The sequence below is a fragment of the Triticum aestivum genome, chromosome 7D (genome assembly GCF_018294505.1).
Source record: "Triticum aestivum cultivar Chinese Spring chromosome 7D, IWGSC CS RefSeq v2.1, whole genome shotgun sequence".
Classification (NCBI taxonomy): domain Eukaryota; kingdom Viridiplantae; phylum Streptophyta; class Magnoliopsida; order Poales; family Poaceae; genus Triticum; species Triticum aestivum.
In genome coordinates, this window is record NC_057814.1 from 199,926,413 (window position 1) to 199,998,501 (window position 72,089).

Below are 72,089 nucleotides of genomic sequence, written 5' to 3' on the forward strand. Positions count from 1 at the left end.
CAGACGGGCAGGTGCCGAGGCAGCGTGGGGAAGCGAAGACGCCCACGTCCAATCAATCGCCACGCGTCAAGCGAGGCCGCAGGCTGTTGGGGCCCACGGCGCTCCGCACTTGCCCTTTGGCTTCGCCTCGAAGCCAAGTCCGAGCGCGCCTTGGGCCCGGGGGCTACTGTCGGCGCCCTGGGAACGGGGATCCCCAGACTTGCCTGCCTGCGGCCCAGAGTGTGGCTCCACCAGCGGCCCTGTACGGCCCATCTTCACCAGCAAACACTCAAGACCCTCGCGAGGGGCCAAGCCTCGCGAGGCGGACGACGCAAGACCTCCTCAGGGGCGGCCTCACCAGGCCGGCTCGCGAGGAGTGGAGAGATCAAGGCGAGGGACACCTCGCGAGGTTTCTATGACGCAAGCCATGACGACTGGCGCCATCGCGCGCAGTGTCCTCGTCTCCACTTTGGTGCTAAAGAGGCAAGCGCAGGCGAGGAGTCCCGAGGCATCAGGCAAAGGTTTTCATATCGGTGCAACAAGACCAAGGCCAGCAGGACGACAGGACGGAAGTCACCGTGGAGCCCAAGACGGCGTCACCACCAGAGCCTTTGGCAGGCGAAGACCACCTTTAGTTAGGATAACCTGTACTAGTTGTCTCCCTTCGAATTTGGCCGTTGTTGGATCCCTTCCCGCTCAATATTTGGGGAGAGGACCAGGGCCTCTATAAATAGGAGTAGCCACCACCATAGGAGGCGTCTTGAGATCATTGGATCGGAGCCATTCCATCCATAGCCACACACAAGCTCACCGAGCACAAGAGCACCTCTCCTCAGGAGGCTGTTCTTCCCTTGTAACTGTTCATCCTCAGCCCAAGAGGCAATCCACCACACCACACTATAGCAGGGTATTACACCACATCGGTGGCCCGAACCAGTATAAACTCTTGTGTCTCTCTTTCTGTGGGTTCGACGCGCTAAGCTTTGAGATCGCGGTGAGTGTGAGGGCGTGATTAGGTAGGGAGAGATCTTCGTGCACACCCCAGTGTTCGAACCTCAAGGGTTTTGCCGGAACCCGAAATCCGACAATCACCTCCAACAAGTAGGGGTTGATTACCCTCTCGAAGAACTTGTCCTTGAAGGATCTTGGTATAGCCATGGGTTTGAGAGGGTCGTCTGGGTCAAAAATTTACAACCGGACAGTGATCCAGCGGCCCGTCCGGACGTACGAGACGTCCGGTAGTTAGATGCTCTTATTTGATTGTATCATCCCACGTATGCGCCGGTGGCGCAGTCACTAGACATAAACGGCGGGGGGTTGTGGTTGGGAATAAATAAATTTCCGGGACCGAGAGGTGATAGACTGCGAAAACCATCCCAAATTGCAGGTTGTCTGGGGACTGGGGAGTACTCCGCCTTTTCTCTTCGTACTAGTACAAGCTCCGCATCGGAGAGGCAAAGCAAAAGCGTCACGAGATCCAACCGCCGGCAGAGCCGGAGCAGCTGGGATCTCGAGCGCCAACGCGAGACCACCACGTGTGGCGGCGCCACCAAGTGCCTGACATGTGGACCGGGCGTATGGTTTGCCCGCTTGGCATGCATGGGGGACGCGTGCAGGCTTCTCGGTGCGGGCTGCGAGTAGAAAAAAAATCTCTGGCGAAGAAGATATGCAGTGAGCTCGCAGGCAGGATCACGTGCGACTTCTCTTACTCTTTTCTGCAGAGGCTGGGGCCTGAAAGAGTGAAAGTTTCTATTTTAAAACATAAAAAATGGAGCATTCGCAGCCAACCATAATAGTACAGTGGAAGAACAGAGAGACAAACATATCGCTGCGAACGTGATTCGTTTCGTTCAGATATTTTTCTTTTCTTTATTTTCTTCTGCAGGAGAGTTTTGAGTCGCTGTACCGCACGTGTAATTTTGAGACAAAACAGCCGGTGCTTTTTTTCTGCCAACAATGATGGAAAACAGAAATGCTAAATACGGTCTACGTGCGTAGCAAACCCTTTATCATGGCAAATCTGAATTTTATTAGCCAGGAAACAATGAAACCTGTTGGAAATTATAGCAAAATGGTGAAGTGGATTAAGGGGCTTTTTGGATTGTGACTATATTTGCCTTATGTTGTCACATTATTTTTGTCACACTTGCCTAACTTGAGTTGCTCAAATTGTTAGCCACACTTTGGCTTGCCTAAGGGAATCTTGCCACACTCTTTGTGTCTATGACATCTGGGGTTCACTGCTCATAAAAAATTTTCTTGCCTTAGGTGTGGCTAAAACCAAACACCCACCTAACTTGGTCAAACTTGCCTAAGGTAAGATGTGGCAAAGTGTGGTAATATATGGCTGGAAACCAAACAGCCCTAAGAGCTTCAGACTGCATCGACTGCATGTGCTAGTTCAGATGGATTTGTTAGGAACCCGGTGGAAACGCACCGGTTTATTGCGCACGCGTGCACACACATACGGGAAAAAACAAGCACCGGAAATGCAACTGTTTCAAACATGAACAACAACTGGCACTACGGTGTACGATACCTGTGTTCATTATCATCCCTCTGCTATCTTGGCGTTAAACTGTTATGCGTCGAAAGAAACATGTAGGTGCTCTTCATACAACTCAAGGAGATCTGAATACACATCTACCATGTGTGTTGAGATATAGTAGTAGATAGAATTTGCGGAGCAGACCCTGAACTTATCCGTCTGAAGAAACAAAGGGCCAGAATCTTGTGCAACAAGGCGTATAATAATCTGCAAAAAAGTTCGCACGGTACAAAGATGCTTTCACAACGAGAAAAGGAACTGACTCAGAAAACAAGATATTACGGAAACCGATCGATGACTCACTAGGAAAGCGTAGCGTTAGCATAACCAATGGCGTGCATGCAAAGGAAGAAGGGGCAAGTGAAAGTTTTCCCACGAAAACCGTGACAAGGGTACCTTTCTAAGGCAAAAGGGAAGAAGATGAAGAATCCGTAACTCGAGTTGTCTCAAAAAAAAAAAAACTCCCTCGAAAAGAAAATCTCTCAAAGGCACGTGCCATTTTCTTGACAGCTGCTTTGCTTCCCGTCGCGTCCCTTCACACGCCCAATAATTTGTTTGAGTATGCCGTTTGCATGGACGGCTGCTATTTTCCATCACGAGAAAAGAAAAAAGATTGATAATTTGACTGTTCATAGCGGTCCTCAGTCGGAACAGTCCACACGGACCCGTGAGCCCGTCCGCCCGTGTTACTGTACAGGACACGGCAAGGATTTTCTACCCGTGAAAAGGAAGGTGCTGATGTTCGGTAACAAAATAGCCCCATTTATTTTCGGTAATATTACTGCGCTGACGTTCTCTCGAAGGTCATGGCAAAACGAACGATTCTCGTAGCAATTTATGTAATAGCAAGGATGGCAGATTCCTTCAAGAAGCACGACAAATCCTAGAAAGAAGAACTAGACCGATTTGCCATCCTCACTGATGAAAACTGCAACCCGCTGACAACACAATTTGCCATGTTCCCGAGCGAAAGTTCGCTGGTTAAGCTGGTCCTCTCTTCTCCTTTTTTTTCTTTCCTCCCAAACAATTTAACTAGTTGATTCATGTGCACCGCTACAGTTTACAGTAGCATCATATTTAGAGGGATAGTTGTTTTTAGTTTACGTGTATATTCAGTTATTGACCCGCCACCGCTACCGTAAAGGAGGTTTCTTCCTACATCAAACGTCTGATGTTACTTACCATGCACAGTGCCAAACCATACATCTACTTACTGCAGGCGCCTAGGTTCTACCACCAATCCACCATCCCGAGGGGTCAAACTCCCGCTTAAACCGCCCCATAGGTTAGTACTATTAGTACGTAGTTATGGACTTCCGCTGCCGGTGTGGTGTACTGGTGTCAGTCATGCCATTCAATCAGATCCATCCGACTCCCAGGGAAGAGGTGCTGGCGATGGGGTGGATCCTGCGATGTATAGCGCTGAGGCCGTGGTAGAACTCCAACTCGTCCGTCAGGCTCCTCTGCTTCCGTTGCCACTCGCGGAGTTCACCCATCAACCTGTCCGCCTGTTCAGCGGCGATTGAGCACGTCAGCCTTTTGGAATCTAAGAGGATCAGGTGCCTCCATTTCCGACATTCAAAACACCAGAGCCATCTAGTACTAGGTACCTTTTTTTGTACTTCCAGATACTACTCTACATTTTACCTCCCCGCAAAAAATATGAAAAACTGCATTTTACCAGCAACTTACCTTGCTTCGGAGAGTCTGCCCGGCCGCCTCGAGCTCGGAACACCTTCACGGCATTTTTTTGGCAACAATCATTACACATGGTTTACAAACAATGAACAAAACATATAACAAACTGTTTTACCTTGTGAATCTAAAAGAAAGTGCATGGACCCAGCAAAAAGCAAATTGCAGGGATGACACATTTGTTTTAATTTTTACCATCTCTGTGATACAAACTACGTACCAAAAAAAGTGCCTCTACAGTCCACAACCCACGTCCAGTAAATCGAACAATCAGCCCTTAACTACACTTTATCGTGCGGATCATTGCTGAAACTAAACAGAGCAAACTACTGCCACAGAAGTATGTGAATATATGGCATCCTAGAAAGAAAAGCGCAGGTCTATCAAGAAAGAAAAATGAATCCAGATTTACAAGCTTTAGCTGACCCAGTGTATAACAATGAACTGTGCTTTTGGTCCCTATAATCTGCTATCATGCTCAGTTTAGTTATCTACGTCCAAGTCGTACATTTTAGACATATATTCAAAGTTGCCTGTCAACTTGTCACTGTTATTATACGGATGAACGAAAGATGAGATGATGCAACCATAGGTTACCTACATATGAGATAACATATGATAGGAGCTGGGTTCCTACCGGGTCTAGCTCGTAGGTTGTAGGGGTGGAAGGGGGCTTGACGTGGAGGAAGGCGAGGTCGCCGGCGTTGGGGCGCCGTCGTGAGAGAGAGAGAGAGAGAGAGAGAGAGGGCGCAGGAGGCGACGGCTAGGGTTAGGTCTCCCGGCTCCCTTCAGGAAGCCGAGCAAATATGATTGCTTCTGCTTAACTTCAAACGAGTCCTTACATGAGTTTATATAATCTCCAAATACAATAACTGGGGTAAGCCCCTAATAACGATAAGATAACTGGGCCAGGCCCCTAACTGCCTGGGTTGTAGTATATGCCGGTCATAACATCTCTCCCCGCCTGCACAAACAGCTCGTCCTCGAGCTGGAAGGCGGGGAAGCGCTTGCGGAACTCCTCGAGGTGATAAACGGGCGCCAAACACCTCCGCGTCAACTGGGGCGGGCAGGTCGCCGAGGCCGGCGGTGGCGGTGTCCTCCTCAATGTAGTCCGCAGCCTCCAGGTAGAAGAGTCGCGGCCAGACGTGGCCGGGCATGTAGGGCTCGTCGCAGTTGAAGAACAACCCTTGGCGGCGACGCTCGAGTTGCTCGGCCGGGGTGAGCCGGCGGAACGGGCGCGCCGCGGTCCCGGCGAGGGGCGCCGCGGAAGCCCGAGCAGGCCGACCCTGCGGGGGAACTTCCGGCCAGGGTGGCGGCCCAGCGGCCCGGGGCGGTGATGCCTGCTGGATGGCCACTGCACGGCGCTCGAACGCGCGGGCATAGTACATGGCCGTCTGAAGGTCCTGTGGCCCGCGCATCTCCACGTCCACGCGGATGTGGTCCTGTAGGCCGCCGACGAAGAGCTCAGCCCGCTGACGAGCCGAAACGCCGGGGGGTGTGGCACGCCAGTGCCTGGAAGCGGTCGGCGAAGTCTTGCACTGTGGTGAGGAACGGAAGGCGCCCAAGCTCCGCCAGACGGCTCCAGCGTATAGGCGGACCGGAGCGCAAGAGGCACATATCGTGGAAACGCTCCCATGGTGGCATGCCGCCCTCGTCCTGCTCGAGGGCGTAATACCAAGTCTGGGCGGCGCCTCGTAGATGATAGGAGGCGATCCAGGTGCGGTCGGACGCAAGCGTGCGCTGCCCCCTGAAAAATTGGTCGCATTGGTTGAGCCAATTCAGGGGGTCGACGGTGCCGTCGTAGGTCGCGAACTCTAGCTTGGAGAATCTCGGCGGTGGCTGGGCGTGGACAACGGGCGGGTATGTGTCATCCGCGCGGAACAGTGAGGGCGACGGCGCCGAGTGTGCGGGCTGTAGAGTACCGCCATGGAAAAGGGGCCCGTCCACACCATCGTAGGGACCCGCAGCACCCGAGGACCCGCCGTACTGCACGGTCGGGGGCGGCGCCGGCGGTGACGGCACGTGTGGCTGTCCTGAGGCCATCGTGTAGACCGGCTCGATGGACCCGGCGAGCCAGGCCGGTAGCGGAGATGGCGACGGGGGGAAACGGACCTGGTGGATGGGCACCCCGGGCGCCGTCGACGGAAGGCCCGACCCCGAGATCGCCGGTGGCTGCTGCTACGGCAGCGGCATGATGGATGCGACGGAGGTCGCCAGTGGTGGCGGCTGCCACGGGAGCTACTGCGGCCCCGTGATGGTGGTGATGGGGGCGGGCGGCTGCAGCCCATAGTGCCCCGCGAGGAAGGTGCGGATGCCATGGACCACCTGAGCCAGGTCCCGGATCGCCACCGTCATCTCCTCCGGGGTGAGCATGGCGGGGGTGGGCTCGGGTGGCGTCCAGGCGGCGGAGGAGACCGGCCCGGTCAGGGACGGCGTGCTGGCCGCGGTGGTCATCGGCGACAAAGAGGCGACCGGGAGTGGGAGGGAGGGGTGGGCGGTGGCGCGGACATGATCGAGCCTGAGACACCTGATACCAGATTGATAGGAGCTGGGTTCCTACCGGGTCCAGCTCGTAGGTTGTAGGGGTGGAAGGGGGCTTGACGTGGAGGAAGGCGAGGTCGCCGGTGTTGGGGCGCCGTCGCACGAGAGAGAGAGGGCGCAGGAGGCGGCGGCTAGGGTTAGGTCTCCCGGCTCCCTTCAGGAAGCCGAGCAAATATGATTGCTTTTGCTTAGCTTCAAACGAGTCCTTACATGAGTTTATATAATCTCCAAATACGATAACTGGGCTAAGCCCCTAATAACGATAAGATAACTGGGCCAGGCCCCTAACTGCCTGGGCTGTAGTATATGCCGGTCATAACATACTATTATAGAGCACTAATATCCAACAGTACTAAGCCATAATCAACAAAGGATCAGATCCTTTTGCATCAAATATCAACTTTTTGTTTCAACTGACCAAAGTAATCACTTCTGTGTGTGGCCACTCAATGTTCTAAACAACCATCGAAAAAAAGGATCAACTAAGAAGCAATGCTAAAACTTAATGGTCGACAATTTAAGCATGCGTGTTTGATTATACCCTTCTTTACCAAACTATGCCTACGGCTTAGCAATTTATGCCGTTATTTGGTTTGTCTTTGCCTTGCCCTATGGAACTTATCCATGCCTTAAGGGATCTCCCAAGTAGTCCCGCCAGATCATGGGTGAGTAACTCCAGTCAATTTTTCATTCCCAAGCGTCCCACGTTGTTTCCCAATGACAAATAACAAGTGTCTATCACGTTACCTTTCCAAATCATGCTTGCTCTTGTGATTATGTTACTTAATGATGAAAATTGGTTTCACGTCTCATACTTAGAGAATTATAGATTAATTCATATGATAAACCGGCTAATGATACCAAACCGTTTGCTTACCTATGCTATCGTCATTCTTTCATCGGGATTCAGTTAATGAAGCATACTAATGGTCACACTAATATCATTAGCCGGTTGTTGTTTCAAATGTGGTATATGTAACCCATTAATTCATACATTATAATAGGTGTAAAATTAAATATGCAAATAATGGTGATTGTTGTTTCAAATGTGGTATATGTAACCCATAGAATTGAAAGTGGAATAAACAAAAGCTAAAAACATGCTAAGAAAGATTTCATTACTCACTCGGCCTTTAGCATCATGTTCTGACAAAGTAAGAGACTGCTCCTTTCCTCTCCTATCTACAAAAAATGCAATAAAAAAGTTAAAACTATTTATTACCATAAAAGTACTCCTAACAGATTTCTAACCTCAACAACATTGACGCCATTTGTGTTGTGCCTTTTTTGGGCCCTCATTTCAATCATCGAGCCAGAGTTTCTTCTTTTGCACGGTTCTGCTTGGAGTACACTAATCAGAAAAATATCAAGGGGATTCATCGAAGGGGGCGAAAGATATCTGAAACCAACCAGTTTGCTGGGGTGTGCTTGGCATATATAATGAAGTCCTCATATTTCTCCTTGCTAAAGAACATGCACCATAGTCCATTTGATCCCTCAAGGCACCAACATGCAAAGGATTTAATGAGTTACCTCCATTGAAACAGGAGTTCAACACTCCAGATGCCTTGGCTCTTGAGTTCCTGGCATAAGTTGTTGCTGTAGCTTGGGCTACTGAGCTGTCATTGGTAGCAGCAATAGATGTATAATATGCTGGAGGAAGAGATTTTGTGACTGGCTGGTAGCCAATCAAATGTGCATGGTGCCTCCTGCCACAAATAGATGGTGGTTATAGTAGTCATATTTTTTCCAAGAAAATAACAGTACATATATAAGAATGATAGGAAGATATCAGAGCATGCATGCAGTAAAAGAAAAGGGAAGTGTGCATCTGGCTGGAAGGTGAATGTAATGTAAATATATCTGTAAATGACCAAAGGCTGGGAATACAGCTGTAAGCACTTTCAGAACTTACCAATACTCCATTGTCATGTCTTTTAATCTCGTCTCAAGTCTCTGAAAAAGTTCCGTCTTCTCAAAATCTTGCTTATCATGTGTAGGTCGTATAAAGTTCGCCTCCAAAACCCCTAGGAAATAATGTTTTATTCAACACTAAAAATACTCTGGTACTGAAATTATAGCGAAACCCAGCAACAAACTAAAAACTGCAATAGGAATTCATACCAGCAATGCCTCTGCCTCGACCTCTCTCAGAGCCTGCAGCCCAAAATGGCTGAACAAAGAAACTAATAGATTAAAATAATATGATATGCTAGTATTTAGCATGCTGAAAAGCATAAGTCAGAGAAGGTGGCTGAACTGCCATGGTGAATAACATTTTTTAATTTGTAATATCAGAAATTCAGAATATCCATCTGGAAGGAAATTTTGGTAACAAGGAAACACATTATAACAAAGATGATGAATCACCTTAGATAAAAGAGGGATCATCTAAACACCCTATATGGTTTAAACGAACATCTATAAAACCTGCCTGAAAGGAAAGTCCCGCAATGAGGATCCTTTAAAGTGTACCCTCATTGTAATCAGCCCCTCTAGTAAGTTCTCAACTAATCTGTATTGGACATTAATATCGTCCATATAGTAACTAATCTGGAGTCTGTGCTTTTGTAATGCTTCTACTTAGCAATTGCATTATTATTATACAAATTTCTTGTTTCCTGAAACAACTTACAAGGACAAATACTATGCAACATATGACAATTTAAAAGCAGTGTGCATGTGGATGAGCTTATTTTACCAGAATAAGACGGTTCCTATGGTAGACATTAAATCCATAGATATCCAGGTGTGGAGCACCTTTTAAGAAGCCAATTGAAGTAATGACATCAACCTGATTCAAAACAGATGCATTAGGTGCACTACATACTTTCCAATCATCCAAAATAATTGTACTTAGATGGGTGCAATCTATATTTCAAATAAAGTTCCCTGAGCAATGTCTAGAATGACCAATGAAATGCTCAGTGCTTAAAAAGAATGATGTTGCAGTTACTCATGAGCTTAAAAGTCGTCTTAGAACGCTTGCAGTCACCATTTACAACTTTGGCCACCAGTGTAACCAAAATATTTTGATTTTTGCATGCAAATGTTTCTGAAAGAACTTGTGAAGTGCAAGTGTTATTACCAGACTTGTCATAAAATATTTTTCGTCACATCATATTTGATAAGTTTTGTTAACAATGTAATATAACAAGTCATAGTTAAATATGCATACTGGAGATCATATCAATGCCCAATACAAGTACTCCCTCCGTTCACTATTATAAGATGTTTTGGATATTTCAATATGGACTATATACAGACTGAAATGAGTGAACAAACACACTAAAATGCGTCTATATACATCCGATTCAGAAAAAAGTCAGAACATCTTATAATAGTAAACGCAGGGAATACAAAATAGTACAGCTGGTAGTTAAGTTGCTCTGCAAAACTACCATTTTAGTATTAGAAAAGATGTGCATAATGTTAGTAGATGTACAGCTGAGATCAGTTCTAAACTAAGTTCTCTAGAACAAACTAACCTGTACGCTTGTTCCAACTTGTGGTTGATATTTGATACATTCACGGTATATGAGGTCCTTTATAATATGATGAGGTTCAACAGTTCGTCCACACAAGATGACTTTAAAGTGTTGTGGTAGACGAAGGTATAGTATAGATGCATAAACCTGGTCATGTTTAAAATAGTCAGTCATTCCAAAGAAACAGATGTAAGTCTCGGATATATATTTTGTGTTTGGAACTTACACGAAGTGAATATCGAAAGCGATTTGCAATATGCATATGATTCAACCTTTTCACTTTCGCGCGTTCTTCTGGTATCTTAGGCGCTCCTGACATCATAATATCCTGCACCACCATGTGACAATGTTGTCCTTTAGTGAAAATTTGTACAAATGACTCGGAGAAAGGTAAAGCAAGCAGCACTGTGAAAGTGTGAATGAATTACAACTATAATTCATTTCTATACTGCATGAGAACAGTATATAGGATTACTGGTGGTGATTGTAGTCACAAGGGGTTCAGTGATCAACATCAGTGATTCGACATTTACTGAGCTAATTTCTTTGATGGTTGTTAGCCCGGCAGGGCTATGGACAGGGGTGCGTGGAAGCTTGCTATCCATGTGCCAGAGCCATGAGTTGGTTGCGAGATCTTATGGGTTTCACCTCTAGCCTACCCCAACTTGTTTGGGACTAAAGGCTTTGTTGTTGTTGTTGTTGTTGTTGTTGGTTGTTAGCCCGGCAGGGGCAATCAGGTGATACAAGTAAAAAAGTAAATATTTTATATATCTTCCAACAACAAAAAGGTGAAAGAACTCTATTCTTAAAGCAAATACTACAGCTTCCATTTCTATAAGATTAGAATATATTCAACTTTTCCATCAAATATTTTTCAAGTGTTGCATGAACTAAGTAATGTTTATCCTTAGTTTTGAAGTACACCATAAAAACAAGGAATACTGAAATTTGAAATCTATGGAGTAGAGTCGCCGAGAGAAACAAATGTCACCTCGTCATCAGTTGTAAAGTCAAGCTCCATTTCATCCACATCATTGAGCCACAAGTTGAATACAACAATTTTTGTGCCATGGCATCCCATGTCCTCAAACTGTCAGCATGTGGACCAGAGTAAGTAGGAAGTAATCTTGTACAAACAAACCATTCCAGATATACAGAAGAAAAAAACTGTATAGCTATTGCATTTCAAAACGAAATCTAGATATTCACCATGAAAATATTGCTTTTAGGGTATAACACTACTAAGCAACCATAGAAGTAACCAGTTACTATCTGAGCACACCGACATACAATCAATTGGTTTGGGACAAATATTTTCAAGAGAAGTCATGTCAGAATTGCAAAAAATGATTAACTGGATAGGTAGAGAGAGTAGTAACTTACTTGATTCAATAAATCATCTTCTGTAGAAAATTGAGACCACCTCAGAAGAGTGGACAAATTGGAAGAAAAATGTTTTTCACCACGGTCCATTATCCTCTTGAAATTGCGGGATGAAGGATCAAATTCATAGTCAACCTATAAGAAAAATAGCATTAGTTGTTTAGTAGGAAATAGCACGGTATCAAGGGTCTGTGTCAGTTAAAATCCTACATCCACAATTCCACATGCTAATTAATCTTCAGAAGACATTATTACCAACATCAAGCTATTATATTGGAAACAAATGTCAGTTCACTCTTGTCCAAATACTAAACAAAAACATGGTGATGTGGCTGTAGATGCTACATTAATAGTGTCATAAGTTAATAAGTTTAATAAACTGACCACTGGCACTAATATGTCATCGCAGCCGGTTCCTTTGAGGAATGTGTAAGAGAGCAGCCCAACACTTCGTGTCAATCTGCTGCCATATCAATGATTAAACTAAATGGTTACCACAATATAGTAGATAAGTTTGGATAGCGAGTTAGCAAGACATCAGCAAAGATGCTCAACAGAATGACATCACAAGTTATATGCTAAAAGCCTTTGGATAGCGAGTTAGCAGGACACAGCAAAGATGCTCAACAAAATGACATCATAAGTTATATGCTAAAAATTGGCAACTCTTTGCCAATTTTTGAGAGATTGGCAAAGCAAGACGGTACCTAACCAAAATTTTCGCCAACCAGTTTTTGGTAACCATCCAATCATGCTCCTTTATATCTGTTATCTATATCTTCTATCTATCTATTATCTATCACCTATTATATCTAGTGTAAGAATAACTTTGAATAACAACCGTTGGATGAAGCCGATCCGACAGTAGAGAGGTGGCAAATCCGAGTGTTGCTGACCGTTGGATTTCTCTTATTAGAACAGATTCTGCCACATGTACTATCTAGAAAATTCTATGGTTGGGTTAAGCCTTATGGACATTTTGCACAAAACTTAAAACACACTTCTACTTCGTTCTAGACTTTCTTTGTTCAAGGCTATGGATGTAGCTTCATAAATCATATTTATCTTTGCAGATAGAGTAGCTATTGTTGTTATTTCCTATGAAAAATTGCAATATGAGGTACCCAAAAAGACGCCTAGACAGAAGCACTCGATATATTTTACCCGAGTTTTGCATCTTATAATTTATGCATATAGCTCAAAATTTTCATTTTCCCACTATAATGCATGCCGATCTTTGATTGTAATTTTATTATCTGAGCTCTCACGTGCATTAACTTGCTAGTACATTTTAGGATGGGAGGTTTAACAGAAAAACAAAGTACAATCAATTTGTTCCATATTGCATTTTATCATGATAATTTAGAGTGTCGAAACAAAGTTCCCATATTTGCTAATGTCAGAAAGTGGATAGGAAAGATGCTGCATTGTTAAAGTAGGACAAACCTATTAGCTTTTCTGCAGCTGAATATGATAGCATCTGCCCCAAGCCTCATTGTGCTGGTTTTGAAGCCATTTCCATCTGTAAATGTAACCACAAGTCAGTGACTATTTAGCAATGGAATAATCAACATTTTTAAGCGAGTTCACAAAAACTATTACATTGTCCAATTGATGAATTCGTGCATTTATTGGAGAATCCAAAGCTCAAACAATGTCGAAGATACTCAGGACTCATACCGCCTCCATCATCTTGAAAATAGGATTCAAGAAATAAGCTACAGAAAATACTACATAAAAATTATGTAGCCAGTGCAATGTAAATTATATAGCCAGTGCAATGTGATAGTACATATCTATCTGTATGCTACCTTGTATCATTAACGAATACTCTCCAACAGGAGAATATTTCATTTTATCTATTTTCACATAGGTTGCCCCGTTCTGCACCTACTCCACGTTCCGATGCAAAACAGAGGAATCAAGAAACAAAATAAAGCATGAGAATCACAGATAAAGGTGATACTATTTAGTGTTCATATATTTGAAGCAAAAACCTCATCAACAGCGTTGTCGAGCAGTTCTGCAATAGCTGTAGCAAAAGAGTTAAGCATACATCAATCTAGAGTCCAGATTTCACTAGAAGGGGCATAGACATACAAAAGCAGAAGTGAAGTGCCAGCTTTACAGATATCACTACGACGTACCACCAAATACCCACTTGTGTGACGTAGCATTCGAGTGAAGAAACTTGGGATTAATCCTTAAGCAGTTCTGGCCATCTAATCAAATTGCAAAATTAAATGGTAAGAAGTAAGAACAAATAGAAAATGGAGATGATGTGCATGCAGACAGGATGCTGTTGATGCTAACACGCATATAAATAGATGTTCCCCACTGCTTGCTCCTCTTACCCGAATGGGGCCATATTGAACCTGCCAGTGCAGGTTTTCCTCTATTTTTTATGTTAATACAACAGAGAAAGAGGCTGGGAAAACATTTAAACAGAAGACCCTTAATTCATTCATGCATAATGAACTCTGGATACAACCTCACAATTTTAGGGATGCCTTATCACCTTATGTAATAGACTATTTAATAGTGGAAACATCTCTCTATTTTGTGGAATATATTCAACGAAAATAAACCAAACCATAACAATGAAATAGACCAACTAAAGATTAAAGTAAACAACTTGGTAGCCAAGGTAAACCATGAAGGACTCTTACATCAGTGGCAGTGTAGGTTGGATGCAGCTCTGCCATATATACAAAAATACAGCAAACTAATAATAATCTAACTAGTAGATACTCTGAGACATGTAAATGTAATACAGCAAACTTTTTTACTTAACGTAAACACAATTCTCAGTTCCATCTTCCATGTAACAGGGAACTGCGTGTGAGCAAGTTTCAGTCCACCAATGGGAGAGCGGAGTGGACAAGCAGGGGAATCCACCCAACCTGCCATGATGGACACTCTAAACGGGACAGGCAATGTTTATTGGTGGGACTGTTAAATAGAGTCCTAGGCTTGGAAGAGAATAAGAACATACTGTTGATGGAAGCTCGGGAAGCAACCTTGTACCCCCCAGCCTTCCAGAATTGCCGGGGAAAAGGCGCCACAGTTGCGATGGGAGGGGAATCTATCAATGCATCTCTCTTGTGACTCTGTTGCGCTGTCCTTAGTGAGGATGTAGTAGCACCTTGTTCTGTCATTGACAAGGATGATGAAGCAGCTTGTCGTGTCATTGACGAGCATTCAGCAGCTTTGTCTTCATGGTTATACTGCATAGCCTCTTCAGCAAAATCACCTGCTGCTACACCTTCTGTAAACGATGATGGGGCACCTTCGACTGCATTTCCAGACTGCTTAGCCTCTTCTACGCAATCAACTGCTGTGACAAAATCCTGCTTTCCAGACTGCATAGCCTCTTCACTGCAATCGCCTGCTACGACACCTTGTCCAGTAGACGATAATGGGCCAGCTTCAGCTGCATTCTCGAACTGCATGGCCTCTTCTGCGTAATCAACTGCTGCAACAAAATCCTGATTTCCACACTGCATAGCTTCTTCACTGCAATAACCTGCCACAACACCTTGTTCTGTTAACGATGATGGGCCAGCTTCAGCTGCATTTTCAGACTTCATGGCCTCTACTGCGTAATCAACTGCTGCAGAAAAATCCTGATTTCCAGGCTGCAAAGCTTCTTCACTGCAATCGCCTGCTGCAACACCTTGCTCTGTAAACGACGATGGGCCAGCTTCAGCTGCATTTTCAGACTGCATGGCCTCTTCTGCACAATCAACTGCTGCAGCAAAATCCTGATTTCCAGGCTGCATAGCCTCTTCACCGCAATCACCTGCCGCGGCACCTTGTTCTGTAAACAATGATGGGCCAGCTTCATCTGCATTTTCAGAATGTGTGGCCTCTTCTGCGCAATCAACTGCTGCAGCAAAATCCTGATTTCCAGACTGCATAGCCTCTTGTGCAACATCACCTATTACAAGAAACTCTTCCACACCATTAGCAGCAGCAAGAAACTCTTGTCTTGGTACCACTGTCTGAGGTGCCCCGCCTTGTCCATGAGGTGCAACAAACTGTTGTCTATGTGATGTCGTTGCCCCCTGAGCAGCATCCCCTTTCCCGTGAGCATTCCTATCCTCTTCAACGTCAGCTTCTTCTGTGGTTAAATCAACAATTTCTACTTCCAACTGAGCTGTCCCATGTACATGAGTATCCAGTTCTTCTTTCACTATTGTGGGAGGAAATTCTTCTTTGACTTCTGTTGAAGGAAATTCTTCTTTGACTTTTTCTGGAGGAAGTCTTTCTTTGACTGTCACCTCCTCGTCATCAGACAACTCAATCCAGTCCAACAATGCCATTGCTTAACCTGAAGCAACTAGATTGAGTGAGTAACAAGCATGCCAAACGAAGGACAAACACACAATCCAGTTCATCAAACAATTAAATGTAATAAATGGTCATGAAAACAAAGGGCACGCAACATTTCCAATGGTAACTCTATGAAAACGAAGGGCACGCCATATTTCCAAAGGTAACTCTATTCTATTATCTTTGGTACAGTAACAAAAGCCATCGAGTTAGTGGTGATGGGGGTTTCACCTTGCTGGATGTTATGTGGATTGATCTGTGAAATGTGGGTACATGTGAATCGGCTATACAATTATCAATTTTCCACAGAATTTACAGATTTGGGGAAAATCATGTCCGCACGCCACAGGCGCTGATATTATTTGTGTATGATGGATTTCATATGGTCTTTCGGGGCTTCAATTTTTGAAGCTGCTGCGAGTACGAAGTTATGGAGATCCGTGTGGCCAATCACAGCAAAGTTAGCTAAATGTGATCAGCGCGTAATAATTGGGACCGATCTGTACACGTGTCAGCCAATCAGGGCAAAGCTAGCTAAATGCGATCAGCGCGTAATAATCAGTCGCGCTCGTGACGAATAAGACGATGGAGACAGAAAAATCCATTTCAACCCCTCTCACACAGGACAGGAACAGAGGAAATCAGCGAGAGCAGAGCAGTAGAGTTCAGTAACAAAAAAAAAACACCCCCAAATCCACCAGCAAAAACAGAAGCTGAACTCCATGAAACCCTCGAGTTTGGGGAAAGCAGGAATCGGCGCCCCCGCCTGCCTAACCTCCCAGAAATGGAAACGAAAAAAATACTGGCACAAATGCTCCTCCACACGACAACCAACAACGGCAATCCAAGAGAAAAGCGGCGGGCTGGACGGGTTCCGACTCATCGTCAATCGCACAGGGAAGAGCGTGCGCCGATTGCTCGCGGCGCGCGGAGGAAACAATCGAGAAAAAGCTAGGGTTCCTCACCCCGAAACAAATCAATGCTGGTCCGCGCCGTCGTCGCCGGCCCGCTGAGGCGAGGGGAGCGGAGGAAGAATAGCGACGGCGAGAGGAATTCGGCGGAGGTGGCTTGCTTGCGAAGGCGGAGGAGAGGGTTTTGTTGGGAGGGGTTAGCGGAGAAAACGCAACACACACTCCGTCTGTTGTGGGCTGCGAGGGTGGTGGGTGTGGACGGGACTGAGCGTTGATGAATGATTGAAGGGAGGGAGGTAAAAGCGTGTGTGAAGCGGCATAAAAAAGAAGACCACGCCAGGAGTGTAGGAGTAAAAGCGCGAGAACTTTCGCGGAAGCCGCCCGCCGGTCATAAAAAATTCAACCAACTTTCTTTTCCGCCCATCCCAGATTTTTTTCTGTGCACGTCTACCTTGTTTTCTTGAACACGGTACATCATACGTACGCACACTCATCTCTATGAGCGCACCGACCCATATTTTATCTTTATGAGCATTTTGAAGAGACTGAGTCGGCACATTATTCTGAGATTGATGAAGTTACCACAGACACGTCTTCTTCCACAAAAGTATATCGTCAAAAGGACTGAAATAAATTTAAAAAAAATATGAGCATCAATGTCAAATTTGAGTCTTAAAATTTCGTGGGTGGGAATACCATTGTCCTCTTAATCATCTACCTACAAATTTGTTTGCGTCTATACTATTTTCATTTTACTCGCCTCAAGTATCTCGAGTGATCATGTGAGTAGATATCAACACAGCCACACAGGGCTACGTTTGTTCTTAGAGTACGGAAGAGTAAGATAAAACATCAAGGCCGCGGCGGGCAATAGTTTCGATACATGACCAATGACATGGACAGAAATGGCCACGCGGCGCCCAATTAGCTTCAAAAACTATGATGATGAAGATGATGATGATGATGATGATGATGATGATGATGATGATGATGATGATGAGCATCTCCACTCCCCCCTCCCCAACACGTCCCTTAAGGTATCTTTTTTATCGTCGGCCCCAAAAAATCGCCCAGTCACGCTCCAGGAGCCTAAAATTCGCCGGTTTGGACCGAAATTGGCACCGGCGAACACATGTCGAACCGAGCGCGTTGAGGGCGATCGGGGGCGTCGGGGAAAAGAAAAATGGCGCCAAAACAAATCGCGCCAGATCCCCCTCCTGTGGGCCCACCGAGTCAGCGGCTGTGCTTTGTCGTCCTCATCGCCTCGCCTCAGCTCTCGCGCGATTCAATGTTGTCGCCGATCAGCCTTTCCATTGATGAAGGACTGGTGGCGCAGTGATGACGAGCCACCGCCACGCATCCCCGCCCTTTCCCGCCACGCGTCTACACAACTCCCCCTCTCGCCGCTATAAAAGCCGACCTTCGTTGCCGCTCACCGCACACTCGCCATCTCTTCGCCTCAGCGCCGACCATCTCTTCTCCTCACATTTCTTGCCCAAAAAAGCCGACCTTCACCGCCGCTCGCCGCACAGTCGCCATGGCGTAGAGGTTTCCCGGCGACGGGGCGGCGACCAACGGCTTCGCTCGCCGATGGCCGCATGAGTGGGAAGCTCGCCTACTGCAGGAGACAAACTACCCGACGCCGCCCGACATGCACGTACCGGGTGCATGGCAGCTAAGCGCCGACGGCGTCCCCGTGCCTCCGCCGCCCTCCGACGCGGAACACCCCGCAGAGATCGCGGCGATTCGGGCCAACATGCCGGAGTACGCGCGCCAAGAACCACGGTACGCGACGGACAACCACGCGCTATGGACCTCGTACTTCCAGCGACGCCACGCCGAGCAGCTGGCGTTGATACATCTCCAACGTATCTATAATTTTTGATTGTTCCATACTGTTTTATTATCAATCTTGAATGTTTTATAATCATTTTATAGTCATTTTATATCATTTTTTGGTACTAACCTATTGACATAGTGCCAAGTGCCAGGTGCTGTTTTTTCCATGTTTTTACATCGCAGGAAATCAATATCACACGAAGTCCAAATGCCCCGAAATTTACGGAGAATTTTTATGGGCTAGAAGGAACACAACGGGCCCTGGTTGCACCTGGGGGGTGTCCCGAGGAGGGGACAACCCACCAGGGCGCACCAGGAGGCCCAGGCGCGGCCTGCTGGGTTGTGCCCACCTCGGGTGCCCCCCGGACCGCCTCTTTGCTCTATAAATACCCCAAAAATACCAGAACCCTAGGGAGTTAGCGAAATATTTATCCAGCCGCCGCAGAGTCCAGAACCACTAGATCCAATCTAGACACCATTTCGGATGGGGTTCACCACCTCCATTGGTGCCTCTCCGATGATGCGTGAGTAGTTCTTTGTAGACCTTCGGGTCCATAGTTAGTAGCTAGATGGCTTTCTCTCTCTCTCTCTCTCTCTCTCTCTGAATTCTCAATACAATGGTCTCTTGGAGATCCATATGATGTAACTCTTTTTGCAGTGTGTTTGTTGGGATCTGATGAACTTTGAGTTTATGATCAGTCATATATTTTTATATCCATGAAAGTTATTTGAGTTTCTTTGATCTCTTATATGCATGATATCTTATAGCCTCGTATTCCTTCTCTTATATGCATGAAGGATAGAAGAGCCTAAGCTTGGGGATGCCCCGGCATCCCAAGCTATTATCCAAAAATGAGCAACCAACTAAGCTTGGGGATGCCCCCGAGTGGCATCCCCTCTTTCTTCTAACGATCATCGGTATTTTACTCGAAGCTATATTTTTATTCGTCACATGATATGTGTTTTGCTTGGAGCGTCTTGTATGATATGAGTCTTTGTTGTTTTATTTTGTGTTTTAAGTCATCAATCCTTGCTGGACACACCTATTTGAGAGAGTCAAAATTATGTCATGACTTGTTAGAATTGCTCTCTATGCTTCACTTAAATTTTTATGAGCAATGGACTTGCTCTAGTGCTTCACTTATATATTTTTTAGCACGATGTGCTTTATTATTTTTGAAGAAATGCTCTCTTGCTTCACTTAGATTTATTTGAGAGTTAGTAAAATTTTGAAGGAATTCTCTCTCGCTTCACTTAAATTATTTTAAGAGAAAGAAAATTTGTTATGCTCATGATCTTCACTTATATTTGTTTGAGCTTATGGAAAGAAACACATGAAAATTAGTCCCAAAGTGATAGATATCCAAGAAGGATAAAGAAAGAAAGAAATGTCATGAAGATCATTGGACAAAATAAACTTGATTTTAGTAAGAGTTTGGAGATATGATGATGTGATATGTGAGTTATGTTGATGAGCAATTGTGCTCTATTAAGAATATTGGTGTTAAGGTTTGTGATTCCCTATGCATGCACGAAAGTCAATAATCATGCAATGAAAATTATATCCTGCTTGTGGTGCATTATTCGGTGTTAATTATGCTTAATGCTTGCTTATGAGATTATTCGTTTCTTGGTTGGTCGCTTCTCAATCTTTTTGCTAGCCTTCATTTTGCACTAAGTATGACCTCTACTTGTGCATCCAAAATCCCTTAAACCAGTTTTGCCACATGAGTCCACTATATCTACCTATATGCGGTATTCTTTTGCCGTTATAAGCAAATTTGCATGTGTCATCTCTAATTTTCAAAATAAACTTTGTAGGGGAACGTAGCAGAAATTCAAAATTTTCTACGCATCACCAAGATCAATCTATGGAGTAATCTAGCAACGAGGGGAAGGGGAGTGAATCTACATACCCTTGTAGATCGCGATGCGGAAGCATTGCAAGAACGCGGATGAGGGAGTCGTACTCGTAGCGATTCAGATCGCGGTTGATTCCGATCTAAGCACCGAAAGTACGGTGCCTCCGCGTTCAACACACGTGCAGCCCGGTGACGTCTCCCACGCCTTGATCCAGCAAGGAGAGAGGGAGAGGTTGGGGAAGACTCCATCCAGCAGCAACACGACGGCATGGTGGTGGTGGAGGAGCGTGGCAATCCCGCAGGGCTTCGCCAAGCACCGCGGGAGAGGAGGAGGAAGAAGAGGGGTAGGGCAGCACCAAAAAGAGACGTTCTCGTGTCTATGGCAGCCCAAAACCTCAATATATATAGGGGAGGGGGAGGGCTGCGCCCCCATCTAGGGTTTCCCCCCTCAAGGGGTGCGGCTAGCCCTAGATGGGGCTTGGGGGGCGGCCAAAGGGGGGAGGAGTGCCTCCCAAGTCAAGTGGAGGCCCTCCCCCTTAGGGTTTCCCCTCTCCCATGCGCATGGGCCTTGGGGGGGCTGGTGCCCCTGGCCCATTAAGGCTAGGGCGCCCCCTTACAGCCCATGCTACTGTATTGGACGTGGTGGAACATTTTCCGGACCTCCGGACCCCTCCGGAATCCTCCGGAATCTTCTGGAAGCTTCCCGGTACAATACCGAAAAAACCCGAACTTTTCCCGGAACCCGAACAACAACTTTCCATATATAAATCTTTACCTCCGGACCATTCCGGAACTCCTCGTGACGTCCGGGATCTCATCCGGGACTCCGAACAACATTCGGTAACCACGTACATGCTTTCCCTATAACCCTAGCGTCATCGAACCTTAAGTGTGTAGACCCTACGGGTTCGGGAACCATGCAGACATGACCGAGACGTTCTCCGGTCAATAACCAACAGCGGGATCTGGATACCCATGTTGGCTCCCACATGTTCCACGATGATCTCATCGGATGAACCACGATGTCGGGGATTCAATCAATCCCGTATTCAATTCCCTTTGTCTAACGGTATGTTACTTGCCCGAGATTCGATCGTCGGTATCCCTATACCTTGTTCAATCTCGTTACCGGCAAGTCTCTTTACTCGTTCCGTAACTCACATCATCCCGTGATCAACTCCTTGGTCACATTGTGCACATTATGATGATGTCCTACCGAGTGGGCCCAGAGATACCTCTCCGTTTACACGGAGTGACAAATCCCAGTCTCGATTCGTGCCAACCCAACAGACACTTTCGGAGATACCCGTAGTGCACCTTTATAGCCACCCAGTTACGTTGTGACGTTTGGCACACCCAAAGCATTCCTACGGTATCCGGGAGTTGCACAATCTCATGGTCTAAGGAAGTGATACTTGACATTAGAAAAGCTCTGAGCAAACGAACTACACGATCTTGTGCTAGGCTTAGGATTGGGTCTTGTCCATCACATCATTCTCCTAATGATGTGATCCCGTTATCAACGACATCCAATGTCCATGGTCAGGAAACCGTAACCATCTATTGATCAACGAGCTAGTCAACTAGAGGCTTACTAGGGACATGGTGTTGTCTATGTATCCACACATGTATCTGAGTTTCCTATCAATACAATTCTAGCATGGATAATAAACGATTATCATGAACAAGGAAATATAATAATAACCTATTTATTATTGCCTCTAGGGCATATTTCCAACAGTCTCCCACTTGCACTAGAGTCAATAATCTAGTTCACATCACCATGTGATTAACACTGACAGGTCACATCACCATGTGACCAACACCCAAGAGTTTACTAGAGTCAACAATCTAGTTCACATCTCTATGTGATTAACACTCAATGAGTTCTGGTTTGATCATGTTATGCTTGTGAGAGAGGTTATTAGTCAACGGGTCTGAACCTTTCAGATCCGTGTGTGCTTTACGAATATCTATGTCATCTTTGTGGATGCTACCACGCGCTATTTGGAGCCATTTCAAATAATTGCTCTACTATACGAATCCGGTTTACTACTCAGAGTCATCCGGATTAGTGTCAAAGTTCGCATCGACGTAACCCTTTACGACGAACTCCTTTCCACCTCCATAATCGAGAAAATTCCTTAATCCACTAGGTACTAAGGATAAGTTCGACCGCTGTCATGAGATCCTTTCCCGGATCACCATTGTACCCTCTTGACCAACTCATGGCAAGGCACACTACATGTGCGGTACACAGCATAGCATACTATAGAGCCTACGTCTAAAGCATAGGGGACGACCTTCGTCCTTTCTCTATCTTCTGCTGTGGTCAGGTCTTGAGTCTCACTCAATACTCACACCTTGTAACACAGCCAAGAACTCCTTCTTTGCTGATCTATTTTGAACTCTTTCAAAATCATGTCAAGGTGTGCTGTCTTTTGAAAGTATCATCAGGCGTCTTGATCTATCTCTATGGATCTTGATGCCCAATATGTAAGTAGCTTTATCCAGGTCTTCCTTTGAAAAACTCCTTTCAAACAACCCTTTATGCTTTCCAGAAATTTTACATCATTTCGGATCAACAATATGTCATTCACATATACTTATCAGAAATGTTGTAGCGCTCCCACTCACTTTATTGTAAATACAAGTTTCTAACAAACTTTGTATAAACCCAAAAACTTTGATCACCCCATCAAAGCGTATATTCTGACTCCGAGATGCTTGCTCTAATCCATGGAAGGATCGCTGGAGCTAGCATACCTTTTAGCATCCTTAGGATCGACAAAACCTTTCTGATTGTATCACATACAACCTTTCCTTACGAAAACTGGTAAGGAAACTTGTTTTGACATCCATCTGCCAGATTTCATAAATGTAGCTAATGCTAACATGATTCCGACGGACCTAAGCATCGCTACGGATGAGAAAAACTCATCGTAGTCAACTCCTTGAACTTGTGAAAATACTCTTTGCCACAAGTCGAGCTTCATAGACGGTAACATTACCGTCCACGTCCGTCTTCTTCTCAAAGATCCATTTATCTCGGATTTCATGGTTTCTAACCATTTGTCGGAATATGGGCCCACCATCGCTTCTCCATAGCTCGTAGGTTCAGTATTGTCCAACAACATGATATCTCAGACAGGATCACGTACCACTCTGAAGTAGTGCGCATCCTCGTCGTCCTACGAGGTTTGGTAGTGACTTGATCCGAAGTTTCATGATCACTATCATAAGCTTCCACTTCAATTGGTGTAGGTGCCACAGGAACAACTTCCTGTGCCCTGCTACACACTAGTTGAAGCGACGGTTCAATAACCTTATCAAGTCTCCACCATCCTCCCACTCAATTCTTTCGAGAGAAACTTTTCCTCAAGAAAGGACTCATTTCTAGAAGCAATTACTTTTGCTTCCAGATCTGAAATAGGAGGTATACCCAACTGTTTTTGGGTATTCTATGAAGATGCATTTATCCGCTTTGGGTTTGAGCTTATCAGCCTGAAACTTTTTCACATAAGCATCGCAGCCCCAAACTTTTAAGAAACGACAACTTAGGTTTCTATAAACGGTGTCGTCTCAACGGAATTGCGTGGTGCCCCTTTTAAAGTGAATGTGGTTGTCTCTAATGCCTAACCCATAAACGATAGTGGTAATTTGATAAGAAACATCATGGTGTGCACCATATCCAATAGGGTGCAGTTGTGATGTTCGGACACACCATCACACTATGGTGTTCCAGGCGGTATTAATTGTGAAACACTTTCCACAATGTCTCAATTGTGTGCCAAACTCGTATCTCAGATACTCATCTCTATGATCATATCACAGACATTTTATCCTCTTGTTACGACGATCTTCAACTTCACTCTGAAATTACTTGAACCTTTCAATAATTCAGACTAGTGTTTCATCAAGTAAATACACTCAGCATCTACTCAAATCATCTGTGAAGTAAGAACATAACGATATCCACTGCGTGCCTCAGCATTCATTGGACTGCATACATCAAAATGTATTACTTCCAATAAGTTGCTCTCTTGTTCCATCTTACTGAAAACGAGGACTTTCAGTCATCTTGCCCATGTGGTATGATTTGCATGTCTCAAGTGATTCATAATCAAGTGAGTCTAAACGATCCATCTGTATGGAGTTTCTTCATGCATATATACCAATAGACATGGTTCGCATGTCTCAATCTTTTCAAAAATGAGTGAGTCCAAAGATCCATCCACATGGAGCTTCTTCATGCGTTCTATACCAATATGACTCAAGTGGCAGTGCCACAAGTATGTGGTACTATCATTACTATCTTATATCTTTTTGGCATGAACATGTGTATCACTACGATCGAGATTCATTTTAGGTGCAAGACCATTGAAGGTATTATTCAAATAAACAGAGTAACCATTATTCTCCTTAAATGAATAACCGTTTTGCGATAAACATAATCCAATCATGTTCAACGCAAACACCAAATCTCGATAGTAGAGGGAGCATGCGATGCTTGATCACATCAACCTTGGAAACACTTCCAACGCATATCGTCATCTCACCTTTAGCTAGTCTCCGTTTATTCCGCAGCTTTTATTTCGAGTTACTAACACTTAGCAACCGAACCGGTATCTAATACCCTGGTGCTGCTAGGAGTACTAGTAAAGTACACATTCATACAATGTATATCCAATATACTTCTGTCGACCTTGCCTGCCTTCTCATCTACCAAGTATCTAGGGTAGTACTGCTTCAGTGACCGTTCCCTCATTACAGAAGCACTTAGTCTCGGGTTTGGGTTCAACCTTGGGATTCTTCACTAGAGCAGCAAACGACTTGCTGTTTCATGAAGTATCCCTTTTGCCCTTGCCCTTCTTAAACTAGTGGTTTTACTAACCATCAACAATTGATGCTCCTTCTTGATTTCTACTCTCGCGGTGTCAAACATCGCGAATAGCTCAAGGATCATCATAACTATCCTTGATATGTTATAGTTCATCACGAAGCTCTACTAGCTTGGTGGCAGTGACTATGGAGAACTATCACTATCTCATCTGGGAGATTAACTCCCACTCGATTCAAGCGATTGTGGCACTCAGACAATCTGAGCACATGCTCAACGATTGAGCTTTTCTCCCTTAGTTTGCAGGCTTAAGAAACTTGTCAGAGGTCTCATACCTCTTGACGTGGGCACTAGTCTGAAATCCCAATTTCAGTCTTCGGAACATCTCACATGTTCTGCGACGTTTCAAAAACGTCTTGGGTGCCACAATTCTAAACCGCACTGAACTATCACGTAGTTATCAAAACGTGTATGTCAGATGTTTCGTAACATCTACAGACGACGCTGAGGTTCAGCACACCGAGCGGTGCATTAAGGACATAAGCCTTCTGTGTAGTAATGAGGACAATCCTCAGTTTACGGACCCAGTCCGCATAATTGCTACTACCAACTTTCAACTAAATTTTCTCTAGGAACATATCTTAACCAGTAGAACTAAAGCGCAAGCTATGACATAATTTGCAAATACCTATTTGACTATGTTCATGATAATGAAGTTCATCTGATTATGAACTCCCACTCAGATAGACATCCCTCTAGTCATCTAAGTGAAACATGATCCGAGTTCAACTAGGCCGTGTCCGATCATCACGTGAGACGGACTAGTCAAGATCGGTGAACATCTCCATGTTGATCGTATCTTCTATACGACTCATGCTCGACCTTTCGGTCCTCCGTGTTCCGAGGCCATGTCTGTACATGCTAGGCTCGTCAAGTCAACCTAAGTGTATTGCGTGTGTGCCGAGGCCATGTCTGTACATGCTAGGCTCGTCAACACCCGTTGTATTCGAACGTAAGAATCTATCACACCCGATCATCACGTGGTGCTTCGAAACGACGAACCTTCGCAACGGTGCACAGTTAGGGTGAACACTTTCTTGAAATTATTATAAGGGATCATCCTACTTGCTACCGTCGTTCTAAGCAAATAAGATGCAAAAACATGATAAACATCACATGCAATCAAATAGTGACATGATATGGCCAATATCATTATGCTCCTTTGATCTCCATCTTCGGGGCACCATGATCATCTTTGTCACCGGCATGACACCATGATCTCCATCATCATGATCTCCATCATTGTGTCTTCATGAAGTCGTCACGCCAACGATTACTTCTACTTCTATGGCTAACGCGCTTAGCAATAAAGTAAAGTAATTTACATGGCGTTATTCAATGACACGCAGGTCATACAAAAAATAAAGACAACTCCTATGGCTCCTGCCGGTTGTCATACTCATCGACATGCAAGTCGTGATTCCTATTACAAGAATATGATCAATCTCATACATCACATATATCATTCATCACATCTTCTGGCCATATCACATCACATAGCACTTGCTGCAAAAACAAGTTAGACGTCCTCTAATTGTTGTTGCAAGTTTTTACGTGGTTTGTAGGTTTCTAGCAAGAACGTTTCTTACCTACGTATGACCACAACGTGATTTGCCAATTTCTATTTACCCTTCATAAGGACCCTTTTCATCGAATCCGTTCCGACTAAAGTAGGAGAGACAGACACCCGCTAGCCACCTTATGCATCTAGTGCATGTCAGTCGGTGGAACCAGTCTCACGTAAGTGTACGTGTAAGGTCGGTCCGGGCCGCTTCATCCCACAATGCCGCCGAAACAAGATAAGACTAGTAGCGGCAAGAAGAATTGACAACATCGACGCCCACAACTACTTTGTGTTCTACTCGTGCATAGAAACTACGCATAGACCTAGCTCATGATGCCACTGTTGGGGAACGTAGCAGAAATTCAAAATTTTCTACGCATCACCAAGATCAATCTATGGAGTAATCTAGCAACGAGGGGAAGGGGAGTGAATCTACATACCCTTGTAGATCGCGATGCGGAAGCGTTGCAAGAACGCGGATGAGGGAGTCGTACTCGTAGCGATTCAGATCGCGGTTGATTCCGATCTAAGCACCGAAAGAACGGTGCCTCCGCGTTCAACACACGTGCAGCCCGGTGACGTCTCCCACGCCTTGATCCAGCAAGGAGAGAGGGAGAGGTTGGGGAAGACTCCATCCAGCAGCAACACGACGGCATGGTGGTGGTGGAGGAGCGTGGCAATCCCGCAGGGCTTCGCCAAGCACCGCGGGAGAGGAGGAGGAGGAAGAGGGGTAGGGCTGCACCAAAAGGAGACGTTCTCGTGTCTATGGCAGCCCAAAACCTCAATATATATAGGGGAGGGGGAGGGCTGCGCCCCCATCTAGGGTTTCCCCCCTCAAGGGGTGCGGCTAGCCCTAGATGGGGCTTGGGGGGCGGCCAAAGGGGGGAGGAGTGCCTCCCAAGTCAAGTGGAGGCCCTCCCCCTTAGGGTTTCCCCTCTCCCATGCGCATGGGCCTTGGGGGGGCTGGTGCCCCTGGCCCATTAAGGCTAGGGCGCCCCCTTACAGCCCATGCTACTGTATTGGACGTGGTGGAACATTTTCCGGACCTCCGGACCCCTCCGGAATCCTCCGGAATCTTCTGGAAGCTTCCCGGTACAATACCGAAAAAACCCGAACTTTTCCCGGAACCCGAACAACAACTTTCCATATATAAATCTTTACCTCCGGACCATTCCGGAACTCCTCGTGACGTCCGGGATCTCATCCGGGACTCCGAACAACATTCGGTAACCACGTACATGCTTTCCCTATAACCCTAGCGTCATCGAACCTTAAGTGTGTAGACCCTACGGGTTCGGGAACCATGCAGACATGACCGAGACGTTCTCCGGTCAATAACCAACAGCGGGATCTGGATACCCATGTTGGCTCCCACATGTTCCACGATGATCTCATCGGATGAACCACGATGTCGGGGATTCAATCAATCCCGTATTCAATTCCCTTTGTCTAACGGTATGTTACTTGCCCGAGATTCGATCGTCGGTATCCCTATACCTTGTTCAATCTCGTTACCGGCAAGTCTCTTTACTCGTTCCGTAACTCACATCATCCCGTGATCAACTCCTTGGTCACATTGTGCACATTATGATGATGTCCTACCGAGTGGGCCCAGAGATACCTCTCCGTTTACACGGAGTGACAAATCCCAGTCTCGATTCGTGCCAACCCAACAGACACTTTCGGAGATACCCGTAGTGCACCTTTATAGCCACCCAGTTACGTTGTGACGTTTGGCACACCCAAAGCATTCCTACGGTATCCGGGAGTTGCACAATCTCATGGTCTAAGGAAGTGATACTTGACATTAGAAAAGCTCTGAGCAAACGAACTACACGATCTTGTGCTAGGCTTAGGATTGGGTCTTGTCCATCACATCATTCTCCTAATGATGTGATCCCGTTATCAACGACATCCAATGTCCATGGTCAGGAAACCGTAACCATCTATTGATCAACGAGCTAGTCAACTAGAGGCTTACTAGGGACATGGTGTTGTCTATGTATCCACACATGTATCTGAGTTTCCTATCAATACAATTCTAGCATGGATAATAAACGATTATCATGAACAAGGAAATATAATAATAACCTATTTATTATTGCCTCTAGGGCATATTTCCAACAAACTTCTCTTTTGTGTGTTTGTTTCGCTCGCGTAACGGTAACGGGTGGCTAATATTTTCCATGCTGGATGTGTTATTCTCAAGATGAGTGTTTATTTACTTGTGATTGCACGAGAATAAGGCAAAGGTTTTAGGGATGCCCAGTCCCAAAATGCAAAAATGAATTTACTTTATGTTGTCAAATACTAAATTCCTTGGAAAGTGTTGGTATGGAGGGCAACCGTGGATACGGCTAGCCATGGAAAGTGAAAGAATGGTGGAAAAAGGAGTAAACTTTATTTTCTGTTTGGGAACCGCATATGGTATATCTAGCATGGAAAGTGTTCGTAACTCTGAGTCGTTTTCGTTGGTGGGATGGATACACCTCTCAAAATGCTTTTTATCTCTAAGTTTTTCGCTTTGAGCTCTGGCACCTCTACAAATGCCTACTTCCCTCTGCGAAGGGCCTTTCTTTTACTTTATGCAATTTTTTTTTTAAATTTGAGTCTCCATCTTCTCTTATAAAAAGCACCAACTAGGAGGCAATATGATCGTACTTAAGTATTGGGTGTAGCTAATACTCGAGTGTGTTTCATGAATGGATCAATGTTTGAGCATGATGAGCTAGGGATAGCTTATTTTAGCGTTGATATCTAAATTATCATGTCAAAACCAGACTATTGCTTTGAATCACATAAAAGTCCAAATGTCCCTGCTATAAAGAAAAGAATATGATATGACATGATGAACATCACTCCACATCAAAAATTCTGTTTTTATCACTTACCTACTCGAGGACGAGTAGGAGTTAAGCTTGGGGATGCTGATACGTCTCCAACGTATCTATAATTTTTTATTATTCCATGTTGTTTTATTATCAATCCTGGATGTTTTATAATCATTTTATAGTCAATTTATTTTTTGGTACTAACCTATTGACATAGTGCCAAGTGCCAGTTGCTGTTTTTTCCATGTTTTTTACATCACAGGAAATCAATATCAGACGAAGTCCAAATGCCACGAAACTTTACAAAGAATTTTTATGGGCCAGCCCTGGTTGCACCCGGGGGGTGTCCCGAGGAGGGGACAACCCACTGCTACCTCTTGAGCATGCGTTGGTTTTCCCTTGAAGAGGAAAGGGTGATGCAGCAAAGTAGCATAAGTATTTCCCTCAGTTTTTGAGAACCAAGGTATCAATCCAGTAGGAGACTACACACAAGTCCCTCGTACCTGCACAAACAATCAAGAACCTTGCAACCAATGCGATAAAGGGGTACTCAATCCCTTCACGGCCACTTGCAAAAGTGAGATCTGATAAAGATAATAACATAAATATTTTTGGTATTTTTTTTGTATAGATTGAAAAGTAAAGATTGCAAAATAAACGACGGCAGAAATAGCAAATATATAGGAAAATAATATGATGGAAGATAGACCCGGGGGCCATAGGTTTCACTAGTGTCTTCTCTCAAGATAGCATAATTTACGATGGGTGAACAAATTACTGTCGAGCAATTGATAGAAAAGCGCATAGTTATGAGAATATCTAGGCATGATCATGTATATAGGCATCATGTCTGTGACAAGTAGACCGAAACGATTCTGCATCTACTACTATTACTCCACACATCGACCGCTATCCAGCATGCATCTAGAGTATTAAGTTCATAAGAACCGAGTAACGAATTAGGCAAGATGACATGATGTAGAGGGATAAACTCAAGCAATATGATATAAACCCCATATTTTTATCCTCGATGGCAACAATACAATACGTGCCTTGCTGCCCCTGCTGTCACTGGGAAAGGACACCACAAGATTGAACCCAAAGCTAAGCACTTCTCCCATTGCAAGGAAGATCAATCTAGTAGGCCAAACCAAACTGATAATTCGAAGAGACTTGCAAAGATATTTAAATCATGCATAAAAGAATTCAAAGAAGAATCAAATATTGTTCATACATAATCTTGATCATAAAACCACAATTCATCGGATCTCGACAAACACACCGCAAAAAGAATTACATAAAATAGATCTCCAAGAAGATCGAGGAGAACTTTGTATTGAGATCCAAAGAGAGAGAAGAAGCCATCTAGCTAATAACTATGGACCCGAAGGTCTGTGGTAAACTACTCACACATCATCGGAGAGGCTATGGTGTTGATGTAGAAGCCCTCCGTGATCCATTCCCCCTCTGGCGGAGCGCCCGAAAAGGCCCCAAGATGGGATCTCACGGGTAGAGAAGGTTGCGGCGGTGGAAATAGGGGTTCGTCGTGCTCTCGGATGTTTTCAGGGTATATGAGTATATGTAGGCGAAAGAAGTAGGTCGGTGGAGCCATGAGGGGCCCACGAGGGTGGGGGCGCGCCCTCCTACCTCGTGGCCGCCTCATTGCTTCCTTGACGTCCACTCCAAGTCTCCTGGATTGCGTTTTCTCCAAAAACGATCCTCGCGAAGGTTTCGTTCCGTTTGGATTCCGTTTGATATTCCTTTTCTGCGAAACACTGAAATAGGCAAAAAAACATCAATTTGCACCGGGCCTTCGGTTAATAGGTTAGTCCAAAAAATAATATAAAAGTGCATAATAAAGCCCATTAAACATCCAAAACAGATAATATAATAGCATGGAACAATCAAAAATTATAGATACGTTGGAGACGTATCAAGCATCCCCAAGCTTAATTCCTGCTCGTCCTCGAGTAGGTAAATGATAAAAACAGAATTTTTGATGTGGAATGCTACCTAACATAATTTTCAAAGTAATTCTCTTTATTGTGGCATGAATGTTCAGATCCGAAAGACTCAAGATAAAAGTGTAATATTGACATAAAAATAATAATACTTCAAGCATACTAACTAAGCAATTATGTCTTCTCAAAGTAACATGGCCAAAGAAAGCTTATCCCTACAAAATCATATAGTTTGGCTATGCTTCATTTTCGTCACACAAAAATGCTCTCATCATGCACAACCCCGATGACAAGCCAAGCAATTGTTTCATACTTTAGTAATCTCAAACTTTTTTCAACTTTCACGCAATACATGAGCGTGAGCCATGGACATAGCACTATGGGTGGAATAGAATATAATGATGGGGGTTGTGTGGAGAAGACAAAAAAGGAGAAAGTCTCACATTGACGCGGCTAATCAACGGGCTAGGGAGATGCCCATCAATTGATGTCAATGCAAGGAGTAGGGATTGCCATGCAACGGATGCACTAGAGCTATAAATGTATGAAAGCTCAACAAAAGAAACTAAGTGGGTGTGCATCCAACTTGCTTGCTCACGAAGACCTAGAACATTTGAGGAAGCCCATCGTTGGAATATACAAGCCAAGTTCTATAATGAAAAATTCCCACTAGTATATGAAAGTGACAAAATAAGAGACTCTATATCATAAAGATCATGGCGCTACTTTGAAGCACAAGTGTGAAAAAAAGGATAGTAGCATTGTCCCCTTTTTTTGGCCTTTCTTTTTTATTTGACCTTTCTCTTTTTTTCTTTTTTTAATTTGGGACAATGCTCTATTAATGATGATCATCACACTTCTATTTATTTACAACTCAATGATTACAACTCGATACTAGAACAAAATATGACTCTATATGAATGCCTCCGGCGGTGTACCGGGATGGGCAATGAATCAAGAGTGACATGTATGATAAATTATGCATGGCGGCTTTGCCACAAATACGATGTCAACTACATGATCATGCAAAGCAATATGACAATGATGAAGCGTGTCATAATAAATGAAACGGTGGAAAGTTGCATGGCAATATATCTCGGAATGGTTATGGAAATGCCATAATAGGTAGGTATGGTGGCTGTTTTGAGGAAGATATAAGGAGGTTTATGTGTGATAGAGCATATCATATCACGGGGGGTGGATGCACCGGCGAAGTTTGCACCAACTCTCATGGTGAGAAAGGGCAACGCACGGTACCGAAGAGGCTAGCAATGATGGAAAGGTGAGAGTGCGTATAATCCATGGACTCAACATTAGTCATAAAGAACTCACATACTTATTGCAAAAATTTACAAGTCATCAAAAACCAAGCATTACGCGCATGCTCCTAGGGGGATAGATTGGTAGGAAAAGACCATCGCTCATCCCCGACCGCCACTCATAAGGATGACAATCAAAGAACACCTCATGTTTCAAATTTGTCATACAACGGTTACCATACGTGCATGCTACGGGACTTGCAAACTTCAACACAAGTATTTCTCAAATTCACAACTACTCAACTAGCACGACTCTAATATTACCATCTTCATATCTCAAAACAATCATCAAGTATCAAACTTCTCGTAGTATTCGATGCACTTTATATGAAAGTTTTTATTATACCCATCTTGGATGCCTATCATATTAGGACTAATTTTATAGCCAAAGCAAACTACCATGCTGTTCTAAAGGACTCTCAAAATAATATAAGTGAAGCATGAGAGATCAATAATTTCTATAAAATAAAACCACCACCGTGCTCTAAAAGATATAAGTGAAGCACTAGAACAAAACTATCTAGCTCAAAAGATATACGTGAAGCACGTAGAGTGTTCTAATAAATTCCGATTTATGTGTGTCTCTCCCAAAAGGTGTGTACAACAAGGATGATTGTGGTAAAATAACAAGCAAAGACTCAAATCATATAAGACACTCCAAGCAAAACAGATATCTTGTGGTGAATAAAAATATAGCCTCAAGTAAAGTTACCGATGGACGAAGACGAAAGAGGGGATGCCTTCCGGGCATCCCCAAGCTTAGGCTTTTGGTTGTCCTTGAATTTTACCTTGGGGTGCGTTGGGAATCCCCAAGCTTAGGCTCTTGCCACTCCTTATTCCAAAATACATCAAATCTTTACCCAAAACTTGAAAACTTCACAACACAAAACTCAACAGAAAATCTCATGAGCTCCGTTAGTATAAGAAAACAAATCACCACTTTAAGGTAATGTAATGAACTCATTCTTTATTTATACATTCCAACTTCTCTATGGTTCATACCCCCCGATACTAGCCATAGATTCATTAAAATAAGCAAACAACACACGAAAAACAGAATCTGTCAAAAACAGAACAGTCTGTAGCAATCTGTATCAAACGTATACTTATGTAACTCCAAAAATTCTGAAATAAATTGGTGGACGTGAGGAATTTATCTATTAATCATCTTCAAAAATAATCAACCTAAAAGAACTCTCCAGTAAAAAAATGGTAGCTAATCTCGTGAGCGCTAATGTTTCTGTTTCTTACAGCAAGATCACAAAGACTTCACCCACGTCTTCCCAAAGGTTCTACTTGGCACAAACACTAATTAAAACATAAAACCACATCTAAACAGAGGCTAGATGAATTATTTATTACTAAACAGAAACAAAAAGCAAGGAACAAAAATAAAATTGGGTTGCCTCCCAACAAGCGCTATCGTTTAACGCCCCTAGCTAGGCATTGATAAGTTTAATGATGCTCACATCAAAGACAAGAATTAAAGCACAAAGAGAGCATCATAGAACATGTGATAAACACATCTAAGTATAACATACTTCCTATGCATAGTAATTTTATAAGCAAACAAACTATCATAGCAAGCAAAAATTAGCATATGCAAGGAAGAAGAAAGAGACGATAGCAATCTCAACATGACGAGAGGTAATTTAGTAAGATAAAAATTTCTACAATCATATTTTCCTCTCTCATAATAATTACATGTAGGATAATAGGCAAATTCAACAAAATAGCTATCACATAACATATTCTCCACATGATCCACATGCATGTGAAGTTGACACTCTTCCAAAATAGTGGGATTATCATTAACTAAAGTCATGACCTCTCCAAACCCACTTTTATCAAAAATACCATAAGATTGAACATTCTCCAAATATGTGGGATCTAAAGTTGACACTCTTCCAAACCCACTTTCAATATTATTGCAAACACTATTTTCAATCTCATATTCATAATGGGGCTTAAATAAATTTTCAAGATCATAAGAGGAATCACCCCAATCATGATCATTGCAACAAGTAGTAGACATAGCAAAACTAGCATCCCCAAGCTTAGGGTTTTGCATATTATTAGCACAACTGAAATCAAGAGAATTTATAATAAGATTATTGCAATCATGCTTTTCATCGAAGGAACTATCAAGTATGGGTGCAATAGCAACGATCTCATGTTTAACATAAGGAACTATAGCAAATTCGTCTTCATAAATATTGGCATCATGGCCACAAGAATAGCAAGCACCATGTTCATCAAGGGATATTTCAATCAAATCATCAGAATCATAATTATCTGTAGATTCATGCATATCATTATTTTCTTCCAAAGAAATGGTCATTCTCTCAATAAATTCCTTAACATAGGCATTATGAGCATATTTTTCATAGCAATATTTAAGTATGTCGGAATTTTCAGATTTGTAGAGAGTAATATCATACTTTTCAATCAAAGAAGCAACTTCATGAGCACCCTTAAAAACGACAAATTCTTCAATTTGTTCGATATCATAGTAACTATAAACACCCTTTCCATAAGAAGATAAGATCTCATTATCATTAAACTCACATAGGTAGGGAAGGTGTTTTTTAGGGTTCTTAGAGCAACAAGTAAAGTCATAAATTTCACAAAGATTCCAAGCATAACATAGCAAACTATTTATTTGATACCATAAGAGCTTCCCCTTTTCAGACAAACGATGACGCACAAAATGAGCATGCTCATCTAAAGATTTTTCCTCAACTAAACTAGTTGGGGTTTCAGCACGAGCACAAATAGATCGAAGATGATCCAAGTAGAACACTTTAAGTGGATCCATATCAATAGATTTTTAGCAAGCAAGGATGCAAGCAAATAGAAGGCACATGGAAACACAAACAAAAAGACATACAGGAAGAAGGCGAAGAAAAGGCAAAGGTGAAGTGGGGGAGAGGAAAACGAGAGGCAAATGGCAAATAATGTAATGCGAGGGAGAAGAGTTTGTGATGGGTACTTGGTATGTCTTGACTCGGCGTAGATCTCCCCGGAAATGGCACCAGAAATCCTTCTTGCTACCTCTTGAGCATGCGTAGGTTTTCCCTTGAAGAGGAAAGGGTGATGCAGCAAAGTAGCGTAAGTATTTCCCTTAGTTTTTGAGAACCAAGGTATCAATCCAGTAGGAGACTACACACAAGTCCCTCGTACCTGCACAAACAATCAAGAACCTTGCAACCAACACGATAAAGGGGTTGCCAATCCCTTCACGGCCACTTGCAAAAGTGAGATCTGATAAAGATAATAAGATAAATATTTTTGGTATTTTTGTTGTATAGATTGAAAAGTAAAGATTGCAAAATAAACGGCGGCAGAAGTAGCAAATAGATAGGAAAATAATATGATGGAAGATAGACCCGGGGGCCATAGGTTTCACTAGTGGCTTTTCTCAAGATAGCATAATTTACGGTGGGTGAACAAATTACTGTCGAGCAATTGATGGAAAGCGCATAGTTATGAGAATATCTAGGCATGATCATGTATATAGGAATCACGTCCGTGACAAGTAGACCGAAACGATTCTGCATCTACTACTATTACTCCACACATTGACCGCTATCCAGCATGCATCTAGAGTATTAAGTTAATAAGAACAGAGTAACGCATTAGGCAAGATGACATGATGTAGAGGGATAAACTCAAGCAATATGATATAAACCCCATATTTTTATCCTCGATGGCAACAATACAACATGTGCCTTGCTGCCCCTGTTGTCACTGGGAAAGGACACCGCAAGATTGAACCCAAAGCTAAGCACTTCTCCATTGCAAGAAAGATCAATCTAGTAGGCCAAACCAAACTGATAATTCGAAGAGACTTGCAAAGATATTTAAATCATGCATAAAAGAATTCAAAGAAGAATCAAATATTGTTCATAGATAATCTTGATCATAAACCCACAATTCATCGGATCTCGACAAACACACCGCAAAAGGAATTACATCAAATAGATCTCCAAGAAGATCGAGGAGAACTTTGTATTGAGATCCAAAGAGAGAGAAGAAGCCATCTAGCTAATAACTATGGACCCGAAGGTCTGTGGTAAACTACTCACACATCATCAGAGAGGCTATGGCGTTGATGTAGAAGCTCTTCGTGGTCGATTCCCCCTCCGGCAGAGCGCCGGAAAAGGCCCCAGGATGGGATCTCACGGGTAGAGAAGGTTGCGGTGGTGGAAATAGGGTTTTGTCGTGCTCTCGGATGTTTTCAGGGTATATGAGTATATATAGGCGAAAGAAGTAGGTCGGTGGAGCCACGAGGGGCCCACGAGGGTGGGGGCGCGCCCTCCTACCTCGTGGCCGCCTCGTTGCTTCCTTGACGTCCACTCCAAGTCTCCTGGATTGTGCTTGTTCCAAAAACGATCCTCGCGAATGTTTCATTCCATTTGGATTCCGTTTGATATTCCTTTTCTGCGAAACACTGAAATAGGCAAAAAACAGCAATTTGCACCGGGCCCTCGGTTAATAGGTTAGTCCCAAAAATAATATAAAAGTGCATAATAAAGCCCATTAAACGTCCAAAACAGATAATATAATAGCATGGAACAATCAAAAATTATAGATACGTTGGAGACGTATCGCCCACCAGGGCGCGCCAGGAGGCCCAGGCGCACCCTGGTGGGTTGTGCCCACCTCGGGTGCCCCCCGGACCGCCTCTTTGCTCTATATATACCCCCAAAATACCAAAACCCTAGGGGAGTCGACGAAATATTCATCCAGCCGCCGCAGAGTCTAGAACCACCAGATCCAATCTAGACACCATCTCGGATGGGGTTCACCACCTCCATTGGCGCCTCTCCGATGATGCGTGAGTAGTTCTTTGTAGACCTTCGGGTCCATAGTTAGTAGCTAGATGGCTTTCTCTCTCTCGCTGAATTCTCAGTACAATGGTCTCTTGGAGATCCATATGATGTAACTCTTTTTGCGGTGTGTTTGTTGGGATCTGATGAACTTTGAGTTTATGATCAGTCATATCTTTTTATATCCATGAAAGTTATTTGAGTTTCTTTGATCTCTTAAATGCATTATCTCTTATAGCCTCTTATTTCTTCTCTGATATTTGGGTTTTGTTTGGCCAACTTGATCTATTTATCTTGCAATGGGAAGAGGTGCCCGGTAGTGGCTTCGATCTTACGGTGCTTGATCCCAGTGACAGAAAGGGAACCGACACATATGTATCGTTGCTATTAAGGATAAAAAGATGGGATCTATATCTACGCAATAGATAAACAGATCTTGTCTATATCATGTCATCGTTCTTATTGCATCACTCCGTTTTTCCATGAACTTAATACACTAGATGCATGCTGGATAGCGGTCGATGTGTGGAGTAATAGTAGTAGATGCAGGAAGGAGTCGGTCTACTAATCTTGGACGTGATGCCTATGTAATGATCATTGCATGAATATCGTCATAATTATTTGAGGTTCTATCAATTGCCCAACAGTAATTTGTTTACCCACGGTTTGCTATCTTTCTCGAGAGAAGCCACTAGTGAAACCTACGGCCCCCGGGTCTTCTTTCTCATATATTTGTTTGCGATCTACTTTTTCTTTGCATTTTTATTCAGATCTATTAAACCAAAAATACAAAAATACTTTGCTGCACTTTATTTTATTTGCGATCTATTATTTCAATCTACTACAAATTTCTGGCATCGTTACCCGAAAGGGATTGACAACCCCTTTAACACGTCGGGTTGCGAGGTGTTGTTATTTGTGTGTAGGTGTTGTTTACGTTGTGTTGCTTGGTTCTCCTACTGGTTCGATAACCTTGGTTTCTTCACTAAGGGAAATACCTACCGTCGTTGTGCTGCATCATCCCTTCCTCTTTGGGGAAATACCGACGTAGTCCTAGCAGACAGGAGCTTTTCTGGCGCTATAGTCAGAGAGCAATCAGGCGTCTACCAACGGCGGCCCGACACCGAGGGGGTGCCACAAGTCAGAAGACCGCCGTCAATGGTGGGGCGCGCCCGGGAGAACTCTCTCTACCATGCTCGCACACATCGAGGAAGGCAATAAGCAACGACTGGAGTACCCAGCGTCGTCCTTCTCTCGCCACCGCGGAAGCTTCCAGTTGCCGAGGTGCATGGACCCGTCGTCCTGATCATCCTCTGGCTTCCGCTCCTCCGGGACGGCGCCGGTGGCACTTGTCCCCATCAAGCCCGAGCTGCGGGTGACGCCACTCTATCAGCGCAGCCGTGGTGGCAACCTCTTCATAAATGAGGGTCGCCACGTCCCTTCCCCTTCCCGTGGCCACATTCGCCTGGTGAAGCCGAAGAAGGAGCCAGCCACCATGGTGAAGCAGGAGCACGAGGACATGGCCGCCGACCTCAAGAGCGGCCTCGCCTGGTCGCATGCAGACTACGTTGCGCAGGAGATGGAGCACCAGCGTTGTGCTCTGGAAGAACTCGCCGAGCGACATCGCGGCCGCGACGAGGGTGGCGTCATCGTGCTCTCCGACAGCGACGAGGAGGTCACTGCGTTGAGCAAGCCGTCCCGCAATGACAACCCAGGGCAGGGCTGCAGCGAGGCCGCCGTGAAGGACGGGCCGCCGAGCGACGGCGACGACTACACCGTCTTCTACAACCTCCTCGGCAATAACTAGGCGTAGTTTTTTTGATGTATTTATCTATGTATTATAATTCACCAAAACATCAACAAAATCGCCTATATTTCGTCCAAATTGACTGAATTTCGTAGAGTTTGAGCGTTTCAATTTTTTTTGGCCTTATGTCGTTGCGTTCGCGACTGGGAATCGCCCCCCCCCCACGCCAAATATTTGGCCGGCGACGCCCCAAGTGGCGTTATTTCCACCCAAAAATTCCCTTGGGGGGCGAATGACTGGAGATGCTCTTGTTGGAGAACGTAGCATGCAATTTCAAAAAAATTCCTACGATCATGCAAGATCTATCTAGGAGATGCATAGCAACGAGACGGGAAGAGTGTGTCCACGTACCCTCGTAGACCGAAAGCGGAATTATTGCGTTAATGCGGTTGATGTAGTCGAACGTCCTCACGATCCAACCGATCTAGTACGGAACATACGGCACCTCCGAGTTCTACACACGTTCAGCTCGATGGCGTCCCTCGAACTCTTGATCCAGCAGAGGGTCGAGGGAGAGTTTTGTCAGCACGATGGTGTGGTGACGGTGATGTTATCCGCGCAGGGCTTCGCCTAAGCACTACGACGCTATGACCGGAGGAGCGAACTGTGGAGAGAGACACCGCACACGGCTTGGAACAATTGTTGTGTCTCCAAGGGGTGCCCTGCCCACATATATAAAGGAGGGAGAGGGAGGAGGCCGGCCACTAGGGGCACGCCAAGGAGAGGGGAGTCCTACTAGGATTCCAGTCCTAGTAGGATTCGGCCCCACCTTTTTTTCCTTCTACGAGAGGGGGAAAAGGGGAAGGAGAAGGAGTAGGAGAAGGAAAGGGGGTGGCGCCCCCTTTCCCTAGTCCAATTCGGCTTCCTCGCTTGTGGGGGGCGCACCAGCCCCTTGTGGGCTGGTTAGCCTCCCTCCTATGGCCCATATGGCCCATATCTTTCCCCGGGGGGTTCCAGTAACCCCTCCGGTACTCCGGTATGTACCCAATACACTCGGAACCCTTCCGATGTCCGAATACTACCTTCCAATATATCAATCTTTACCTCTCGATCATTTTGAGACTCCTCATCATGTCCGTGAGCTCATCCGGGACTCCGAACAAACTTCGGTCACCAAAACACATAACTCATAATACAAATCATCATCGAACGTTAAGCGTGCGGACCCTACGAGTTCGAGAACTATGTAGACATGACCGAGACACATCTCCAGTCAATAACCAATAGCGGAACCTAGATGCTCATATTGGCTCCTACATATTCTATGAAGATCTTTATCGGTCAAACCGCATAACAACATACATTATTCCCTTTGTCATCGGTATGTTACTTGCCCGAGATTCGATCGTCGGTATCCTCATACCTAGTTCAATCTCGTTACCGGCAAGTCTCTTTACTCGTTCCGCAATGCATCATCCCGCAACTAACTGATCAGTCACATTGCTTGCAAGGCTTATAGTGATGTGCATTACTGAGAGGGCCTAGAGATACCTCTCCGATACTCGGAGTGACAAATCCTAATCTCGATCTATGCCAACTCAACAAACACCATCAGAGACACCTGTAGAGCATCTTTATAATCACCCAGTTACGTTGTGACGTTTGATAGCACACAAAGTGTTCCTCCAGTACTCGGGAGTTGCATAATCTCATAGTCAGAGGAATATGTATAAGTCATGAAGAAAGCAATAGCAATAAAACTAAACGATCATTATGCTAAGCTAAAGGATGGGTCTTGTCCATCACATCATTCTCTAATGATGTGATCCCGTTCATCAAATGACAACACATGTCTATGGTTATGAAACTTAACCATCTTTGATTAACGAGCTAGTCAAGTAGAGGCATACTAGGGACACTCTCTTTGTCTATGTACTCACACATGTAGTAAGTTTTTGGTTAATACAATTCTAGCATGAATAATAAACATTTATCATGATATAAGGAAATATAAATAACAACTTTATTATTGCCTCTAGGGCATATTTCCTTCAGTCTCCCACTTGCACTAGAGTCAATAACCTAGTTCACATCGCCATGTGATTTAGCACCAATAGTTCACATCGTCATGTGATTAACACCCTATAGTTCACATCGCCATGTGCCTAATACCCAAAGGGTTTACTAGAGTCAATAATCTAGTTCACATTGCCATGTGATTAACACCCAAAGAGTATTAAGGTGTGATCATGTTTTGCTTGTGAGAGAAGTTTAGTCAACGGGTCTGCCACATTCAGATCCGTATGTATTTTGCAAATTTCTATGTCTACAATGCTTTGTACCGAGCTACTCTAGCTAATTGCTCCCACTTTCAATATGTATCGATTGAGACTCAGAGTCATCCGGATCAACGTTAAAGCTTGCATCAACGTAACCCTTTACGACAAACTCTTTGTCACCTCCATAACCGAGAAACATATCCTTATTCCATTAAGGATAATTTTGACCGTTGTCCAGTGATCCACTCCTGGATCACTATTGTACCCTCTTACCAAACTCATGGTGAGGTACACAATAGGTCCGGTACACAGCATAGCATACTTTATAGAACCTACGACTGATGCATAGGGAATGACTTTCATTCTCTTTCTATTTTCTGCCGTGGTCGGGTTTTGAGTCTTACTCAACTTCACACCTTGCAACACAGGCAAGAACTCCTTCTTTGAATGTTCCATTTTGAACTACTTCAAAATCTTGTCAAGGTATGTACTCATTGGAAAATCTTATCAAGCGTCTTGATCTATCTCTATAGATCTTGATGCTCAATATGTAAGCAGCTTCACAGTGGTGTTTCTTTGCAAAACTCCTTTCAAACACTCCTTTATGCTTTCCAGAAAATTCTACACCATTTCCGATCAACAATATGTCATTCACATATACTTATCAGAAGGCTGTAGTGCTCCCACTCACTTTCTTGTAAATACAGGCTTCACCGCAAGTCTGTATAAAACTATATGCTTTGATCAACTCATCAAAGTGTATATTCCAACTCCGAGAGGCTTGCACCAGTCGATAAATGGATCGCTGGAGCTTGCACACTTTGATATCACCTTTAGGATCGACAAAACCTTCTGGTTACATCATATACAACTCTTCTTTAAGATATCAATTAAGGAATGCAGTTTTGACATCCATTTGCCAAATTTCATAATCATAAAATGCGGCAATTTTCTAACATGATTCGGACAGACTTAAGCATCGCTATGGGTGAGAAGGTCTCATCATAGTCAACTCCTTGAACTTGTCGAAAACCTTTCGCAACAAGTCGAGCTTTGTAGACAGTAACATTACCGTCAGCGTCAGTCTTCTTCTTGAAGATCCATTTATTCTCTATGGCTTGCCGATCATCGGGCAAGTCAACCAAATTCCACACTTTGTTCTCATACATGGATCCCATCTCAGATTTCATGGCCTCAAGCCATTTCACGGAATCTAGGCTCATCATCGCTTCCTCATAGTTCGTAGGTTCGTCATGGTCAAGTAACATGACCTCCAGAACAGGATTACCGTACCACTCTGGTGCGGATCCTACGAGATTCGGTAGTACTTTGATCTGAAGTTTCATGATCATCATCATTAGCTTCCTCACTAATTGGTGTAGGAATCACTAGAACTGATTTCTGTGATGTACTACTTTCCAATTCCGGAGAAGGTACAATTACCTCACCAAGTTCTACTTTCCTCCCACTCACTTCTTTCGAGAGAAACTTCTTCTCTAGAAAGGATCCATTCTTAGCAATGAATATCTTGCCTTCGGATCTGTGATAGAAGGTGCACCCAACAGTTTCCTTTGGGTATCCTATGAAGATGCATTTCTCCGATTTGGGTTCGAGCTTATCAGGTTGAACCTTTTTCACATAAGCATCACAGCCCCAAACTTTAAGAAACAACAGCTTAGGTTTCTTTGCTAAACCACAGTTCATATGGTGTCGTCTCAACGGATTTAGATGGTGCCATATTTAACGTGAATGCAGCTATCTCTAATGCATAACCCCAAAACGATAGTGGTAAATCGGTAAGAGACATCATAGATCGCACCATATCCAACAAAGTACGGTTATGACGTTCGGACACACCATTACGCTGTGGTGTTCGAGGTGGCATGAGTTGTGAAACTTATTCCACATTGTTTTAGATGAAGGCCAAACTCGTAACTCAAATATTCACCTCCACGATCAGATCGTAGAAATTTTATTTTCTTGTTACAATGACTTTCCACTTCACTCTGAAATTCTTTGAACTTTTCAAATGTTTCAGACTTATGTTTCATTAAGTAGATATACCCATATCTGCTTAAATCATCTGTGAAGGTTAGAAAATAACGATACCCGCCGCGAGCCTCAACACTCATCGGGCCGCATACATCAGTATGTATTATTTCCAGTAAGTCAGTGGCCTGCTCTATTGTTCCGGAGAACGGAGTTTTAGTCATCTTTCCCATGAGGCATGGTTCGCAAGCATCAAGTGATTCATAATCAAGTGATTCCAAAAGCCCATCAGCATGGAGTTTCTTCATGCGCTTTACACAAATATGACCTAAACGGCAGTGCCACAAATAAGTTGCACTATCATTATTAACTTTGCATCTTTTGGCATCAATATTATGAATACGTGTATCACTACGATCGAGATTCAATAAACCATTCACTTTGGGTGTATGACCACAGAAGGTTTTATTCATGTAAACAGAATAACAATTATTCTTTGACTTAAATGAATAACCGTATTGCAATAAACATGATATAATCATATTATGCTCAATGCAAACACCAAATAACATTTATTTTAGGTTCAACACTAATCTCGAAGGTAAAGGGAGTGTGCGATGGTGATATTGTCAACCTTGGAATCACTTCCAACACACATCGTCAACTCGCCCTCAACTAGTCTCTGTTCATTTTGTAACTCCTGTTTCAAGTTACTAATCATAGCAACTAAACCGGTATCAAATACCAAAGGGCTACTATGAACACTAGTAAAGTACACATCAATAACATGTATATCATATATACTTTTGTTCACTTTGCCATCCTTCTTATCCGCCAAATATTTGGGGCAGTTTCGCTTCCAGTGACCATTTCCTTTGCAGTAGAAGCACTCAGTTTCAGGCTTGGGTCTAGCTTTGGGCTTCTTCATGTGAGTGGCAACTTGCTTACCATTCTTCTTGAAGTTACCTTTCATTCCCTTGCCCTTTTACTTGAAACTAGTGGTCTTGTCAACCATCAACACTTGATGCTTTTCTTGATTTCTACCTTCGCCGATTTCAGCATCGCGAAGAGCTTAGGAATCGTTTTTTGTCATCCCTTGCATATTATAGTTCATCACGAAGTTCCCATAACTTGGTGATGGTGACTAGAGAACTCTGTCAATCACTATATTATCTGGAAGATTAACTCCCACTTGATTCAAGCGATTGTAGTACTCAGACATTTTGAGCACATGCTCACTGGTTGAGCTATTCTCCTCCATCTTGTAGGCAAAATACTTATCAGAGGTCGCATACCTCTCGACTCGGGCATGAGTCTGAAATACTAATTTCAGGTCTTGGAACATCTTATATGCTCCATGGCGTTCAAAACGTTTTTGAAGTCCCGGTTTTAAGCCGTAAAGCATGGCACACTAAACTATCAAGTAGTCATCATACCGAGCTTGCCAAACGTTCATAACGCCTGCATCTGCTCCTGCGATAGGTCCGTCACCTAGCGGTGCATCAAGGACATAGTTCTTCTGTGCAGCAATGAGGATAATCCTCAGATCATGGACCCAGTCCGCATCATTGCTACTATCATATTTCAACTTATTTTTCTCTAGGAACATATCAAAATAAACGGGGAGCTACATCGCAAGCTATTGATCTACAACATAGATAGGCAAATACTATCAGGACTAAGTTCATGATAAATTAAAGTTCAATTAATCATATTACTTTAGAACTCCCACTTAAATAGACATCCCTCTAGTCATATAAATGATCACGTGATCCATATCAACTAAACCATGTCCGATCATCACGTGAGATGGAGTAGTTTTCAATGGTGAACATCACTATGTTGATCATATCTACTATATGATTCACGTTCGACCTTTCAGTCTCAGTGTTCCGAGGCCATATCTGCATATGCTAGGCTCGTCAAGTTTAACCCGAGTATTCTGCATGTGCAAAACTGACTTGCACCCGTTGTATGTGAACGTAGAGCTTATCACACCCGATTATCACGTGGTGTCTCGGCACGACGAACTGTAGCAACGGTGCATACTCAGGGAGAACACTTGTACCTTGAAATTTAGTGAGGGATCATCTTATAATGCTACGGCCGTACTAAGCAAAATAAGATGCATAGAGGATAAACTAAAGGAACTATGCCCTAGAGGCAATAATAAAGTTATTATTTATTTCCTTATATCATGATAAATGTTTATTATTCATGCTAGAATTGTATTAACAGGAAACTTAGTACATGTGTGAATACATAGACAAATAGAGTGTCCCTAGTATGCCTCTACTAGAACTAGCTCGTTAATCAAAGATGGTTAAGTTTCCTAACCATAGACATGTGTTGTCATTTGATGAATGGGATCACATCATTAGAGAATGATGTGATGGACAAGACCCATCCGTTAGCTTAGCACTATGATCGTTTAGTTTATTGCTATTGCTTTCTTCATGACTTATATATGTTCCTATGACTATGAGATTATGCAACTCCCGAATACCGGAGGAACACTTAGTGTGCTATCAAACGTCACAACGTAACTGGGTGATTATAAAGATGCTCTACAGGTGTCTCCGATGGTGTTTGTTGAGTTAGCATAGATCGAGATTAGGATTTGTCACTCCGATTGTCAGAGAGGTATCTCTGGGCCCTCTCGGTAATGCACATCACTATAAGCCTTGCAAGCAATGTGACTAATGAGTTAGTTGCAGGAAGATGCATTACGGAACAAATAAAGAGACTTGCCGGTAACGAGATTGAACTAGGTATGATGATACCGACGATCGAATATCAGGCAAGTAAAATACCGATGACAAAGGGAACAACGTATGTTGTTATGCGGTTTGACCGATAAAGATCTTCATAGAATATGTAGGAGCCAATATGAGCATCCAGGTTCCGCTATTGGTTTTTGACCGGATATGTGTCTCGGTCATGTCTACATAGTTCTCGAACCCGTAGGGTCCGCACGCTTAACGTTCGATGACGATTTGTATTATGAGTTATGTGATTGGATGACCAAAGTTTGTTCGGAGCCCCTGATGAGATCACGGAGATGACGAGGAGTCTCGAAATGGTTGAGACGTAAAGATCGATATATTGGAAGGCTATATTCGGACATCGGAAAGGTTCTGAGTGGTTCAGGTATTTTTCGGAGTACCGGTGAGTTACGAGAATTCGTCAGGGGAAGTAGTGGACCTTAATGGGCCATATGGAAAAGGAGAAGGGGGCCTCAATGGGTGCCCCCCCATGGCAAGTCCGAATTGGACTAGGGAGGGGGCGACGCCCCCCTCTCTTTCCTTCTCCCTCTCCTACTCCTTCCCTCTCTCCCCTCTTGGAAAAGGAAGGGGACTCCAACTAGGATTGGGAATCCTTGTTGGACTCCCTCTATAGGCGCGCCCCTCCTAGGCCGGCCTCCTCTTCCCCCCTTCTTTATATACGTGGGCAGGGGGCACCCCAAAGGCACTCCAAGATTGGTCTTAGCCGTGTGCGTTGCCCCCCTCCACAGTTACACACCTCGATCATAACGTCGTAGTGCTTAGGCGAAGCCCTACGTTGGTAACTTCATCATCATCGTCACCACGCCATCGTGCTGACGAAACTCTCCCTCAACCTCAGCTGGATCTAGAGTTCGAGGGACGTCACCGAGCTGAACGTGTGCAGATTGCGGAGGTGCCGTGCGTTTGGTACTTGATCGGTTGGATCGCGAAGACGTTCGACTACATCAACCGCGTTACTTAACGCTTCCGATTTTGGTCTACGAGGGTACATGGACACACTCTCCCCGCTCGTTGCTATGCTTCTCCTAGATAGATCTTGCATGATCGTAGGAATTTTTTTGAAATACTACGTTCCCCAACATAAACATCACACGCAATCAAAATAAGTGATATGATATGGCCATCATCATCTTGTGCCTTTGATCTCCATCTTCAAAGCACCGTCATGATCACCATCGTCACCGGCTTGACACCTTGATCTCCATCGTAGCATCGTTGTCGTCTCACCAACTATTGCTTCTACGACTATTGCTACTACTTAGTGATAAAGTAAAGCAATTACATGGCGATTGCATTTCATACAAATAAAGCGACAACCATATGGCTCCTGCCAGTTACCGATAACTGTTACAAAACATGATCATCTCATACAACAATTTATATATCATCATGTCTTGACCATATCACATCACAACAAGCCCTGCAAAAACAAGTTAGACGTCCTCTACTTTGTTGTTGCAAGTTTTACGTGGCTGCTATGGGCTTCTAGCAAGAACCGTTCTTACCTACGCATCAAAACCACAACGATTTTTTGTCAAGTGTGATGTTTTAACCTTCAACAAGGACTAGGCTTAGTCAAACTTGATTCAACTAAAGTTGGAGAAACAGACACCCGCTAGCCACCTGTGTGCGAAGCACGTCGGTAGAACCAGTCTCATGAACGCGGTCATGTAATGTCGGTCCGAGCCGCTGATAACCCACAAGTATAGGGGATCAATTGTAGCCTTTTCTATAAGTAAGAGTGTCGAACCCAACGAGGAGCTAAAGGTAGAACAAATATTCCCTCAAGTTTTATCGACCACCGATACAACTCTACGTACGCTTGACGTTCGCTTTACCTAGAACAAGTATAAAACTAGAAGTACTTTGTAGATGTTGTTGGATAGGTTTGCAAGATAATAAAGAGCACGTAAATAAAAACTAGGGGCTGTTTCAAGTAAAGAATCAATAAAGTTAGTATAGCGAGTGTGGAAAAGTGGTGGTAGGAGTTGCGAAATGGTCCCTAAGCAATTGACTACTTTACTAGACCGATAGCAAGTTTTATGGGGGAGAGGCCACTGCTAGCATGTCATCCCTAACTTGGAATTCTATGCACTTACGATTGGAACTATTAGCAAGCATCCACAACTACTAACGTTCATTAAGGTAAAATCCAACCATAGCATTAAGATATATTGGTCCCCCTTCAATCCCGTATGCATCAATTTCTATTCTAGGTCGAAGCTTCTGTCACTCTTGCCCTCCAATACATAGTCCTATCAACATACAACTAACCCTATGGTGTGATCCACACGCGCGCTCATATGATGGGCACCAAAGGACAACAACATAACCACAAGCAATTTGAACCAATCATAGCAATTCACCAATTACCGATAGGACAACGAAAATCTACTCAGACATCATAGGATGGCAACACATCATTGGATAATAATATGAAGCATAAAGTACCATGTTCAAGTAGAGGATACAGCGGGTTGCGGGAGAGTGGACCACTGTAGATAGATGGGGGAAGGTGATGAAGATGTTGGTGAAGATGACAGAGGTGTTGGTGTAGATTGCGGTGATGATGATGGCCCCGGCGGCGTTCCGACGCCACCGAGAGAGAGGGGGAGAGAGCCCCCCTTCTTCTTCTTCTTCTTCTTCTTCTTCCTTGACCTTCTCCCTAGATGGGAGAAGGGTTTCCCCTCTGGTCCATGGCTTCCATGGCATGGGAGGGGCGAGAGCCCCTCCGAGATTGGATCTGTCTCTTTGTCTCTCTCTGTTTTTGCGTCCCCAGATTCTTCCCTTTCACCGTTTCTTATATTCCCGGAGATCTGTAACTCCGATTGGGCTGAAATTTGAACACGATTTCTATCCGGATATTGACTTTCTTGCGGCGAAAGAAGGGAACCAACCGCCTTACGGGGTGTCCACGAGGGTCAGGGGCGCGCCCACCCCCTGGGGCGTGCCCCCCTGCCTTGTGGGCCCCTCAAGAATCGTCTCGCGTTGATTCCACTTCCCAAAATTTACATATATTCCCAAAAAAATCTCCGTCAGTTTTTATCCCGTTTGGACTCCGTTTGATATGGATTTTCTGCGAAACAAAAAACATGCAACAAACAGGAACTGGCACTGGGCACTGGATCAATATGTTAGTCCAAAAAATAGTATAAAAAGTTGCCAAAAGTATATGGAAGTTGTATAATATTGGCATGGAACAATCAAAAATTATAGATACGACGGAGACGTATCAGCCGCTTCATCCAACATTACCGCCGAATCAAAGTAAGACATTGCTGGTAAGCAATATGACTATTATCGCCCACAACTCATTGTGTTCTACTCGTGCATATAACATTTACGCATAGACATGGCTCGGATGCCATTGTTGGGGAACGTAGCATGCAATTTCAAAAAAATTCCTACGATCATGCAAGATCTATCTAGGAGATGCATAGCACTGAGACGGGTAGAGTGTGTCCACATACCCTCGTAGACCGAAAGCGGAAGAGTTATGTTAACGCGGTTGATGTAGTCGAACGTCTTCATGATCCAACCGATCTAGTACCAAATGTACGGCACCTCCGAGTTCTGCACACGTTCAGCTCGATGACGTCCCTCGAACTCTTGATCCAGCAGAGGGTCGAGGGAGAGTTTCGTCAGCACGACGGTGTGGTGACGGCGATGGTGATGTGATCCGCGCAGGGCTTTGCCTAAGCACTACGACGCTATGACCGGAGGAGCAGACTGTGGAGAGAGACGCCGCACACGGCTTGGAACAATTGTTGTGTATCCAAGGGGTGCTCTGCCCACGTATATAAAGGAGGGAGAGGGAGGAGGCCGACCACTAGGGGTGCGCCAAGGAGAGGGGAGTCCTACTAGGACTCCAGTCCTAGTAGGATTCGGCCCCACCCTTTTTTCCTTCTACCGGAGGGGGAAAAGGGGAAGGAGAGGGAGTAGGAGAAGGAAAGGGGGGTGGCTCCCGCTTTCCCTAGTCCAATTCGGCCTCCTCCCTTGTGGGGGGCACGCCAGTCCCTTGTGGGCTGGTTAGCCTCCCTCCTATGGCCCATATGGCCCATATCTTTCCCCGGGGGGTTCCGGTAACCCCTCCGGTACTCCGGTATGTACCCAATACACTTGGAACCCTTCTGATGTCCGAATACTACCTTCCAATATATCAATCTTTACCTCTCGACCATTTCGAGACTCCTCGTCATGTCCGTGATCTCATCCGGGACTCCGAACAAACTTCGGTCACCAAAACACATAACTCATAATACAAATCATCATCGAACGTTAAGCGTGCGGACCCTACGGGTTCGAGAACTATGTAGACATGACCGAGACACATCTCCGGTCAATAACCAATAGTGGAACCTGGATGCTCATATTGGCTCCTGATTGCTCTTTGACTATAGCGCCAGAAAAGGTCCTGTCTGCTAGGACTACGTCGGTATTTCCCCAAAGAGGAAGGGATGATGCAGCACAGCGACGATAGGTATTTCCCTCAGTGAAGAAGCCAAGCTTATCGAACCAGTAGGAGAACCAAGAAACACAACGTAAACAACACCTGCACACAAATAACAACACCTTGCAACCCGGCGTGTTAAAGGGTTGTCAATCCCTTTCGGGTAACGATGCCAGAAATTTGTAGTAGATTGAAATAATAGATCGCATATAAAATAAAGTGCAGCAAAGTATTTTTTATTTTTGGTTTAATACATATGAATAAAAATGCAAAGGAAAAGTAGATCGCAAGTAAATATATGAGAAAGAAGACCCGGGGGCCATAGGTTTCACTAGTGACTTCTCTAGAGAAAGATAGCAAACGATGGGTAAACAAATTACTGTTGGGAAACTGATAGAACCTCAAATAATTATGACGATATCCAGGCAATGATCATTACATAGGCATCACGTCCAAGATTAGTAGACCGACTCCTGCCTGCATCTACTATTATTACTCCACACATCGACCGCTATGCAGCATGCATCTAGTGTATTAAGTTCATGGAAAAACAGAGTAATGCAATAAGAACGATGACATGATGTAGACAAGATCCGTTTATCTATTGCGTTGATATAGATCCCATCTTTTTATCCTTAGTAGCAACGATACATACGTGCCGGTTCCCTTTCTGTCACTGGGATCAAGCACCGTAAGATCGAACCCACTACCTGGCACCTCTTCCCATTGCAAGATAAATAGATCAAGTTGGCCAAACAAAACCAAAATATCAGAGAAGAAATACGAGGCTATAAGAGATCATGCATATAAGAGATCAAAGAAACTCAAATAACTTTCATGGATATAAAATGATATGACTGATCATAAACTCAAAGTTCATCAGATCCCAACAAACACACCGCAAAAAGAGTTACATCATATGGATCTCCAAGAGACCATTGTATTGAGAATTCAGCGAGAGAGAGAGAAAGCCATCTAGCTACTAACTACGGACCCGAAGGTCTACAAAGAACTACTCACGCATCATCGGAGAGGCACCAATGGAGGTGGTGAACCCCATCCGAGATGGTGTCTAGATTGGATCTGGTGGTTCTGGACTCTGCAGCAGCTGGATGAATATTTCGTCGACTCCCCTAGGGTTGTCGTATTTTTGGTGTATTTATAGAGCAAAGAGGTGGTCCGGGGGGCACCCGAGGTGGGCGCAACCCACCAGGGTGCGCCTAGGCCTCCTGGCGCACCCTGGTGGGTTGTGCCCCCCTCGGGGTACCCCCCAGGTGCAGCCAGGGCCCGTTGTGTTCCTTCTGGCCCATAAAAATTCTCCGTGAAGTTTCGTGGCATTTGGACTTCGTCTGATATTGATTTCCTGCGATGTAAAAAACATGGAAAAAATAGCAACTGGCACTTGGCACTATGTCAATAGGTTAGTACCAAAAAATGATATAAAATGACTATAAAATGATTATAAAACATCCAAGATTGATAATAAAACAACATGGAACAATAAAAAAAATATAGATACGTTGGAGACGTATCAGCATCCCCAAGCTTAACTCCTGCTCGTCCTCGAGTAGGTAAGTGATAAAAATAGAATTTTTGATGTAGAGTGCTGTTCATCATGTCATATCATATTCTTTTCTTTATAGCATGGACATTTGGACCTTTATGTGATTCAAAGAAATAGTTCAGTTTTGACATAATTATTTAGATACTCAAGCATATCAACATGCAACCATGTCTTTCAAAATATCAACGCTAAAATAAGTTATCGCTAGCCCATGATGCTCAAACATTTATCCATTCATGAAACACACTCGAATATTAGCTACACCCAATACTTAAGTACGATCATATTGCCTCCTAGTTGGTGCTTTTTATGAGAGGAGATGGAGACTCAAATTTAAAACTAAAAATTGCATAAAGTAAAAAAAAAGGCCCTTCGTAGAGGGAAGTAGGGATTTGTTAGAGGTGCCAGAGCTCAAAGCAAAAAATTAGAGATAATTTTTTTTGAGAGGTGCATCCATCCCACCAACGAAAAAGACTTGGAGTTCCAAACACTTTCCATGCTAGATATGCCATAGGCGGTTCCCAAACAAAAAATAAAGTTTATTCCTTTTTCCACCATTCTTTCACTTTCCATGGCTAGCCCTATCCACGGTTTCCCTCCATACCAACACTTTCCAAGGAATTTAGTATTTGACAACATAAAGTAAATTCATTTTTGCATTTTGGGACTGGGCATCCCTAAAACCTTTGCCATACTCTCGTGCAATCACAAGTGAATAAACACTCATCTTGAGAATAACACATCCAACATGGAAAATATTAGCCACCCGTTACCGTTACGCGAGCGAAACAAACACACAAAAGAGAAGTTTATTTTGAAAATTAGAGATGACACATGCAAATTTGCTTATAACGGCAAAAGAATACCGCATATAGGTAGATATAGTGGACTCATGTGGCAAAACTGGTTTAAAGGATTTTGGATGCACAAGTAGAGGTCATACTTAGTGCAAAATGAAGGCTAGCAAAAAGATTGAGAAGCGACCAACCAAGAAACGAATAATCTCATAAGCAAGCATTAAGCATAACTAACACCGAATAATGCACCACAAGTAGGATATACTTTTCATTGCATGATTATTGACTTTCGTGCATGCATAGGGAATCACAAACCTTAACACCAATATTCTTACTAGAGAACAATTGCTCATCAACATAACTCACATATTACATCATCATATCTCGAAACTATTACTAAGAATCAAGTTTATTTTGTCCAATGATCTTCATGACATTTTTTTCTTTATCCTTCTTGGATATCTATCACTTAGGGACTAATTTTCATGTGTTGCTTTTCATAAGCTCAAACAAATATAAGTGACGATCATGAGCATAACAAATTTTCTTTCTCTCAAAATAATTTAAGTGAAGAAAGAGATAATTTCTTCAAAATTTTACTAACTCTCAAATAAATCTAAGTTAAGCAAGAGAGCATTTCTTAAAAAATACTAAGCACACCGTGCTCAAAAAGATATAAGTGAAGCACTAGAGCAAGTCCATTGCTCATAAAAATTTAAGTGAAGCATAGAGAGCAATTCTAACAAGTCATGATATAATTTTGGCTCTCTCAAATAGGTGTGTCCAGCAAGGATTGATGACTTAATACACAAAATAAAACAAGCAAAGACTCATATCATGTGATGAATAAAAATATAGCCTCGAGTAAAATACCGATGGTCGTTAGAAGAAAGAGGGGATGCCACTCGGGGGCATCCCCAAGCTTAGTTGGTTGCTCATTCTTGGATAATAGCTTGGGATGCCAGGGCATCCCCAAGCTTAGGCTCTTCTATCCTTCTTTCATCCATCATAAGATAACCTAAAACTTGAAAACTTCAATCACACAAAACTCAACAAAAACTCCGTCAGATCCGTTAGTGTAAAAAAGTAAACCACTACTATAAGTACTGTATCAAACCAAATCATATTTTGTTTTTATATTATATCTATTGTATTCCAACTTTTCTATGGCAAAAACTCATCAAAGAAAATCATAGAGCCATCAAAATAAGCACACAACACAAAGAAAACAGAATCTGTCAAAACAGAACAGTTTGTAGCAATCTGACATAAACGGAAACTTCTGGAACTCCAAAAATTCTGCAAAAATAGGACGACCTGAGAAATTTGTATATTAATCTTCTGCAAAAAAAATCAGGGAAAAATCTCTTTCTGATAAAAAATGGGAATTATTTTCATGAGCGCAAAGTTTCTGTCTTTTTCAGCAAGATCAAACAACCATCACCCAAGATCATATCGATTCTACTTGGCACAAACACTAATTAAAACACAAAAAACACAATCATAACAGTAGCATAATAATGTAAACACAAAAGCAAAAAGCAAAAATAAAATTTATTCATTGGGTTGCCTCCCAACAAGCGCTATAGTTTTACGCCCTTTGCTAGGCATAAAGCAAGGATCTAAGTTTTGTCATCTTTGGTTCGAGATCCATAAGATGCCCTCATGATTGATTCATACGGTGGCCTAATTCTTGTTCTAGGAAAGTGTTCCATACCCTTCCTCAAAGGAAATTGGAACTTAATATTGCCTTCTTTCAAATCAATCACGCACCGATAGTGCGTAAAAATGGTCTACCAAGAATAATTGGGCAAGACGGATTGCAATCAATATCAAGAACAATAAAATCTATGGGCACATAATTCCTATTTGCAAGGATAAGAAAGTCATTAATTCTTCCCATAGGCTTTTTAATAGTAGAATCCGCCAAGTGCAAATTCATAGAACATTCTTCAAGATTAGTAAGACCAAGCACATCACATAAAGATATCGGAATTGTAGAAACACTAGCACCCAAGTCACACAAAGCAAAACACTCATAATTTTTAATCTTGACTTTGATAGTAGGTTCCCACTCATCATGCAATTTTCTAGGAATTGATACTTCTAATTCCATGTTTTCTTCAAGAGCTTTCCTCATAGCATCAACAATATGTTTAGTAAAAGCTTTGTTTTGTTCATAAGCGTGGGGTGAATTTATATAGATTGCAACAAAGATATACAATCAATCAAAGAGCAACTATCATAATTAAAGTCTTTGTAATACAAAAGAGTGGGTGCATCACTAACTAAAGTTTTGACCTCTCCAAACCCACTTTTATCACTTTTCTCAACAAGATTTTCACCCTCCGAAATATTGGGACGCCTTCTACCTAAAGTTGACTCTTCTCCAGTCCCTTTTACATAAATATTATGTTTACTAAACAAGGAATCAATAGAAGAAACACCAATCATTTTAAGATCTTCGTAATTTTTGCAAGAATAATCACTAGAAAAATCTTTCTCTAAAAATTCTCTTTTAGCTCTAAGCATTGCGGTTCTTTTCTTACTTGCATCCATAGAAACATAAAGAGCTTTAATTGATTCATCTACTTTAGGCACAAAAAATTTCATCTTGAGATTTTCCACATCATGAGCAATTCTATCAACACTTCTAGACAAATCATCAATCTTACTCAACTTTTCTTCTATGGAAGTGTTGAAAACCTTTTGAGTGTTGTTAAATTATTTAATATTATTCTCAAGATCAGAGGTGTTCCTATTATTATTATTATAAGATTGATTTCCATAGGAATTACCATAATTATTAGAGTAATTACTAGGAAAAGGCCTAGGATTAAAATTACGTCTATAAGACTTGTTGTTGAAATTATTTTGAGAGATAAAATTCACATCTATGGCATCACTATTTTGCTCAATCAAAGTAGACAAAGGCATATCATTAAAATCAACACGGGCACTTTTACTAGCAACCAATTTCATAAGAGCATCAACTTTTTCACTCAAAGAAGAAATTTCTTCAACCGAATTAACTTTTTTACTAGCAGGAGCCCTTTCGGTATGCCATTGTGAATAATTTGCCATGATATTATTAAGAAATTTGGTAGCTTCACCCAAAGTAATTTCCATTAAAGTACCACCCGCGGCGGAATCTAAAAGATTACGAGAAACAAAATTCAATCCCGCATAAATTTTTTGTATGATCATCCAAAGATTTAATCCATGAGTTGGGCAATTCCTTAGCATCATTTTCATCCTTTCGCAAGATTGTGCAACATGCTCATGTTCAAGTTCCTTGAAATTCATGATCTGGGTTCTAAGGGAAATAATTTTTGCAGGAGGAAAATACTTAGTGATAAAAGCATCTTTGCGCTTATTCCAAGAATCAATACTATTGCGAGTCAAAGAAGAGAACCAATTTTTTGTAGAATCACGCAGAGAAAACAGAAATAATTTCATCTTAAACACATCATTGTCCACATCTTTTTTCTTTTGCATATCGCATAATTCCATGAAGGTATTAAGATGGGACGCGGCATCCTCATTAGGAGTACCAGAAAATTGATCTTTCATAACAAGATTCAGCAAAGCAGTATTAATATCACAAGACTCCGCCTTAGTGGTGGGAGGAGCAATCGGAGTGCCAATAAAATCATTGTTGTTGGTATTTGAGAAATCACATAACTTGGTGTTCCATTGAGTCGTGATGACTACACAACAAGATTGCACTCAAAAACAAATCCGGGAAGAAAACGGCGAACGGAAAAGAGATGCGAATAAAATGGAAATTTTTTGTGAAGTGGGGGAGAGGAAAACGAGAGGTAATGGCAAATAATGTAAATTGCAAGGAGATGAGATTTGTGATTAGGAACCTAGTTATGTTGAAGATCCTCCCCGGCAACGGCGCCAAAAATTGGCACGTGGCCGAGAGACTATCTTGACTTGATCCTCCCCGGCAACGGCGCCAGAAATTCCTATTGATTGCTCTCTGACTATAGCGCCAGAAAAGCTCCTGTCTGCTAGGACTAAGTCAGTATTTCCCCAAAGAGGAAGGGATGATGCAGCACAATGACGGTAGGTATTTCCCTCAGTGAAGAAACCAAGGTTGTCGAACCAGTAGGAGAACCAAGCAACACAACGTAAACAACACCTACACACAAATAACAACACCTCGCAACCCGACGTGTTAAAGGGGTTGTCAATCCCTTTCGGGTAACGATGCCAAAAATTTATAGTAGATTGAAATAATAGATCGCAAATAAAATAAAGTGCAGCAAAGTATTTTTGTATTTTTGGTTTTATAGAACTGAATAAAAATGCAAAGGAAAAGTAGATCGCAAGCAAATATATGAGAAAGAAGACCCGGGGGCCGTAGGTTTCACTAGTGGCTTCTCTCGAGAAAGATAGCAAACGGCGGGTAAACAAATTACTATTGGGCAATTGATAGAACCTCAAATAATAATGACGATATCCACGCAATGATCATTACATAGGCATCACGTCCAAGATTAGTAGACCGACTCCTGCCTGCATCTACTACTATTACTCCACACATCGACCGCTATCCAGCACGCATATAGTGTATTAAGTTCATGGAAAAGCGGAGTAATGCAATAAGAACGATGACATGATGTAGACAAGATCCATTTATCTATTGCGTAGATATAGATCCCATCTTTTTATCCTTAGTTGCAACGATACATAAGTATCGGTTCCCTTTCTGTCACTGGGATCAAGCACCGTAAGATCGAACCCACTACCGGGCACCTCTTCCCATTGCAAGATAAATAGATCAAGTTGGCCAAACAAAACCCAAATATCGGAGAAGAAATACGAGGCAATAAGAGATCATGCATATAAGAGATCAAAGAAACTCAAATAACTTTCATGGATATAAAAAGATATGACTAATCATAAACTCAAAGTTCATCAGACCCCAACAAACACACTGCAAAAAGAGTTACATCATATGGATCTCCAAGAGACCATTGTATTGAGAATTCAACGAGAGAGAGAAATCCATCTAGCTACTAACTACGGACCCGAAGGTCTACAAAGAACTACTCACGCATCATCGGAGAGGCACCAATGGAGGTGGTGAACCCTATCCGAGATGGTGTCTAGATTGGATCTGGTGGTTCTGGACTCTGCGGCAGCTGGATGAATATTTCGTCGACTCCCCTAGGGTTATGGTATTTTTGGGGTATTTATAGAGCAAAGAGGCGGTCCAGGGGCACCCGAGGTGGGCACAACCCACCAGGGCGCGCCTAGGCCTCCTAGCGTGCCCTGGCGGGTTGTGCCCCCCTCGGGGTACCCCCCAGGTGCAGCCAGGGTCTGTTGTGTTCCTTCTGGCCCATAAAAATTCTCTGTAAAGTTTCGGGGCATTCAGAATGTGTGATATTGATTTCCTGCGATGTAAAAAACATGGAAAAAACAACAACTGGCACTTGGCACTATGTCAATAGGTTAGTACCAAAAAATGATATAAAATGACTATAAAATGATTATAAAACATCCAAGATTGATAATAAAACAGCATGGAACAATAAAAATTATGGATACGTTGGAGACGTATCAACTCCTACATATTCTACGAAGATCTTTATCGGTCAAACCGCATAACAACATACGTTATTCCCTTTGTCATCGGTAAGTTACTTGCCCGAGATTCGATCGTCGGTATCCTCATACCTAATTTAATCTCGTTACCGGCAAGTCTCTTTAGTCGTTCCGTAATGCATCATCCCGCAACTAACTCATTATTCACATTGCTTGCAAGGCTTATAGTGATGTGCATTACCGAGAGGGCCCAGAGATACCTCTCCGATACTCAGAGTGACAAAATCTAATCTCGATCTATGCCAACTCAACAAATACCATCGGAGACACCTATAGAGCATCTTTATAATCACCCAGTTACGTTGTGACGTTTCATAGCACATGATACGTCTCCGTCGTATATATAATTTTTTATTATTCCATGCCAATATTGCAGAACTTTCATATACTTTTGGCAACTTTTTATACTATTTTTGGGACAAACATATTGATCCAGTGCCCAGTGTCAGTTCCTGTTTGTTGCATGTTTTTTGTTTCACAGAAAATCCATATCAAACGGAGTCCAAACGGGATAAAAACTGACGGAGATTTTATTTGGAATATGTGTGATTTTTGGGAAGAAGAATCAACGCGGGACGATGCCCGAGGGGGGCACGAGGCAGGGGGGCGCACCCTTGACCCTCGTGGCCACCACGTAAGGAGGTTGGTGCCCTTCTTTCACCGCAAGAAAGCCAATATCTGGATAAAAGTCGTGTCCAAATTTCAGCCCAATCGGAGTTACAGATCTCCGGGAATATAAGAAACGGTGAAAGGGCAGAATCAGGAACGCGGAAACAGAGAGAGACAAATCCAATCTCGGAGGGACTCTCGCCCCTCCGCCGCCATGGAATCCATGGACCAGAGGGGAAACCCTTCTCCCATCTAGGGGAAGGTCAAGGAAGAAGAAGAAGGGGGGCTCTCTCCCCCTCTCTCCCGGTGGTGCCGGAACGCCACCAGGGTCATCATCGCGACAACGATCTATACCAACACCTCCGTGATCTTCACCAACATCTTCATCACCTTCCCCCATCTATCTACAGCGGTCCACTCTCCTGCAACCCGTTTTACCCTCTACTTGAACATGGTGCTTTATGCTTCATATTATTATCCAATGATGTGTTGCCATCCTATGATGTCTGAGTAGATTTTCATTGTCCTATCGGTAACTGGTGAATTGCTGTGATTGGTTTAAATTGCTTGTGGTTATGTTGCTGTCCTTTGGTGCCCATCATATGAGCGCGCGTCATGATCACACCATAGGGTTAGTTGTATGTTGATAGGACTATGTATTGGAGGGCAAGAGTGACAGAAGCTTCAACCTAGCATAGCAATTGATGCATACAGGATTGAAGGGGGCCAATATATCTTAATGCTATGGTTGGGTTTTACCTTAATGAACGTTAGTAGTTGCGGATGCTTGCTAATAGTTCCAATCATAAGTGCATAGAATTCCAAGTCAGGGATGACATGCTAGCAGTGGCCTCTCCCACATAAAACTTGTTATCGGTCTAGTAAAGTAGTCAGTTGCTTAGGGACAATTTCGCAACTCCTACCACCACTTTTGCACACTCTCTATACTAACTTTATTGCTTCTTTACTTAAAATAGGCCCTAGTTTTTATTTACGTGCTCTTTATATTCTTGCAAACCTATCCCGTTACACCTACAAAGTACTTCTAGTTTTATACTTGTTCTAGGTAAAGCGAACGTCTAGCGTGCGTAGAGTTGTATCGGTGGTCGATAAAACTTGAGGGAATATTTGTTCTACGTTTAGCTCCTTGCTGGGTTCGACACTCTTACTTATCGAAAGAGGCTACAATTGATCCCCTATACTTGTGGGTTATCAAGACCTTTTTCTGGCGCCGTTGCCGGGGATTTATTGTGTGGGGTGAATATTCTCGTGTGTGCTTGTTTGCTTTATCAGTAAGTAATTTTTATTTGTTGTTATAAGTTGTTCTCTATCTTTAGTTATGGATATGGAACACGAAATACCAAAAAAAGGTTTACTTGCTACTCAGGGAGATGGGGAACCTCCTAAAACCCTCGATGCTCATTATGTGAAAAATGTTATGCACTACTTTAATAATCCTGAGAAAACCCCATTCAATTATATATTGGGAGACACGTTGGATCAACGTGAATACTTTAGGGATTATCGCTTGACTCAAAAAGGGAAACTATTATGGGATCAAATCTATATGTTGCGTTGGTATGCTCGAGATCTATGCTTGAGACATGATTATACTTGTTGCTCTAGGATGAAGGCTCCACACCTTCCCTTTTCATGCAAATTTAATGACAATGAAACCTTAGCTTCTTATTCTAAGGGTATATATGATTACTATGATGTGGAACGGATGGAAGAATTTGTTGCTTTTAAGGGTGCATGTGAAATTGAATCTTTGTTTAAAGAGTTTGAAGATTTTGATGATTCAGTTTATAGGCCTAAAAATTTAGTTATCCTTAAATATTGCTATGAGAATTATAAATACAATTATAATATTGATGAATTTATTGAGAAAGTCTCTGCTATCCGAGAAGAGACTAATATTTTGCAGGAGTCTATGGAAGAAGCAATTAATGACATTGTGAGCTCATTGGATGAAAAAGATGAGGAGGAGAGCGAAGAACAAAAGGAGGAAGAGCGGATTGATCACCCATTCCCACCATCTAATGAGAGTAACTCTTTATCCCATACATTGTTTAATTTCCCTTCGAATTTACCAAGGATGAATGCTATGATGATTGTTATGATCCCGTTGATTCTTTTGAAATATCCCTTTTTGATGATGCTTGCTATGCTTGTGGCCAATATGCCAATATGAATTATGCTTATGGAGATGAACTTGCTATAGTTCCTTATGTTAAACATGAAATTGTTGCTATTGCACCCACGCATGATAGTCCTATTATCTTTTTGAATTCTCCCGACTACACTATATCGGAGAAGTTTGCCCTTATTAAGGATTATATTGATGGGTTGCGTTTCACTACTACACATGATGATTTTGATAGATATAATATGCATGTGCTTGCTGCTCATACTTGCAATTATTATGAGAGAGGAACTACATCTCCGTCTCTCCATGTTTCCAATATGATAAAATTGCAAGAAACTGTTTATACTATACATTGGCCTTTACTATGTGTGCATGAATTGTTCTTTTATGACATGCCGATGCATAGGAAGAGAGTTAGACTTCGTTGTTGCATGATATATGTTACTTCGTGCTCACTACTAAATCAAAAATCATTGTTAATTAAAATTGGCTTTGATATACCTTGGGTTCCGGGTGGATCCATTACTTGAGCATTATATGCCTAGCTTAATGGCTTTAAGAAAGCACTGTCAGGGAGACAACCCGGAAGTTTTAGAGAGTCATTTATTTCTGTTGTGTGCTTTTATAAAGTTTAGAAACAAAAATAATGTGCCAAGATTTGCCTTTAGGATGTTTACATTGCTTGTTGGTTTGTGCGGTGCAAAACAGAAACTTTGGCTGTAGTGCGCGATTTTACTTTTTTTACTGGAACGTCAAACGGTTCTAAAACTTTTTGCACTGTCTTTCTATACAAATTTTTTTATTTTTCCTACATTTGTTTCAGAATTTTTGGAGTACCAGAAGTATGGTGAATGTTCAGATTACTATAGTCTGTCCTGTTTAAGACAGATTCTGTTTTTGATGCATTGTTTGCTTGTTTTGATGAAACTATCGATTTCTATCAGTGGATTAAGCCATGGAAAATTTATATTACAGTAGCTACAATTCAAAAACAAAATATGAATTGGTTTTCAATAGTACTTAGAGTAGTGATTTGCTTTATTATACTAACGGATCTTACTGAGCTTTCTGTTGAATTTTGTGTGGATGAAGTGATCAAAGATCGAGGAGGTCTCCATATGAGGAGAAGGAGGAGAGGCAAGAGCTCAAGCTTGGGGATGCGTAAGGCACCCCAAGTAAATATTCAAGGAGACTCAAGTGTCTAAGCTTGGGGATGCCCCGGAAGGCATCCCATCTTTCTTCAACAAATATCGGTGTGTTTTCGGTTTCGTTTCGTTCATGTGATATGTGCAAATCTTGGAGTGTCTTTTGCATTTAGTTTTCACTTTTCTTTGATGCACCATGCTGGTATGAGATAGTCCATGGTTGATTTATAGAATGCTCTTTGCACTTCACTTATATCTTTTGAGTATGGCTTTATAGAATGCTTCATGTGCTTCGCTTATATTATTTGAAGTTTGGATTGCCTGTTTCCTCACACATAGAAAACTGCCATTTGTAGAATGCTCTTTTGCTTCACTTATATTTGTTAGAGCGTGGGCATATCTTTTGTAGAAAGAATTAAAATCTCTTTCTTCAGTTATATCTATTTAGAGAGTTGACAGGAACTGGCTATTCACATGGTTAGTCATAAAATCCTACATAAAACTTGTAGATCACTGAATATGATATGTTTGATTCCTTGCAATAGTTTTGCGATATAAAGATGGTGATATTAGAGTCATGCTAGTGGGTAGTTTTGGATTGTAGAAATACTTGTGTTGAAGTTTGTGATTCCCGTAGCATGCACGTATGGTGAACCGTTGTGTAACGAAGTTGGAGCAAGAGGTATTTATTGATTGTCTTCCTTATGAGTGGCGGTCGGGGACGAGCGATGGTCTTTTTCTACCAATCTATCCCCCTAGGAGCATCGCATAGTACTTTGTTTCAATGACTAATAGATTTTTGCAATAAGTATGTGAGTTTTTATGACTAATGTTGAGTCCATGGATTATACGCACTCTCACCCTTCCATCATTGCTAGCCTCTTCGGTACCGTGCATTGCCCTTTCTCACCTCGAGAGTTGGTGCAAACTTCGCCGGTGCATCCAAACCCCGTGATACGATACGCTCTATCACATATAAGCCTCCTTATATCTTCCTCAAAACAGCCACCATACCTACCTATCATGGCATTTCCATAGCCATTCCGAGATATATTGCCATGCAACTTCCATCATCATCATATACATGACTTGAGCATTTATTGTCATATTGCTTTGCATGATCGTAAGATAGCTAGCATGATATTTTCATGGCTTGTCCATTTTTTGATGTCATTGCTACGCTAGATCATTAAACATCCCGGTACACCGCCGGAGGCATTCATATAGAGTCATATCTTTGTTCTAGTATCGAGTTGTAATATTGAGTTCTAAGTAAATAAAAGTGTGATGATCATCATTATTAGAACATTGTCCCATGTGAGGTTATCAAAATAAAAGTGGCCAGAGAAGCCCCCCCCCCCCAAAGAAAGAGAGAGAGAGGCCAAAGAAGCCTACAAAAAAAGATAAAAAGAAATGAGAGAAAAGAGAGAAGGGACAATGTTACTATCCTTTTACCACACTTATGGTTCAGAGTAGCGCCATGTTCTTCATATAGAGAGTCTCTTGATAGTTATCACTTTCATATACCAGTGGGAATTTTCATTATAGAACTTGGCTTGTATATTCCAACGATGGGCTTCCTCAAGTGCCCAAGGTCTTACTGAGCAAGCAAGTTGGATGCACACCCACTTAGTTTCAGTCTGAGCTTTATACAATTATAGTTCTAGTGGATCCGTTGCATGGCAATCCCTACTCCTCGCATTGACATCAATTGATGGGCATCTCCATAGCCCATTGATTAGCCGCGTCTATGTGAGACTTTCTTCCTTTTTGTCTTCTCCACACAACCTCCACCATCATATTCTATTCCACCTATAGTGCTATGTCCATGGCTCACGCTCATGTATTGCGTGAAAGTTGAAAAGGTTTGAGAACGTCAAAAGTATGAAACAATTGCTTGGCTTGTCATCGGGGTTGTGCATGATTTGAATATTTTGTGTGATGAAGATGGAACATAGCCAGACTATATGATTTTGTAGGGATAAACTTTCTTTGGCCATGTTATTTTGAAAAGACATGATTGCTTTATTAGTATGCTTGAAGTATTATTGTCTTAATGTCAAATGATAGACTATTGCTTTGAATCACTCGTGTCTTAATATTCATGCCGTGATTAGATTACATGATCAAGATTATGCTAGGTAGCATTCCACATCAAAAAAATTCCTTTTTATCATTTACCTACTCGAGGATGAGCGGGAATTAAGCTTGGGGATGCTGATACGTCTCCGTCGTATATATAATTTTTGATTGTTCCATGCCAATATTATACAACTTCCATATACTTTTGGCAACTTTTTATACTATTTTTGGGACTGACATATTGATCTAGTGCCCAGTGTCAGTTCCTGTTTGTTGCATGTTTTTTCTTTCGCAGAAAATCCATATCAAACGGAGTCCAAACGGGATAAAAACTAACGAAGATTTTTTTTGGAATATATGTGATTTTTGGAAAGAAGAATCAACGCGAGACGATGCCCGAGGGGGCCACGAGGTAGGGGGCACGCCCCTGACCCTCGTGGCCACCCCGTAAGGCGGTTGGTGCCCTTCTTTCCCCGCAAGAAAGCCAATATCCGGATAAAAATCGTGTCCAAATTTCAGCCCAATCGGAGTTACGGATCTCCGGGAATATAAGAAACAGTGAAAGGGCAGAATCAGGAACGCAGAACAGAGAGAGACAGAGAGACAGATCCAATATCGGAGGGGCTCTCGCCCCTCCGCCACCATGGAAGCTATCGGAGTAAATGGCCACGGGTAGCCTAACCGACTCCCCCTGGCTCTTCAAAAATTATCGGGCCGATCGAGCCTTCAAGCGCCCAAAGCACAGGGCCGTCTTCCCCTGGCCGGCTATCTCAAGGACCGACTACGGGAAGATGGCCCGGCCCTAATAACCCTCCCGAGGAGAGCCACAAGGTGGCTGACTCCAAGAAGCCGGCCATAAGAGGACCGACTCCAAGAGGCCGGCCACAAGAGGACCGACCCTAGAAGCCGGCCACAAGAAGACTGGCTCCTGGCAGGCGGCCAAGATTGCACCCTTGAGGGCTGCACCCATATAACGGTTATGAGACGGGGCATGGCTACAGTACAGCCTGCCACCCCCAAACCCCGGATCACGCGTGGCCATAGTGCGCCGTACGGGTCAGCCATCCCCCGTCCGGCGTGACACTGTTGCCATGTTGACCATGACACCACCCACGACAGGCTGTCAGTACGGCCCGCGGGCGACGGGCCCCTTCAGCCAGAGAGAAGCTCGAAGGCGGCCAAGCCTCCCCTAGTCGGCCTGGGGCGTAGCCGGCTCCCAATAGCCGGCTACCTCCCTCCCTCGAAGAATGTGCATCATTAAGGAGACAAGACGAGGTGAGACTACAGTGAGAGCCCGCCAGGCGGCGGCACTGTAGCCATGCTTACCTTGACAAAGCCCTCGTCATCAGGGGCGAGGCTACAGTAACCAGCGACCGACAAGACCCCCAGGCGGTGGGGCCGGCCTGTCGGCCAAGAGGCCGGTAGCCGGCGGGACCCACCAGTCGGCGGGCCCCAGCGGTCGGCGGAGAAGCCGGCGAATGCAGACACTGACGGCTAGGACCCGCGTCCAGCCGGATTACCATTGTACCCCTGGGGGGTAGGCCTATATAAACCCCCCAGGGCACCCATGCAAAGGGTTGATCTCTTAGAGTTTTAGACACCACATAGAGAGAAGAGGAGAGCTGGCCTTTCCCTTCTTCTTCCTCTAGCCAAACAGCTCAAGGAGCCACTTGTAGCCACTTGTGTTGATCTAGTGATCATGCGGAGACCCCGCAGAGCAGGACTAGGGGTGTTATCTCCATGGAGAGCCCCGAACCTGGGTAAGATCCGCCGGCGTGCATGTCTTCGCCTTATCCCGTTTCCAGGCACCGGCAATGTCTTACTGGCTCCCACAATGATAAGCCACCCGTTGGCATATGTCGCACCTACCACCCGACATTTGGCACCCACCGTGGGGCCAGGTGCACCGTCGTCCGGAGACCTGTTCTGGACGGGAACCCTTTTCCTTCCCAGCGAGCGTAGCCAGCCCGGCACGCCCGATGGCGCTTGCCCCGACGCGCTGCAAGGCGTCGATGATGCCTGCGTGGCGAGCCGCCTCGCCGATCTTCTTGGCAAGGCTCGCATCTCCGACGAGCCTGCGTACGACGCGGGCACAGACTGCCCCGAGAGCCGCCTCGTCAGCCTCCTCGACCAGCTTCACGTCTCCAGCGAGCTTGCTGTGGACTTGGAGTCAGTCGGCTCCATCGACCCGATGCTTGTCGACTCCGACACGGCATCGCTTGACGCCTTCCCCACCAACATGGTGATCATCGACGACCCTCTTCCTCGAGCCGACAGTGGCAGCAGCGCTGTCACTGAGGTGCTGGTCATCAGCCACGGCGCCGTCTTAGGCGAGAACGCCCACGACGCCCTACAAGCGGCGCTACATGACTTGTCCGTCCCCATCCCGGCCGACGCCGACGCTGAGACACTAGAGGCACGCCGCCTTGCCCTCGTCGCAGAGGGCCAGAAGATAGCATCCATGAGACGCCTCACTGAGGCTCACCAACGCGAAGTCGACCGCGTCGCCTTTGGTACGCCGCCTCCTGGCGGGCCGAGCCGAGTCGGCATCGTCAAGAAGCGCGGCGCGGCCATTGCCAGCATGCTGGGAGCAGACCGCCCAGTCTACGCCACGCCACTCGAGAACCTGCGTGCCGCTCAGGCGGGCGTAGACGAGCTGAACGGGCTGGGGGCCGACAAGCTCCCCTACATGACTAGACGCATCCAGCAGCTGATCGACGCGGCCGCAGAGCGGCATGAAGCCAGCGCCCGCGCTGAAAGTACTCTCCCACGCCGAGAGCACGACGCGACATCCCGGACGCCGACTGCAGACGGCGCCCGCGCGAGAAAAGACAAGGAGCCGGCTGCTAGCCGCAGCCGGACTCGGCTCACCATCGAGCGCGACGCAGAAGGCCGCCCCCGAGCTGTGGAACGACGAGGCGATCCGCCTCCTCCCCCGCCTCGTGGGGAGAGATATCTCACCCCGCCGCCTGTTACGCATTCGACTCTCGGCGGCCGACTAGGCCACCGCGAGGGAGTCGGCGAGAATGACGCCCGCCACCGGATCGACCGCCTAGCGCGATCCCTGGCGCTAGAAGAAGAAGATGATGTCGGTCCGCCTTGCTTTGGCCCCCGCATCCGCGATGAACCCTTCCCCAAAGGGTTCTCGCTCCCAAGAGACACGCCAAAATACAACGGCTCCGTGAAGCCGGAGACTGGTTGATCGATTACTCCACCGCAGTCCGCATAGCAAACGGCAACAGGCGCGTTGCCGTGAAGTACGTCCCGTTCATGCTTCAAGGCACGGCACGCACTTGGTTGAACAACCTCAAGCCCTACAGCATCAATAGTTGGCTAGACTTCACGGAAGTCTTCATCCGCAACTTCACCAGCACGTACAAGCGGCCTCCCAAGCCCCGCCAGCTCTCCTTGTGCGTCCAAAGGCCCAGCGAATCAACTCGCGACTACCTCACTCCTCAAGTGATAGACTCCACAGCCGGATGCGAGCTGTTGAGTTTCTTGGATGCTTACTCAGGCTACCATCAGATCAAGTTGGATCCAGCCGACCGCCTGAAGACCGCCTTCATCGCACCATTCGGAGCTTTCTGCTACCTGACTATGACATTCGGCTTGAGAAATGCCGGTGCCACTTTTCAGCGTTGCATGCAGAAATGCCTCCTCAAACAACTCGGCAGAAATGCCCACGTCTATGTAGACGATATTGTGGTGAAGGCGGAGAAGCGCGGCACCCTGCTGGAAGACCTCAGAGAAACATTTGCCAACTTGTGCCGATTTCAGATCAAGCTCAACCCTGAGAAATGCGTGTTCGGAGTACCAGCCGGCCAGCTTCTAGGCTTCTTGGTCTCCGAACGCGGCATCGAGTGCAACCCAGTGAAGATCAAGGCCATAGAGAGAATGGAGATTCCTACCAAGCTGCGAGACGTCCAAAAGTTTACCGGGTGCCTGGCCTCCCTGAACCGCTTCATCAGCCGGCTAGGAGAGAAGGCTCTCCCCTTGTACCGACTCATGAAGAAGTCCACCCACTTCGAGTGGAACGACCAAGCAGACCAAGCTTTCCACGAGTTGAAGAAGATGCTGACCACGCCGCCTGTCTTGGCGGCACCGACTGAGAAAGAGCCCATGCTCCTTTACATTGCCGCGACTAGCCGAGTGGTCAGCACAGTTATTGTGGTCCAACACCCAGAAGAAGGTCGGGCTCAGTTAGTCCAGAGGCCGGTGTATTATTTGAGCAAAGTATTGTCCACCTCGAAGCAAAACTACCCGCACTACCAGAAGATGTGCTATGGAGTATACTTTGCCGCCAAGAAGCTGAAGCCCTACTTTCAAGAGCATCCCATCACGGTTGTATGCACTGCCCCACTTGCCGAGATCATAGGCAGCTGGGAAGCATCCGGCCGGGTGGCCAAGTGGGCCATTGCGCTGGCTCCTTACACGATCTTCTACCAGCCTCGCACCGCCATCAAGTCCCAAGCATTGGCCGACTTCCTTGTCGACTGGGCCAAGACCCAGTACCTACCGCCGGCTCCCGACTCCACTCATTGGCGGATGCACTTTGATGGATCCAAGATGCGCACCGGCTTGGGAGCCGGCATCGTCCTCACCTCTCCCAAGGGCGACAAACTCAGATACACATTGCAAATTCATTTTGCCGCCTCCAACAACGTGGCCGAGTACGAGGCACTCATACACGGGCTATGGCTAGCCAAAGAACTTGGCATCCGCCGGATCCTGTGCTATGGCGACTCGGATCTGGTAGTCCAGCAATCATCCGGCGACTGGGACGCCAAGGACGCAAACATGGCGAGCTACTGGTTCCTCGTTCAGCAAATCAGCGGATACTTTGAAGGATGCGAGTTCCTCCACGTGCCACGGGCCGACAACAAGCAAGCAGATGCACTGGCACGAATCGGCTCCACCCGACAAGCTATACCAACCGGTGTCTCTCTCCAACGCCTCCTCAAACCGTCTGTCAAGCCGTCTCCAGAATCAGACTCCATCTTCGTACCACCTGACCCTGATGCAGTCGGATCCGACTTGGGGAACCCAGCAGGCGGCTCGGGGACTTCGATAGGCGGCCCGGGGACTGCCGTAGTCGCACCCGGCTCGGGGACTTCAGAACCCGGCCCAGGGACTGCAGCAGTCGGCCCGGGGACTGCAATGACACAACAGGCGGTGGCCGACTCCAATTCTTCACCACCCAACCCACCCACCCTGGTCGCAGTAGCCATATTGGCAATAGAAGAAGTCGCAGCTCCATCATGGGCCCAACCAATCCTCAGCTTCCTGGTAAACAGAGAGCTACCGACTGACGAGATCTCGGCAAGACAAGTTCAACGCCGAGCCGGAGCATACATAATAATAAACAGAGAACTCGTTAGGCGCAGCGTCACTGGAGTCTTCCAGCGCCGCGTCGAGCCAGAGAAGGGCACATCAATCCTCAAGAACATCCACCAAGGCAAATGCGGCCACAACGCGGCCTCAAGATCACATGTCGCCAAAGCTTTCCGCCATGGGTTCTTCTAGCCGACCGCTTTGGAAGACGCCAAAGAATTAGTCAAATGCTGCAAAGGGTGCCGAGTCTTCAGCTCCAAGCAACACCTACCGGCTTCGGCACTCAAGACCATCCCCCTCACCTGGCCCTTTGCCGTCTGGGGATTGGACATGGTGGGCCCATTCAAGACGGCACGCGGCGGCATGACACATCTGCTTGTCTCCGTGGACAAATTCACCAAGTGGATTGAAGCGAATCCAATCAAGAAGCTGAATGGGCCGACTGCCGTGACATTCATCGCAGATATCACCACCCGGTATGGCATACCACACAGCATCATCACTGACAATGGCACAAATTTTGCCAAAGGAGCACTGGCACGTTTGTGCGCGACACAGGGCATCCGACTGGACTTAGCGTCCGTTGCCCACCCACAGTCAAACGGCCTCATCCTCTCCGGCATCAAGCCCCGACTGGTCGTACCACTGGAGCGTTCGGCCGGCTGCTGGCTCGACGAGCTGCCCGCCGTCCTCTGGAGTCTGCGTACTACCCTGAACAAGTCAACCGGCGTCACTCCTTTCTTCCTTGTATATGGTGCCGAGGTTGTCATCCCAACTGACATTCAGTTCGACTCACCTCGGGTCACCATGTACATGGAGGCGGAGGCCAAGGAAGCGCGAGAAGACGGCGTTGACCTGCTGGAAGAGGGCCGGCTGTTAGCACTCAGCCGGTCCGCCATCTACCAGCAGGGTTTGCGCCGTTACCACAACCGGAAGGTCAAGCCAAGATCCTTCCAAGAAGGCGATCTTGTGCTCCGGCTGATCCAGTGAACAGCCGACCAGCACAAGCTCTCGGCCCCTTGGGAAGGCCCCTTTGTCATCAGCAAGGCCCTAGGCAACGACTCCTACTACCTGATCGATGCACAGAAGCCGAAGGCACGCAAGAGAGATGATTCCGGCAAGGAGTCGGAACGACCATGGAACGCCAATCTCCTTCGAAGATCTTACAGTTAAAAGCAGTATGTACCACGCTACCTTTTGTATTAAGTACAAGACAACGGGCCCCCCGAGGAGCACTCGGGGACTGCCATCTTTTATCTATGTATGACGAGTGTCATACCTATGAATGTATTATTACATTTGATTTTCTGTCCGGCACCGGGTTCGATCAGTCGGCCCGGGGACTTGCCGCCTTGAGTTATATTAAAAGTTCTACCTGCAGTCAGACAAGTAGTGTGCCGGCACCCGAGCCCTCTCTTGTTCAAAGTCGCAGCTCGAAGAACCGACTGTCCGACTGGCAAGAGTCAAAGGCAGGAAAGGATGCCCACACGAAAAACGGCTAAGGACTAACGAACTTATATAACACAAGCCGGCCTCCCACCCCGCCAACCGGCT

The 72,089-nt window shown here is 44.4% G+C and overlaps 1 protein-coding gene across 4 annotated transcripts; it reads right to left on the reverse strand.

Moving 5' to 3' along the window:
• Positions 1-1,161: 1,161 nt before the first annotated feature.
• On the reverse strand, positions 1,162-17,178 carry LOC123170255 (protein MICRORCHIDIA 6). Of its 4 annotated transcripts, none has more exons than XM_044588087.1 (21): positions 16,935-17,178; positions 14,630-15,967; positions 13,782-13,856; positions 13,632-13,666; positions 13,446-13,518; positions 13,237-13,326; positions 13,081-13,156; positions 12,019-12,097; positions 11,635-11,769; positions 11,243-11,341; positions 10,478-10,579; positions 10,252-10,398; positions 9,465-9,557; positions 8,888-8,936; positions 8,679-8,790; positions 8,174-8,472; positions 8,015-8,100; positions 7,890-7,945; positions 4,220-4,262; positions 2,519-2,734; positions 1,162-1,710 (listed from the first exon to the last, which is right to left on the reverse strand). In XM_044588087.1, the coding sequence occupies exons 2-20, from the start codon at positions 15,957-15,959 to the stop codon at positions 2,561-2,563; spliced, it is 3,153 nt and encodes a 1,050-aa protein (XP_044444022.1). In that variant the 5' UTR covers positions 15,960-15,967; positions 16,935-17,178; the 3' UTR covers positions 1,162-1,710; positions 2,519-2,560. The 4 variants fall into 4 exon arrangements, with proteins under 4 accessions (XP_044444022.1, XP_044444020.1, XP_044444021.1 ...); XM_044588085.1 differs by having other exon boundaries at positions 1,166-1,710; positions 13,446-13,524; XM_044588086.1 differs by having other exon boundaries at positions 1,169-1,710; positions 12,019-12,094; positions 13,446-13,524.
• Between the last annotated feature and the right edge of the window lie 54,911 nt (positions 17,179-72,089).

Bases quoted from the DNA above. Each gene is read 5' to 3' on its own strand.
- LOC123170255 (XM_044588085.1), bottom strand. From the start codon at position 15,959: ATGGCATTGTTGGACTGGATTGAGTTGTCTGATGACGAGGAGGTGACA. The intron at 10,399-10,477 runs GTAAGTTCCAAA...AAACATGACCAG, and splicing joins GCTTTCGATATTCACTTCGT to GTTTATGCATCTATACTATA. The intron at 9,558-10,251 runs GTTAGTTTGTTC...GTTTTGAATCAG, and splicing joins AAGTTGGAACAAGCGTACAG to GTTGATGTCATTACTTCAAT.